General features: G+C 35.0%; 2 protein-coding genes and 1 pseudogene across 2 annotated transcripts; all 3 read right to left on the bottom strand.

The window, feature by feature from the left end:
* Window positions 1–39056: 39056 nt before the first annotated feature.
* Window positions 39057–40074, bottom strand: LOC120087124 (MFP1 attachment factor 1-like). Its single transcript, XM_039044014.2, has one exon. It carries the CDS (start codon window positions 39698–39700, stop codon window positions 39221–39223), a length of 480 nt encoding a protein of 159 aa, XP_038899942.1. The 5' UTR covers window positions 39701–40074; the 3' UTR covers window positions 39057–39220.
* Window positions 40075–47345: 7271 nt separating this feature from the next.
* On the bottom strand, window positions 47346–48116 carry LOC120084949 (uncharacterized; annotated as a pseudogene).
* A 3754-nt stretch (window positions 48117–51870) lies between these two features.
* On the bottom strand, window positions 51871–54996 carry LOC120084948 (cytochrome P450 81Q32-like). The gene is made up of 2 exons (XM_039040758.2): window positions 54070–54996; window positions 51871–52488 (listed from the first exon to the last, which is right to left on the bottom strand). The coding sequence occupies exons 1-2, from the start codon at window positions 54988–54990 to the stop codon at window positions 51871–51873; spliced, it is 1539 nt and encodes a 512-aa protein (XP_038896686.2). The 5' UTR covers window positions 54991–54996.
* Window positions 54997–72089: the final 17093 nt, after the last annotated feature.

Below are 72089 nucleotides of genomic sequence, written 5' to 3'. Positions count from 1 at the left end.
GCTTGGATGCAAACCCTCACGACTAAGGTTGCTGATCTGTTTACGAAGAGCTTCATGACTAAGGTATTTAAGGGTCACTTAGAAAGTCTGGGTCAATGAGAAAAACCACATCTAGTCGAGGGCAGGTGGGAGATTTTGTACTGGGCGCGTATTGTATACCATAGTTTCTTGTTTTTGTGTATTGTTGTAATAGTTGACTTTTATGATGTACATCCTATAAGCTTTAGGACAAGTGGGAGATTGTTGGGGTTGATGCCATAAATCTCGTGGGTCTTGTAGTTTGTAATTGTACTGTACAAACAATTTACTTATCTAATAGAATAAAAGGTATTTTATTTGACATTTAGTAGCATTAACCTATAAAACCAATAAACTAAGATCCAAGCTTATCTTCTATAACTTAAACATGTACGTGGAGACATACATATGGATCATGTTTAAGTGATAATATAAACGATCTGTAGTAAATGGATGAGACTAGATGTCTTATCCTGATGAAATTAGCACATTCTAGGAATAGCCATTTGTGTAGAGACATGTTATCGAGGGTGTACTATACAAAGAGTTTGTATAAGACCGGACCAAGAAATGAATATTCTCTCTATATAACACCATTGATAGAAGAGACTTACATTTCACCAGGATGACCATAGGTGACTTGACCTAAATTTTGAGTGAGTTGTGAACTCTTACCTATGGAGGTAATCCTTTGATCTGCATGGATGAGAGTGGCCAGTTTTTGCTGACTCAATATGCCTACCATTTTAGGAATTTGTCTGATTGGGGAGCTGGAAACGCAACTACACAAGAAGAAATTCACACATTCTCTATAGTTACAGTAAGTAAAATTTATCCCGTAAGGCCTAATTCCAGGGCTTGAACTGTTGGGTTGTATGTTCTAAAACTCGCAGTTTTTATTGTTAAACATATTCTATTATCAATAAAGATGTTATGAACGTTCATTCAATAAAACAGTCGTTGAATATGTAAATTTCATTTGCAAAGACTAAATCCAATAAACTAAAGATCCATGGCTATTATATGAATACTTGAAATTTATGTAGAGACATAAGAGTGGACCAAGTTCATTAAATAGCCAAAACGGTCTATATATACGAATAAGACTGGGTATATTATTTTGGTATCACTATCGAATGTGGCCACTCTATAGTTGTTACAATTTATTGTAAAGTGCTACAAACTAAGTGATCTTTATTCGTTCATGTATTGACATGAGGAGCGGGGGTGTCCTATGCAATGAGTTTGCATAAGATCGGACCAAGAAATAAGTCACTCTTACTTTATAACATTTTTTACTGTTTAAGACTGACTATTTTAAAGCGATGACCTAGTAACTTAACCTTAATCCTGAGCTAACTATGAAGTCCTGTTCATTCGGGATTATCCTTAGATTTACATGGATAAGGGTTGGCTCAACAATGCTGGATCAATAAGCCTCCCATTTTAGGGGTAAGACTAGGTAGATAGTTGGGAACATAGAGTGCAAGATAGAATTCGCTTCTACCCGCTTTTAGGGATAGTAGAGAGGTTGTTCCTTTAATTGCTGACTACGGGTCTTGAACAAGGGGTCCACCCTTCATTGGCCCGAGAGAGGCTCGATTTAGTGATTGGATCGCAAATCAATTGTTCGTTAAAGGATCAGTGGGATTTAAGGAGCAAGATGTAATCTCGGGGGTAAAACAGCTATTGATCCAACCGTTATTACGAACAATCTTTGAAGGGTTAGCTTACTAATCATGGTTATATCGAGTGGACAAAATATATCTACAATGAGGGGTGTTCAAATAGTGAGTTTTAGTAGAGTGCCGGTAGTTAATGAATGATGGTTAATTAGGTTAAAGAGTGTCGGTTAATCACGGATCGTTGGAGCCCATGATCTGTAGGTCTATAAGGTCCCTTTACTAGTTCGTAAATCTTGGGATAGTATATTGAGTGAATTTGAAGCATTCAAATTTAATTTGGGAATTCAATTTAAAGTATTCAAATTTTAAATTAGGATTTGAATTTGAATTGTTCATAGGGTCTGGATAATTATTTTTTATATAATTAACGGTTAATTTATCGAAATTAAACGTAATTGAAGAGTTTAAAATATTTAATTATTGATTTAGATATTAAATACATGAATAGGATTCATGTATGATATAAGTGTTTAATTAATTTAATATTTGATATTAAATTATTATTTAATTAATTAAAATCAAATTAATTTTCAATTTTCAAATTCAATTTTAGAAATTGAAATTTGTATTTGATTTATTTTTTGAATTAAATCAATTGAAATTGAAAAATAATATTTGAGATAGTGGAAAAATCCACATTTTGAGTAGCCTAGTGGATTTCTCCACATTTGGACACCTATCTCACTTAGTTAGTGGACTTCGATGTGTCAATCAGCATATAGCTTGGTGTTTGCATGTATTAGATACATAAATACTTCAATTATTAGAAATTGAAGTGAGAGTTACATGTTAAAGTTCAAAGAAGTTATGCAGAAATTTGTTTTTGCTTAATCCTCTCTAGATCCACTTCAATTCCCCTCAATTCTGAGTTCCACCACTCAAATCCAAGTTAGAGAATAGTAGAGAAGACACTCTTGGTGGTCCACAATTGATTTTCAGCTCAAAGTAGTGGAGAGTAGCTTGGATTTTGTGGAAGTCTTTAATGCTACAAGTTCTAAAACCCTTATCTTTTGAAATGTTTTTCTTGCATGCTTTTAAAACTCAAATTAAGTGTAATTAGAGTGAATAATGATTATGATTTCTTCCTCTGCGTGTATGTTCTTTCCATCATGAACAATGTGGTGTCGTACCTCTCTTACCCCGAGAGGGTTTGATCATAGTTGGACTATGACTTATTGTTCATTAGAGAAATCTGTGGTACTTAAGAAGTTAGATGTAACTAAAGAGGTAGAATGTTAATTTTGACCCAACTCTATTTACATGTAATTTGGGAAGGGTTAGTGAAACATTTATTGGTTATATCCAATGCCAACAGAAATATATCTGTAGTTTGAAGACTATAACTCTCGGTCTTTAGCGAAGTGACCGGTAGTTAATGAAAGTTGCTTAATTTAATTAAAGAGTTTAATTAATGAATCGAGTATCATTGTTGCTTCAATCTATAGGTCCATAAGGTCCCCTTAGTAGCTCAACTATGATTAATGCGAATCAAATTAATTTTGGATTAATTTGAATAGTTCAAATTAATTATATATGATATAATCAATATAATGTATATGATATATTATAATATAAAGTTTTATTTGAGAGGAAATAAATATTTGAATTTGATTCAAATATTTTTTATATGAATATGATTCATATAAAAACTATAGGTTAAATTTAATATGAATTTGACTCATATTAAATACTATAGGTTAAATGAGAGAATAATAAACTATAGCTTATATTGTATGTGATATAATATAAACTATAGGTTATGTGTTATATTTGATATAACATAATGTTTGTTACATATATATATATATATATATATAAACTAAAGTAGTTAATATATATATTTGTATTTATTAGATTCATTTTTTGAATTTAAAATTAATCTAAATTAAGGGAGGGAGTTATCGTAACTCCCTCTACCCACTCTCTTATTTAAACGTGAAAATTGGTTTCATGTGGAAGTTAGTTTTTACAGAGACAACTTCTCTTTCGCAAGAAGTTCAAGTGATACGTTATGAGATTACAAGTATTCTTGTCCTCTCAAATCGAGAAAGTTCTATCTCTTTCCAAACTTAAACAAAGCACCCCTCTTGTCGATTCTCACCCTACCGAGAATATTGTGGTTTCATTATGGTAGTGTCCATATTAGGTTTTGATGTTACTAGTTTGTTCATTGTGTTTGAGAAGTACCAGAGAGGAAACGTGAAAATTAATTGGTCTTCAGGGGTAAATGTTACTCTCCCCTTAGTTTCTCTATTTGTTCTTTGTAAAAGCACGTTATACGTTTGAATGTCCATTACCATATTTCAGTCTTCTTTGTATTTTATACTATTCTATAAAACTAAATTAAGAGACACGATGCCTTTCATGCTTCCACTTTGATTTTCCAAACCTACAGTAAGGTGGTTGCTTATGCCTTTTGCCAGTTGAAGAACCATAAGCAGAGTTATCCCACCCACGATTTGAAGTTGGCAGCAATGGTTTTTACTTTAAAGATATAAAACATTACTTGTACGAAGAAAAGATATAGATCTTCATAGATCATAAGAGTTTCAAATACTTATTCACTCAGAATGAGTTAAATATGAGACAAGACAGATGGCTTGAGTTAGTAAAAGACTATGACTGTGAAATCCTGTATCATTTGGGCAATGCGAATGTAGTAACATATGCTATGAGTAGAAAGATGGCTTATTCGACAACCCTAATTACCAATCAGATTTAGTTATACAAAGATTGTGAACAAGCTAAAATTGCATTAGCAGTGGAGGAAGTCCCTGTATAGTAAGCACAGTTGACAGTGCAACCGACCTTGAGACAGAAGATTATTGATGCACAACAGGGTGATCCTTACCTTGTTAATAAATTTCGCCAAGTGGAGTCAGGACATAATGGTGAGTTTTGAGTATCCTTAGATAATGGGCTCCTTTATCAGGGATGTTTATGCGTACCTGTAGACAGTAACCTTAAGAATGAATTATTGCCAGAAGCTCATAGTTCACCATTCTCAATACATCCTGGAAGTACCAAGATTTAGTAGGTCTTGAAACAATGTTTCTGGTGGTATGATATGAAAAGAGAGATAGCAAAGCTCGTCAGTAAATGTTTAGTGTGTCAGCAAGTGAAAGTCCTGAGATAGAAGCCAGCAGGCTTGTTGTAGCCCCTGAGTGTACCAGAATGGATGTGGAAGAATGTGTCTATTGATTTTATTGTGGGTTTGCCAAGAACAGAAAAGGCTATATAGTGATATGGGTCATAGTGGATAGATTCACTAAGTTAGTGTTGGAATCGAATCTCGAGGAGAAGTGTGTGAATGCTTTGATTTCGTTAACCGATTTTTGAAGAAATAAAAACAGTGTCTAAAACAGAATATAGAAGGATAAACAAAATATAGACATGCTTTGGATGAAGGGAAATAAGAAGGAAAAACCATTCTTACCTTTGAAGATTCCTAAGCTCCTAGAACGAACCTCTCGCTTTTTCGATGAACACGATCTCGAACATGAACGTCTCCTTGAACAATATTGAACATGACCACGAGAATAACCTTGTTATTCTCTAGGATTCCAATAGAAGGATAAATGGTATCCAACCTTTAAAAGAGGGTGAAGATGAGAAAATTCTTTAGAGAGAGTAGAGGGGATTTCTTTGATGGCTAGGGTAAAAATTTCAAAATCAAATTTTGGCCTAAAAGGGCAATAAGGAAGATTTTATATAGAGAAGGATTAGCCCATTCTCCAAGTTTTTCCCCAATTTATCCTTGTGTACAATTAATTAAATAACACTTATTTAATTAATCAACACATTAGTCAAATAACCATTTATACATTAAATCCAATTTAACGTATACACTCAATTAACATAAACATCGTATGCGCAACACCTCTCTATTGATTAATTAATTATTTATTTGTGAATCTAATTCACTTAAATTAAATATTTAAATCTCATTCAATTGTTTCTTTCTAACTTAATTAAAATTATGGTTCACATCCATAATCATTTACATATTAATCATACTAATATAAAATTTCCTCAAATTGATTTGAACAATTCAAATCATTCCTCTTTAATATTTTTTAGCGAGCTAACAAGGGGAGCTGGTGGACCTGTACATCAGAAGCTCCAACGATATGAGATTAATTAGCTAAACTCATTAACCAAATTAATCATTATTCGTTAACTATGGGTACACTCCACTAAAGACTCATAGTTGCACTCTTCTCATTGCAGACATATTTCTGTATCCACAGATATGACTGATAATAGCAAGTTAGTCATTCATAAGTATTCGTAACGGCAACAAGGTTAAATTACCATTTTATCCTTGGGTTACCTCTATGACTTCTTAAGTACCAGTGCTCATCTAATGAACAATCTGTTTATAGTCCAAGCAATAAACAGAAACCCCTCTCGAGCCAATGAGAAGGTAGGACCTTTTGTTCAAGTCCCAGAGACATTACCTAATGGAACACTCATCTACTTACTCTAAAGTTGGGAAGAAGTGAATTCCATTTTGTATTATTATGTTCTCAGCTCCCCACTTGGTTTTGTCTCCAAAATGGTAGGTATATTGAGTCGATGAACTGAACATTCTCACTCATATAAATAAAAGGACAATCCCTTGCGAACTAATACACTCAAGATTAAGACTAAGTTGCCTAGGTCATCTAATTGAAATAGGAACCTAACTAGTTAACGGCGTTACATCTAGTGGTTACTATTTTGTGGTCTGATCTTATGTAAACTCCTCGCATAGGATACCCCCACATACGTGTCACCTACACGAACACGTTGGATCATTGCGTTTGTATAAAATACAAAGTAGGTCATATCCATGTGTCACCAGGAAAAGGTACCTAGTGTTATCCTTATACTATAGACCCTTTAGACTGTATCTTGAACATTGATCCTGTATGTCTCCACATACAGTTCAACTCATAAGGAAGTCTTGGATGTTAGTTTATTGGATTTAAGGTTATTGAGACAAAATAGAAAACAATACAATCAATAAAATTTGTTGAATTAACAACAATAACTCTTTATTGATACGGTCAATTAATAACATTTACTATGTACGAGTTTTAGGACATAAAACCCAATAGTTAGCCCATTTTATTCCAAGGAAGTTTACATATTCAGTGAAAAGGTATTCGTAGTTGTATATGAAAGAGGTGGTGAGATTGCATGGGGTGTCAGTATTGTGTCTAACAGAGTTCCTCAGTTTATACCTAGTTTTTGGAAGAGTCTCTAGTCAACGACACTCAATTAAATTTCAATACGACTTTTCACCCGAGAGTGATGGTCAAATGAAACGTTTAAACCAAATATTGGAGGATGTGTTATGTGCTTGTGCATTGAAGTTTTTGGGGAGTTGAGACTCTCACTTACATCTGATAGAGTTTGCTTATAATAACAGTTACTAAGCTATTATTGGCATGTCCAATTTAAGGCCCTATATAGGAAGGGTTGCAAATCTCCTGTTTACTGGGATGAGGTTGGTGAACGGAAGTTGTTAGGATCCAGGCTAGTGTAGACTACAAATGAAGCAATATAGAAAATTAGAGCACAAATGCAAATAACTCAGAGTAGAAAAAAAAGTCACGCCAATGTTAGGCATAAAGATCTAGAATTTGAGGTAGGTGATCAAGTGTTCTTGAAAGTAGCACATATGAAAGGTGTTCTGAAGTTTGGAAGGAAATGGAAGTTAAGTCCATGTTTTATTGGACCTTTCAAGGTCTTTGAGCGAATGGCTCTGTGGCTTATGAATTAGCCTTGGTCACCGTCTGTTTTTATAGTTTATAATGATTCCATGTCTCTATGTTGAGGAAGTACATAGCATACCCGTCACATATGGTAGATTACGAGCCATGAGAAGCCTAAGCAAATTCTTGTTAAGGAGGTCAAAACCTTAAGCAATTGAGAGATAAAACTAGTGAAACTTCTCTGAAAGAATTTTCAATTTGAGGAGGCAACGTGGGAACGAGAAGATGAGATAAGATCGAAGTCTCCAGAGCTTTTTTAGAATTAGAACTTTCAAGGAAGAAAGTTTCATAAGGAAGGGAGAATGTAACATCCAAATTTTCAAGTAAAGCTAAAATAATTATCTTAATATTATCTTTAATATTTGGATTTATTTCGATTTTTTAGGCTAAAATTAAATAATTTTATTGAGATAATTCAATTTAAATTTATCATGATAAAGATTTAGATTTTGTGTTTCAAGCGAAAAGATTAGAGAGATTGGGAGGTTTGAGATTTAATTGAGTTGGTTTACATTATTTTGGACTTGAATTAGTTTAATTTGGAATTTAGAAAGGAAAAGGGAAGATGTATGGATATTTGATTTAAATTTAATTAAGGTTTGAAAAGGATTAAATATATGTATATATATTTTTATATATTTACTCATTTAGAATTTTTTTAAAAATGGAATTAAGTTCACTTTGGTTTACGTGCACCCATTCATTCCTTCTTTTTCTTTTTCACGCAAGACCGCCAATATCACACTCCCTCCCAAATCACTTCCTTAACCTGGGAAGAAGAGTGAATACAGCAGATGTTAACCTTCTTATAACACCTACTGCCCAATCTCACTCCTGAAACCTATCTCCATGGCATCTGTTGTACCTGATATATAGTTAATATACATACACCCATCTAGGATTTCCAACATACAACCGCAACTAAATGCATACACAATATATATACAAGCCATAACAATTTACATACATTTACACAATAGTAGTTTCATCTAGGGTTCTACCCTTGCCCTCTAATATGTATATGATGGTTTGATACTTAAAAAAAAATAGAATGGACCACCTAAACTTCTTCAACTTCTTGGAATCTCTGAGTATGTGGTAGACTGGCAGATTAGCTAGGCTCTGAGGAATGGCTACCTGGGAGAAAAAGAAAGCATTTGAAAAAGGTGAGCTAATTATGCCTAGTGAGTGTCTTCCTTTAAAACTTGCATATGCTAAAAACATAATATAAGAACGTAGTTACTGAATAAAAATGCATCTCTAAGTCTCAAGGTTAAGAAATAGTTATAAAACATGAAGAATATACATCTCTGTAAATACTTTCAAAACTCTGAAAAACTCAAATATTATCAGTTGTTAAAAAGAACCATCCTCCTCTTGCCTTAGTTGAGGGAGAGCTTTTTTGCTTGATTGCTCAACGTTGGTAACCTTGGTTGATGTAGAGCAATCTCTATACAATCAACATCGATAATACGGTTCCTACGCGCATGTGGATATGCCCCAAAGGCTAGTATAGTATGTCTACCCTGGATACTGTCATCCCTTAGGTATCAGGGGACTCAAATACCTTCATCTCCTTCAGTATTTGATTTCCTCGATATAAACTTTGGAAAACATGGTTTAGATTTAAAACTCATCAAACTAAGAATTAAGCATTCCATTATAAAAATACATCATAGTAATAGAGTTCATGAGAAATAACTTAAGTCAAGGAATGCTAACTAGTACATGGTTTAATCATGAAAACCTAAGTATGCTCATAAAACTCTTCTCATGGTTTTCCATGCTTTAGGCTTAAAACTTACTTTGAAAGTAAGGAAAATATCTAGGCATAAACCTTTTAAAGAAGAGGACCATGTGTCCATTCAATCATAAGCTTTTGTGAGATAAGCATGCATTGGAAACATCATTCTCAAACTCATATTTTGAACATGTGAGCACATCCTACTAAAATCAGTCATGCGTTGGAAACGTCATGGAAAACATATGCTATAATGCATGGAAATCAAGTAGAGGTAAACTTTTATGAAAACTAGTCACTCACTGTCTTGTGCTAGACCCCCAAGGGTTATAGGCTTCTCCTACTTATGTTTTCCCTATGACATGGAGAAGTACCCTAGGTTAACATTATTAGCTCCCTCTTGAGCTTAACTCTAGTATTCAAGCTTAATATCACACTTAGAAATTCCTTAAAACTCACCAACTCCTAGCCTACCCCAACACATCACCCTCACACTTAACCATTTACATTGCAACTCGGTTTGTTGGGCGTTAGCACTCGCACACATAGGCACTTAGATAGGAGCTGGGACACACTCACCACACTTAGGCATTGGGCTCTCGCTGATGCTACACTTAGCACACTCGGCTGATGGCACCTTTCATCGTACAACCTCATGCCTCACCTCACATGCATACCTTAGTCGACGCCTACCTACGCTCGTGCACACGCTTGAACGCTTGCACACACTCACCCTCGCCCGACCAGCTGCTTACTTATCCTTTGGTTGTAGCTGTCTGCTTATTCATCCATCAAACTTCCATATTCAACTTCCAGCATTAATAACTCAAATTTTAGACATTATCTCACAAAACTTCCTTTTAAGAACCTGTTCCTAAGTATCTTAACCTTAAAATTTGAGCCTCTAATTTCTCTTAGTGAGCTTGGAATCTTAAAATTTTTCTAGCTTGCCCGATTAATCCAGAACCTTGGAACACTTAATAGAATTTCGTGAGAATTTTCTCTGGGCAACCTAAGATCTTTTTCAACATGATTGATCCTTAAATTAGCAGCAACTTTTTCTCATTGGCACGAGAGAATTAAGCAAACTGAGCTCTTCTTTTCAACCTTCTATTTATACTAGGCTTTGCATGCTTAAAAGATTTAATTAAGTGAAACCTAAGCCACTAACCACTGTTTAATGCTCTTTATCACGCCACTTAGCCCACTAATCGAGTGATTAAGCTAAGTGCTTCAACTTCACTCTAACACATAGGGTTGGCATCCTCACCAACCCCTCTCTTGATAAAGCTTGCTTCTAGCCAATGCCTCTATTACCTTACCTTAAGCCCTCTCCTTAAGCCTTGTTCCTTCATCATTGCCTCAAATAACCTCCATGGAAACGCTCAACACCTCTCTTAGCGATTCATCTATGCCAACAGCTAAGCCTTCAGGCAACCACACACTTCTAACCACTAATCCCTTCGGCTAATGCATAACTCACAGCCGATCCTAGTTCCTTGTCTTAATTCCCCTTGAGCGCTCACCTTGGCACTTGGCTGCTCATATGACGCCCATCTTGGCCTTTACTAACCTCTGATAGAAGCTAATGCTTGCCTCTCTCCACAGTTAGCTAATTCCCCATTTGAGCCCTAACACATGGCATGGCAAGACTTCAATTCCCAAAGCTTTCCTATTTTTCTTCTAAGTGTTAGTCTTCTTATCCACCTGAGAGCCTTAAGTTTCATACTTAGATAATTTCCTTCATTCCTTAGCCTAACTATACGCCTAGCTTCCTTCTTGCCTACATTCCTCTAAATTTCACTAAGTGTGGGTTACCTTTTCAAACAACCCGAGAGTATCCTGATCTACACTTGGAAAAAAATTTCTCCTTTTTAACACTTTTATGCATTCACATTGCTCACAACATGATATGCAACTTGGTTAACAAACATAGACATCATATAACAAATAGGCTTAAGCATGATTACTTAGTAAAATAGGTTATAGGGTTTACAGCCAGTTCCTTCTCTCTCTCTCTTTCAACCTTCTGTCTTCACCCATCGCTAGCTGCCTTGTCGCATGCTCTCTTGTCGCCCCACAATTCATCGTATTCGTCCGACAAGTGGGTATTTGTCGCGGTCTCTCTCTTCCTTCTTCTATCGATTTTCTCTCACTCTGTTGGAGTCTGATGCTTATATTTTATGAAGTGGAAATGTGGATGATATGCGTTGATGGATTTGCGTTGTGCATTCAAGTTTTCCCAGCGGAATCCAAGTGTAAATTCCTCTGAGTTTCCTGGTAAATCCAGGGTCGAACACAGGGATTTGTGAAAATAGAATGCGTTGGTAATTTTTATAAAGACTTTGCGGTAACTGGATAAATAAATAAAGTGTTGGGTTTGTTGTTTTGTTAATGAAAAATAAATAAAAAATGCGGCGGAGTATGAAAAGAGTTGGTAAACAGAAGATGCAATGAATATGCGGTGAACGGGTTGAGAAGGGTTTCGGCTAACATTCCCTAGAATTCGTTCATGCTTTGCGATCATGCAACATGCATACAATAGCAAATCATCTCTTGATGTGAATGCTACGGCTTCTAATGCTACAATGCAGACGATGTACGTGCAAAGGTGTCTATAGAGCCTACACATAATCCTCTAATTTTTGTCTATGAGAGGATACACAAACAAGGTGACCATATATCATCATACCTTTTCCTAGGTTGCATGTGATGCAAGTTGACAAACAGAGCTTATCTCTAAGTCCATATCTCTAGTTTATGCAAGTTTAATCTTGCTCTTTCGATTCCAAATTCTAACCTAGTTCTCTCGAGTAACTCTAAAGGGTATTTTATACAGCATAAAATAAGACAATCGCAAGCAATGAACTTCCTAGGTCATGTTAGCTTAGTTCTTCTCAACCCATTCGACTAGTAAAAACTACTCATGCATAATAAGAGAGTGAAAAGATGTAGAAATAGAACTTCCATTGTATAAATATGAAGATGAAGTACAAAATAATAATGCAAGTATAGAATAAAGAGCCTGGTAGCAATCTCTTGTTGCCAGGCATTTACACTATTTCTACTTGTGCTCAAAATATAATCTCGCTCTCGCGAGAATCGGCCTATTCTCTGCTCTTACGCCCCAAGGTTCTCTCTCAAGTTGCCCTGAGCGATCTCCGGTGCCACCACTCTTCTCTTGCTTTGCCTTAAAATGGAAAGGGAAACTATGGTCAAAGGCGTGAACTTGTGGAACAAAAGATTATAAAAACGGTGAACCCCTTATCTGAAGAATGCCCTTGGTATTTATAGAGCATCTATGGTGAAAGGCGGCTTCTCTCTCCTGGTTGTATAGATGGGACAGTTTTAATTCCTAACTGATGCGTAGAATAATTGTCACTGATAAAGCTGAATGTACTTTACGACCGTTATCGGCTGCCAACTTAATTTGGATTTGACTGTCATCAGCTTTTTGTCCCATCGCGCTTAATTGGCCTTTCACCCAGATGCGCCCATCATGTTGCGCTGACCAAGTTGCGGCGATCCTTCTTGGGTGATTGTTTACGAGCACGATCAACGTAAAGCTTTGTGGTGAAGTTGTGCTTGACCAATGATTCCTATGATCGTAATTCTTGCATTGCGTTAATGCATATTCTGCACAAAAATACAAAAATCAACTGTTCTAATGCGTTGAACGCATACGACCGCAATATTACGAAATTGATACTTAATGGACGCAAAGTAACATATTTCATCAACACAATACAACATTGTTTAACAACTTAGCACTATGATAACGTACATTTTTGTCTGTTATTAGAGTCCCAGACCAGATGTCTTCGTTCATACATCCGCTACTGCCACCATTGCCTTTGGTTTTCACTGGAATCTTGGATTTGGGGTAAGGTTTAATTAATTTAATTGGATTTCTTAAAGATTATTTAACACCCTTAAGTTTTAGCTTTGATTTAGTAACAATCGTCGCATTTGGTGTTAGGCTGAAGAGTTGGGGCATGGTTGTTTGTTGTCCAGCAGGTTTAGGGTCGATTTCGATAAGATTTTGTAAGTGTGTGAGGTTTTTCTTGAATGTCCACCAATTATTGGTTCCTATTTGATGATGCCCATGAATTTTAGATTTTAGAAGTGTGATTCAACGAGCTTTTGGTGGCTGTTCATCAGAGTTAGAGATTTTCCAATAATTATTAGTTATTGGGTAAGTTAATTGGAGATATCTGAAATAAACTTGGTTAATTGGGATTAAGCCCTAAAAGTTTAGTTTGATTTTTGGCTTAGGATTCAATTCAAAGTTGTGAAGGTTGACTGGGAAGGTTGATTCCTTGCAAAATTGTTATTGAGCTTAATCTCGAGGTAAGTAACTTTATTACCAGAATGCCTTCGTGTTTGGAATTTTAGTTCCTTAATTTCAATTGGAAATAAGTTAATTCAAAAGCATGTATTAGGTCTTAGGATTATGATGTATGTTGAATGATTCATTTATGCACATGTTAGAATCATGAGAATATTCTATTCATTATGATGTGAGACCATAGATAAATGTTAATGATTCATGTTCAGTGGTGACAATTGTCCTTTTAAAACTAGCCAGTTTTCATGATCCTTCAGGTTCACTACTATGTTACCAGGAATCGACGAGTTCCCTACCACATATCGTGATCCTTTGGGTTCACTACCATGTTTAGCATCGTGATCCTTCAGGCTCATTACCATGTTCAGTTGCGGGACAACAGGTTCCCTACCACGTTTGTGTGCTTTTGAGCCACCAAATATGTGCTAGAATGGGTTTAATTGTTCATTAGATGGTCATCCATGTTTTCATGTTTCCAAGTGTTCATGGTCTCATGTTTCTTTGATGAATTTCAGTATGTTTGTCCTACCAGCATGCATGCATTGCAGATATATATATGCATAGTTTGAACCCAGTAGGGGGTTACTTACTGAGTATTATATACTAATTCTTTATTATGTTATTTTTTTTAGGTAAGGGTAAGGATACATAGGTGAATGACAAAAGGAATATGTGATCGTGCCACTTGACTAGTCAGATACTTCCACACATATTTGTAGGATCGGTATGAAACCTCTAGAAGGATGGTGAATAAGGTTTATTTAAAACTAATTAAAACTTTTTCTTGATGTGGGCTCAATTAAATAAATTAACAAACTTTTTGTTAACAAGTAATTTAAACAATAAATTTAATCCAAAATAATCAATAAATAAAAATAAACACTTTTAAGCTATTTAATTCTAATAATAAGATTGGTAAAAGATACACACATTACAGAGCTAACAATCAAAAAAACAAATATAAACAATAAATTTCAAGAACAAATATTGCAATTAATTTCATGTAATAAACTATAATAACACAATAATTACGAAATTAAAGTAGTATAAGGATAGAGAAATTAACATTGGAGATTTTTATAGTGGGTCGACATAACCAGCCTACATTCATTTCCCAAGCTCCTCTTGGGTATGAATAGAAATCTCACCGACTCTTTTCACAGATTATAGTCTAACTGCTATAGTGCTATATTTGCAAGTTCAAGAGCAAACTCAATCGTTTCCACGGATAACGGTCAAACCGTTAACACCACTCTTTTTTTGGGATCAAGAGCAACCCTTACAAAAGTTTGAAAATATTAAAGAATACTCGTACAACTTTTTTAATAGAGTGAATTTACAATATTAAGCTCACAACAATCCAATCCTCATCACATAAAATATCTCTCCCAAGAATAAGATGAAAAGAAGATAATTGAAACTTAGAGAGAGCAACAATGGAGACTTCGTATTTTTAGAGGATTGAAAATAAAGAAAATTGTTGTTAAGAGTTTAGAGAAGTTAAAATGTTTAAAAAGAGAGGGAAGTTGGTGAAAATCACATTTAATTTGGACCATTAGATGTTGGTAAAAGAAGATTGAATGATTGAGATTTAATCTCAACTAGCTGTTAGACAAAAAATAAAAAAAATAATATAATCATACATATCATTTTTAAATCATTTTTTTAAAAAATCAATAAAAGAAAAATTCTCACTATTTGTCCAAAACTAACCGTTAAACACAATATAAAATAATATAAATTCAATTTCTTTTTAACTTCATTTTCATTTTAAAACCAATCCAAAAATCAAAAGCCCACCATGTGACATTCCTTTCATGCTCCAGGTGGCACCTTTCAATTGGTCCACTTTGATGAAAAAATATGTCACGTTATCGGTTTGGAATTTTTCCATTAAGTTTGTTTCACTTATATCTTTTTCGTTTGAGCTATGATTTGGGCGATTCAAATTGTGATGGAATTGTTGTTTCGAGCTCTAAGCAACATACACTTCAAAACACCCAAATTGTTAATAAACTAATTCAGGTTTGTTATCATCAAAACATTAATTAGTTAATTAATTAAAATTAATTAATTTGAGGTTAAGGGTCAAAAAGCCAATGACATTTCCATGTTTTCATGTTTCAAATCTCAGTTTTATCGTCGAATTAAAAAACTTTTAGTTTTTGTACTCTTGGTTGTTTTAGATAAAATTTTCGAGTGTTGCTTTATATTTTTTTAAGAGTATCCTAATCAAAGATTTCCAGTTATTTATATTTAATAAAAGTTATTTATTTTATAAAATTTATTTGATTTTAACCAATTTATAAAAAAGTTTCGTTTTGAGATGTATGCATGCTTGTAGTAACGGCCTAGTACAAGTCTTAAGGGAGTCGGGTCATTACAAGCTATGTTTTTAATTTAATTTAATTTAATTTGTATTTGTATTTGAGATTTCGTTTTTTTTTTTAGTACAAAAAGATGACAGAGGATTGAATTTTCAATCTTCGGTGAGGAATCCCATGTCAATTTTTGTTGAGCTAAGTTCATTTTGGCTTGTCAAGATTTTATTATTATTATTGTCAATTATATAATATATTGACTGGTTGTGATATACTATAATTGACAAGCCATCATGCACTTTAGTGACTAACAAACACTTAGGGTGCTTGAGAACCAATTTAAAATGGATTGAGTGGACTATAATAGTCTACTCAACGTTTGGGACATGTGTTAAGATAATGGGGTAAGGGTTATTTTAACTCTCATTTTTCTATAGTAACATTATTTACAACTTAGTAGTTAAATAACCAACTATTCCTCCCTCAAATATTTCCAATATCTCTATCTATCGATAGTCACCAACTTCGACAACCACCTCTGACGGTTACTCCATCTAGCCAACTCTAACGAAGAGCATCTTCGATGCCCAATTCTGGCGAGGACCACCTCTAACGACTAACTCTGGGGACTAACTTTGGCAATCACCCCAGTAATTAATTCTTAGTGTTTAATAGTTTTCTTTTGAAAGAAGAGTTATTTAATGCACAATGTAACACATTACATATAGTATTACTGCAATCCGAAGGACATATAGTAAAGCACATATAAAAATACTGAAGGACGAAATATAATGTTTGGTAACCTAGTTTAGTGCAATACCATTTACGTTTAAGGGTCTCTGTGTAGAGGAAAGATAATTTCACTAATGAAAAGTCAAGCGATTACAATATTGTACTCATGATTTAAAATTTCCATCGAATCTTGAAATCTCAATCGAAACTTCAAGATTTCAATGGCCTCAGAATTTTGATTGTGGGAAATTTCGTTTTCCTCCCAATTTCGAGAATATTCCGATTTCCCCCATTTCGACGAAAATTTTGAGAAATTTTGATATTGAAATTTTTTTTTTGACTTTTTTAATTACCTACGTTAGCTCAGTTCAAGTTTTTCAATTTTATGGTCACGATTACATACAATTCTATAGTTTTACAAGTCAATGTCATTCTCGACAAAGGATTAAGCTTTTTTTATGTGTTACTTTTTCTAATTTCCAAATTTTCTCAATTTTTATCTTTATTTTCGATTGAAAACTTTCAATTAAAAAATGAATTTGTAAAAAAAAAAAAACATATATTTATTTTTAACCTCATTTAAATTTTTTTCATTAAATTTTCACGTCATTTCACCTCAAAATTAAATTAATATGAGTTTTTTTCTTTAACCATAAAAAAATTTCATAATTTTCAAATCATTTCACCTCAAAATATTCCTAAACTTTATACTATTTTGTAATTTTCTTTTCTAAATTTATGCTCTCGCATCAACATTTACACAAACATTTACTATAGACATCTAAATATTGTCTTACTTGATAAAAATTGTGATTAAAAATAGTCAATTATAATCTAATTAAGCTATAGTCAAAGTTCTATTAACTAATTATTACAATTTCCATCAATTTTCATAATTTTTTCAAAAATTCTATCGATATTGATATTTCCACAAAATTGAGACCTCGATATTTCCATTGACGTCGATATTTCAAATCTTAGTTGTACTTATAACTGACAAATGGTCACTTAGGCTCTCTCTAAGTAAGAGAATCCATTCTCAAGATGTAGTAGATGATTCACTAAGATCTAGAGAAGCACTCAAGGTCTATAACAGCAAAAGATTCATAATCACAAGGATTAACACAAATATATCTTTAAGGTTATAACCCTAAAACTCATCAAAATGTCCCATAAATATGCACGGTAGAAAAAAAAACCCAAAATCAGCCAACCAAGCTCCAAGAATGAAAGTGTTACTCCAATGTGATTGGCTGATATTATCATAAGACTACAGTGTGGTTGACAAATTTTATTACAGGAAAAACTTGAGCAACATGTTGTTCAACATGTGAAAGAAATTGTTATTAATATTGTTACATGTCTGGCAGCAGATTTGACAGAATATCTTTTCTTTCTTAGTCTACGTTGATTTGTAAATTTTCGTGGTTGCTTTCCTTATTCTCTAGCACAAAATATTTATTCATTCCTAAAATATATTCTCAATGCTAGTCTTATTTATATTGTACTCTTATTCAATTTTAGGGTTAGCCACCTTATTAGAAAAGTGTATATTGAGAGTTTTGAGCTTAGAGTTTGTCTAAGCCTCAACCTCTATGTATTATTATTGAAAATTCTTATTTTTATCGTTAAGTTTTTGGTTCGGCAGCCATTGTGGAACTTGGAGGAGTTTGATTTGATATTGTATTTAGAGAGATCCTAAGTACATTGAAGAATGAAAACTCCTATTTAAGGGAGCCTAAATTTGATGAATGTGAGGGGATATCACTCTTAGGGAAAGCCTAAGTATGTTGTATTAAGGGGATCTCATACAAAGCTTGGAGAAGCCTCTTTTTGGAAATGAAGGGAGCTCAAACTTAGGGAGAACTTAAGTTGAAACTGAAGAAATAGTTGTACGTGAGCACTGAAAAAGGGGTCTATCAAATAAGTAATTTCTTTATAATTACTAAATTCTTTATATAGTGAAGTTTCATTCTATCGGGCACACAACCCCTAGACGTAGGTGAATTTACACCGAACTGGGTTATAAATATTTGTGTTTTTATATTTTTGTTTCCTTTCCCCATTTTCCATACATATTATTTGTACTTGACATTGTATCATGTGTTAGATCCACTCTATTTGTTTTCCAATTAGTATCAGAGAAGGTTGACTGTTGTTTATAAAATATTCAATGGAGTCGATCAGGGAAGGTAGACCAAATACTCATCCCCCTATGCTTGATGGAACTAACTACTCTTATTGGAAAGCCAGAATGACAACGTTCCTTAAGTCCATTGAGAGTAAGACTTGGAAGGCCGTTGTCTCTGGATGGACATATCCCCAAGTTACTGACAAAGATGGCAAGATCTCTTTTAAGCCCGATAAGGACTGGATTGAAGTTGAGGATGAGGCATCCTTGGAAATTCTCGTGCTTTAAATGCTATTTTCAACGGAGTTGGCAAGAACATTTTTCAACTTATCAATACTTGTCGTGGCACATGAAGGCGCCTATAAAGTGAAGTTGTCTCGTCTGCAGATTCTACTTTAAAATTTGAATATCTTAAGATGTCAAAAGATGAAAGTATTGTCGAGTTCAAGGCTCCATTCTGGATATTATAAATAAATCCTTTACTCTTGGTGATAAAATGTTTGAAGAAAAATTTATTTGAAAGCTTTTACGTTTACTACAAAAAGATTTGATATGAAAGTTATAGCTATCGAAGAGGCCCATGATATTTCTACCATGAAGATGGATGAGTTGTTTAGATAATTGACCTTTGATAAAAAAAAAAAAAAAAAATGTGATAAGAATGGTAAAGGTACAGCTTTGTATTGTGTTTCTAATGAAAATCAAACTCGAAATAAAGGCAAAGATACGGAAGAAAATCTTGCTAATACTCTGTCCCTGTTAATTAAGAAATTCAGCAAAATTATAAAATGCTTGGATAGGGGGTCCAAGAACTTTCATACTTCACAAGTCAAAGACAAAGTAGTAACAACATTAAAAGATATTTAGTGACTTTGTCAGACGATGAGTCTAATTCAAGTAGTGAATCTGATGAGAAAATTTGTGCCTTGACTATTTGTGTTGCATCTAACATTACCGAAGAGCCTGAGATATCTAATAAAATTTTGAGTAAAGAGTCGAGGGTATCTGATCATGCTTCAATCCACATTGATAATTTATCACTAGAAGAAGTCTACGAAAAATGGGAGGAAGACTTACAAGTATTGGAGTTGCAAAAGGAATGGATAGAAAAATTAATTGAATATAATCATTGTCTGTTAAGCACCATTTCTGGGCTGAAGAAAGAGTTGAGGGCATTAAAAGTTGAACTTGAATCGATGTCAAAGTCTGTTCACATGCTTAATTCAAGCACAAATGATCTTAAAGAGATCTTATCCTTTGATAAACAATCATCTGATAAGCGTTACATGAGATTCAGTCAACATAGAAAACACATTTACGAAGGTGAATCATCATCTTTGAATCACTTTGTTCCAGTCCAGAATTCACCAATGTTGACCTCTATGTCCAAGATAAGAAGAATGTCTCCAGCTTAAGTAAGTCATAATGAGAGGAAGAAATGGATTTGTCATTATTGTGACAAAGAAAGACACATTCGACACTATTGTTTTTGCTTGTATGGAAGAATCAATCATTCATCATCTTGGAATTATTCAAGAAGAACATGGCCCATTACAAACTATAACAAATATGTACCTAGAAACAAAATGGAATGGAGAATTAATAAAGCGAGTCACAAGCTTGAGACAAGATGCCAAGTGGCTTTTACTTCCTTACTATCATCTATCAAATAAGAGTGGTATTTTGACAGTGGTTGCTCCATGCATACAATAGGAGAGAAGAATTTTCTAATCGATCTCAAGTCATGTGGTCCTGAACATGTTATTTATGGTGAGGGTGCTAAAGCAAGAATTATTGCCAAAGGAAAACTTCAATATTCTGGACTTACCTTTCTCAATGATGTTATCCCTGTGGCAGACTTAATAGTTAATCTCATCAGCATAAGTCAATTATGTGATCAGAGCTTCAATGTTAATTTCTAAAAAGACAGATGTCTAGTGACTGATAGTCATAATTCTCTTATCATGATAGATACACGATTTTCTAATAATTGTTACTTGTGGACTCTTAATGTTATTCATCAGGTTTGTAACATTTCTAGGCACAACGAAATTGTGCTCTCTCCCCAGAAAAGCATAATAGTTAAGTACAAGAATAGTATTATTTAGGAGATGATTCTCGATATGATGCAAGTTGAATTTGCAGAATGAGCCTAAAATGAGTATGGTCAGAGAACTTACTTACTCACTAGGATATAATAATAAATAGATGAAAGTTGTGGCAGCAGTTCAATTAAAATCCCTCAGGGAATTTTTAGATATATGAAAAATTGTCTTATAGCAACCAAAAATATTTGATCAAGGAAAACCAAAGGGGATAAGCTAACTATAAACAAGAAAATATTGATTGTGATTACTTAAGAAACTAAGGTTGTGAGTGGTGACCAAAATTTTGATGATGTTTATAGTACTATGATAGAGTCTATGAGTTATATTGATCTTGTTGTAACTATTAAGGTCATTGATGATGTTAACCATGTTGTTAATCATGTTGAGTTGTCTGATATTTTGATCATTGCTTCTACTAAAGCTTTGATTGATCATATTGTGGCTACTGAGATATTTGTTGAGACTTATCTGTTGTGTGATGATGTTATTGATACTATTCTTGTTTAAGCTTTGTTTAAAGTATTTGTCTCATGATGTTGGTATTGAATCTATTGTTTCAATATAAGCGTTGAAAATATAAGTCATATGCCTGTTATTTCATCTGAAAATATGGAGAATGTTAAGTCTCTGATTGTTGATCAAGTTGAATTCATTGCTTCTGTTGATACTGAGTTTGATTTAGAAGAAACTGTTGATCTAGTTGTTTCTGAGATTTTTATAATACTTCTACTGGCATCAGTTGTGTATCTGAGGTGAACAAAGTTATCATTCTTGCTTCTGCTAGTCAATTGGATGATTTTTATGTGAATGTCTTAAAGGATGATATTGCTTATATTGATGTATCTATTAGTGTTGTTACTGAAAATTGGTCTTCTGTATTTGGGATGCCCGATAACTTGATTGTTGATAGTGGTCTGGTTGATAAAGTAGTTATGAGTACTTATAGTTTAGATTGTTAGGTTTTATGTCCTAAAACTCGTAGATAATAAATGTTATTAATTGACGTCATCAATAAAGAGTTATGGATGTTAATTCAATTAATGTTATTACTTGTATTGTTTGTATTTTGTCTTAATGACCCTAAATCTAATAAACTAACATCCAAGGATGTCTTATGAGTCTTGAACTATATGTGGAGACATACAAGGATCAATGTTCAAGATACAGCCTAAAGGGTCTATAGTATAGGGATAAGGTTGGGTATCTCATCCTGGTAACAATATGGATACAACCCACTTTATATTTGATACACATGTAATGATCCAACGTGTTCATGTAGGTGACACGCTAGTGGGGGTATTTTATACAATGAGTTTACATAAGATTATACCACAAAATAGTAACCATTAGATGTAACACCGTTAACTAGTTAGGTTTCTATTTCAATAGGATGATTTAAGCGACTTAGTCTTAATCTTGAGTATATTATGAACTCCATTCACGAGGGATTTTCCTTTCATTTGTATGGGTGAGAGTGGCCAGATCACCGACCCAATATGCCTACCATTTTGGGGACAAGACCAAGTGAGGAGTTGGGAATATAATAATACAATATGGAATTCACTCCTTCCCGCCTTAAGGGTAAATAGACGAGTGTTCCCTTAAGTGGTATCTCTAGGACTTGAACAAAAGACTTATCCTCTCAAGCCCGAGAGGGGATTTTGTTTATTGGTTGAACCATAAACAAGTTATTCATTAGAGGATTACTAGTACTTAAGGAGTCAAAGGTAACCCAATGGTAAAACGATAATTTGACCCAGTTGAAGTTATGAATGCTCGTGAAGAACTAACTTGCTAAATTGGTCTATATTCGTGGATACATAAATATATCTGTAGTGAGAAGAGTGCAACACGTCTTTAGAGGAGTGTACCCACAGTTAACGAATATTGATTAACTTGGTTAATAAGTTTAACCAATTAATCTCATATCGTTGGAGCTTTTGATTTACAGGTTTACTACGTTCCCTAGTTAGCTTACTAGAGGATACTTAAGAGGGATAATTTGAGTTGTTCAAATTAATTTGAGGAAACTATATATTAATGTGATTATATATAATATGATCTGTAATTAAATTAGAGAGCAATATTTGAATAAGATTCAAATTAATTAATTCAAGTGAATTAGATTAATAAAGAATTAATTAAATAGAGAGGTTTTGCACATATACATGGGATGTATATGATAATTAAACGTATATATTAAGTTGGATTTAATGTATAAGTAGTTATGTTATTATACAAATTAAAATTAAATAAGTGTTATTTATTTGTGCAAATTAAATAAGTGTTATTTATTTGTGCAAATTATTATTTAATTTGGGCTAATTGTTTAAATAAGCATTATCTAATTAAATGAGCTAATTAATTAAATAATAATATTTAATTAATTATAGAAAGGAAAATACATTGGGAAAGGGGTTTGACCCTTCTCTATATAAAGACATTCTTATGACCTTTTGGGAGTGCACTAAATACACAATTCTCATTGCAGAGAATCTCTGACAATAAACAACTCCCTAGTGTTATTGTGTAGAATTTTCTCTGAGCCTCTCTACTCTCCAAAACCTTATTCTCCTCTCCTTCTCTCAATAGTTGGAGGCAACCTATCCCTCTATTGAAATCCCAGAGAACAACGAGGTAACTCTCGTGGTAGTATTTGAGATCGCTCAAGAAGTTGTTCGTGATCAAGACAATTTGGAGATTCGTTCGTTGGAACCTTGGAGAGGCTTGTTCATAACATTAGGGAATCTACAAGATAAGAATCGTTCTAATCTTTTATTTAATGCATGCTAATTTACATGTTTATACATTCTGTTTAGTATAATGATTTTGTTTATTGTAAAAATCGAATTGTGGAATGCAAGGCGTTTTAACATAATGCTTCCACTGCGGGTCTCGATCCCTTCACAGATGTTAGTGAAAATTTTGTTGAAAATGTTAACTGAATTGTCTCAAATATTGGTCTGCATGATGTTACAAATAAGTCTACTATTAATCAAGAAGAAACTAGGGTTCTTGAAAGTAGTGTTCCTATTGCTTTTGTGAATGTGGCTTGTGATTCTATTGAGATTAACCGTTCTTATATTGTTTCTTTCTATAAGATTCATGATGTTTCAAAAGATATTCTTGGAAATGTTGCTACATAAGTCTTAGTCTATGATGATATTGATAATGTGAATAGTCCTGCTAAGTTAGAGTTGTCTGAAAAGGATGGTGTTGGTTGTGACCTGGTTAGAGATTTGCCTCATTTGTCTAATGTGGTTCCTAAGAATCTGGTTACTGAAAATATTATTGCATCTGACCTTGGCTCAACTTGTGATGTTTTTGAAGCTAATTCTCCTAAATTTGACATTATTGAAAAAAAAAAATATTATACTTAGTTATATTTATTATATTTAGGTGTCCTAAATCTGACCTTGGCTCAACTTGTTATATTTATTAAAGAATTTTTTGGAAAAGAAAATGTTGTTGATGTTGAGTACATTTCTGAGGACATTAAAGAAATTTAGTCCTAGTATTGTGGAGAGCAATAGGGAGAATATTTATAATGTTGATATTCCTCTAATTGCCTTTAGTAAGAAGAATATGATGAAAATTGAAGACGTTGATAGCTCAAGTCCTAAGGATAGCTTTCATCCTTCTGAGAAGAATAGTTATGTACCTAAAGATTTTATCTCTAAGGAAGATATTATTTGCTATACTAATCTTATTATTCCCAATCCATTGCTCTCTAATATGAATACGTGTGAAGATATTTCAGAGTTGAATGCTTTTACCAATAAAGGGTTTAGGGTTTAGGGTTTGAATCAACTATGAAAAAGATTGGTATTAATTTTGTTACCAATAAAATTGTTTAGGATTTGATCATTGAAAATTTAGGCTCTAAGGGGCTTAAGAAAGTTTGTATATCTAATATTCCTACTGTTGATCATGTTGATGTTGAAGATGTTGTTGATTATGTTGTTCTAAGTGTTGGGCCTATCATTAGGGATACGTCTTCTGATGATATGTTGTCATCTCGGCCCCCTTCTACTGACTGATTTTCTTCATGGAAAAAAGGGGGAGAATGGATAGGTTACGATCGTGAGATTGAAGATTGTGATATGTTTTTGTTTTGGTTTGTTTGGAATGAGTTGTTGTAGTTTTGGTTGGCAGATAATATTTTCCTTATTTACTCGTCAATTTTTTTTTGTCTTTGGTTTCATGGGCGGATTTTTTGCTCTGGTTTTCTTTCCTTATTTGGTTACAGATTTACTGCGGCGATTCTTTTCAATTTTGTTCTTTTCGTGTTCGTGGTCTTCCTTCCTTTTGTGTACTGAATTTAGAGGTGGTGTTGTTTTTTGTTTTAGGATAAGTCGCATATTGTTGTGCAAATTGTTCTACAAAAGTTTATGTGAAAGAAACAAGCTCTCTATAGGTGTTCGTAAGTGTTATGGATCTCAGTGTTACTTATGTTGATATTAATCTGTTTCACAACATCTTATGCCTGTCATCGTCCAAAGCATTCCTCTACTAGTTGATGGGGATATTTTTCCTACTGATGATATTATTATCTTGGATGGAGCTCTCTCTATTTCTTCTTATGTTGGCTATTGTGTTAAGCAGGCTAATTGTTGAAGACTCTGAACATGTGTTAGATGATATGCACTCTGATGGCTATATTGATAGCTCTGTGATGGGTCAGCGGTTTTGTGCTTTCAGATTACTCGTACTTGTTGTTGGTTGGTTGCTTGTCTCTATGGTCATGGTTGTTACTTGTGGCTATTTTTGTAAGTCGAACAAAATGGGAAGGAAAAGTTTGGTTCAGCACCATTCTGATGGTTTGTGGTTGTGATTGTTGATTTGGTCTGTTTGATAGTTTGTGGTTATGTGTGTGTTGCTCTAGTCTGGTTGGTTTGCTTCCGTTGTCATGCTTTGATTATTTATTTATTTTTTTGCCTTAAAAAATAGCCAAAGGGGGAAATTGTTACTACACCGTGATTGGTTGATATTATCATAAGATTGTAGTGTGGTTGGCTGATTTTATTATAGGCAAAACTTGAGTAACATGTTATGCAACAGGTCGAAGACATTGTTATTAACACTGTTACATATCTGGCAGCAGATTCGATAGAATATCTTTTCCTTATTTATCTGCATTGATTTGCAGATTTTCGTGGTTGCTTTCCTTATTCTCCAGCGTAGAATATTTATTCACTCCTAAAAGATATTCTCAAAGTTAGTCTTATTTATATTGTAGTCTTATTCAATTTTAGGGTTAGTCGCTTTAAAAAGTGTGTACTGAGAGTTTTGAGCTTAGAGTTTGTCTAAACCTTAACCTCCATGTATTATTATTGAAAATCCTTGTATTTTTCGTTGAGTTTTTGTTCAACAGCTATTGTAGAACCTGGGAGGAGTTTGATTTGATATTATCTTTAGGGGGAGCCTAAGTTGAAGATAATGAAAACTCATATTTAGGATAGCCTAAACTTGATGGATGTGAGGGGATCTCACTCTTAGGGGAGCTTAAGTATGTTGTATTAAAGGGATCTCATACAAAGCTTGGAGAAGCTTCTTTGTGGAAGTGAGGGGAACTCAAACTTAGGGGGGAGCCTAAGTTGAAACCGAAGAGATAATTGTATGTGAATCACTGAAGAGGGAGTGTATCAGATAAATACTTTTATTGTAATAGCTAAAATCTTTGTATAGTGCATTTTTTGTTCCATCGAGCATGCAATCTCCTAGACGTAGGTGAATTTGCACAGAACTAGGTTATCAATCTATATGTCTTTATATTTATGTTTGCTTTTGTGTTGCCCACTTGTCATACATATTGTTTGTGACATTGTGCTTGACATTATATCCTGTGTTAGATTCACCCCTTTTTTCTTCAAAAAGAATCCTTTAGGAAAAATCACTTTGAATTTTCTAGAAAAGAAAAAAAAAATCAGATAGAAACTGCATTAGTAGAGATATTCTGAAGGACAAAACATGAGACGAGATGGCAAACATCTCAAAGGACAACAACCACGACATACTTAAAATATATAGTCAATACCAAATCTCTAACATCTTTTATGGTAATTTGATATTTTAATAGAAACACTTGTATGGTGAACTAAATAAACTTGTTTGTAAAAATACTTTATACAAAAGTAACCAAACACATGAGTGTTTTTATTTTAAACAATTTTATAAAAAGTGTTTAAATGAAAATGTTATTGAAAAGAATTTTTTTTCCTAGTCAATCCATACACATTCTAATATATAATTTGTTTTATCAAAGTTTAAAGCAAGAAAACCGTGTATATATAGGAAAAAATTAGTATAGCGAGCTCCTCCTCAAAAAACACGTTTGATCAACCATTCTTCTTAAATTGCTTTTGAATGATCACCTACCATTGTTATTTTATTTTTGAATCATGTATCTTAGTTGACAATATTTTTTGTGTGTCATCATGGTGGTGATCTATACTTGACTTTCACTCTAATATATATACTAAAATTTGGTAGCAACTATAAATTTTTTATGTTCAGGAAGAATCGAACAATCACTCTACACATAGAAGAAAAATTTGCTCCAGTGCTTGGCCACGATTACTTCGACAATCAAGTAAGTAGTAACTTAGAAAGCTGAGAGAAAAGAGAATTTTGAATGTTGCTTTTAATGTCTTTAAATGTCTCGAGCCCTTTTGATTTTGTGAATTAAATTAATATTTAAATATGAACGAAGAAATATTAAGATTACTTATAAAATTACATAGATAATATTCTCTCTTTTAAACTTCTAGATTTAACACTTAAATTAAAGACTGAAAATAAAAATGAAACTGATAAAAAGTCAAAACAACTGCATGAGTTTAATAACCTTATTTTGAGGTTAGCTCATGTGGATTTGACTTTGCTAGAAAACTACAGCTGCGTTTGGTTGGTTGGTCATTGGGAGAAAAGGAAAACAGAAACTCATATTTTTTAAAAGGCCACATAAATAAAATATTTAAAAAAATTAAATTATAAATTTAGCTCCATCAATATTTTCTACGATGGAGACTATGGAAATATATTGACTCAATGTGAAGTAAATTCTTTTAAATATAGAAAAGTGAGTCAATTCATTTATAAATATAATAAAATATCATATTTATTACTGTCACTTTATCTTTAAAAACATTTTTAATAATTTTATCATTTAAAATAATTACCCTAAATTTTAACTTTCTTCTAATTAAATTTATATTTTTAAGGGAAAAAAAAAAAGAAAAAAAAGAAGAGAAAGGCAAAGGTGAAGTGGTTGGGAGTTGGGAGTAAAGTAACTTTATCATTGCTTTATATTACAGCTACCCATTCATAATCCTATTGTGCGGTTTTTTGTTTTTTGTCCCAAAGATTCCAAGCAATATTTTCGAGAATCGTTCCCGAAAACGATGTTTTTGGCATTACATTATCATACAATACTTTCTCTATTTCACTTCTTTTTCTCCCCCCATTTTCACACAAAATAAAATCAATTAATATCTTTTTTTTTTATTTTATCTTTTATGGAATGATTACTTTGTTTAACGGAATATTTCGCTAATCATATTATTTAAGTAAACTATTAATTGAGCTTACGTGGATCGGCCTTCGGTTAACCTTATTGTAGGGTTTCATTTCATTATTGGGCTGCGTGAACGAATGGCCCACTACATATTCTCCCCCCGCCCAAGCTTTTGACGTCATCGTGATTCAATAATTACAAAGATATATCAATATGCCATTTCAATAATTTTACAGTAAGAATAAATAGAAAATTTTCAGTTCTATTCCTAGCTCTTCGTAACAACAAAAGGCAGCTCTTATAACTTTTAATGAATATTGAATGTAGTTTTCGATAACTTGTTTGAGATAATATCTAAATAGTTTTGACCAATTATTGAATTGTAAAATTGATGTTTATCCTTCTATAATACGACAATTTTGAATACGAGATAACACCTTTTTTCTTTTTGTTGCAAAATACTAATTGCCCATAAATGTTTGAACTATACAAAATTGAATACCAAACTTAAAAGGGCTTAAAATTATAGTGAAAATTATTTTTTTTAAATATTATTTTGTTTACAAAGTCCTGGAAAAAAGAGTTATTCCATTCACTTGTCTGAATATATTTTGAAATAAGTTTGGAATTGTATAATTTGTATAACATAGACACTTTTTTTTTCCAGTTCTTACGTATACATAATAAAAATAAAAATAAAAAAAACTAAAGAAAATAAATGACAATATATGGAAACAAAAAAACAAAAAAAACTGATGTTTCTGTTTTCTAATAATACCGCATGCCTGCAATGCAATTTTTTCTTTAGTTTCTAGTTTCGAAACTTAGTTTCTAAGTTATTTTTTCTTTACTTGTCTTTTTAATAAAGAATCTTTGAAAAATAATATGAAAACATACACGCTACATGGTGGGTTTAAATTTAATTTGAATGAAAAGCATGTAAAATGTAAATTTTAACTAATTTGAAGAACACATTTTTATAATGAACTTTAAATTACACAAATATTCTTTACACTTATATATTTGTTCTAGAAAAACACTTTTTATATATATATTTATTATGTTTGCCCCATTCTCCAAGCCCACCTAACAAAAGTTATTGAAACTAAGTAATAGTGGCATTTGAATTCCTTTAAAATATTATTCAATTTTGGCAACCTTCTTAATAACGGTTGGATGTAAAGATGTTAACCATAGAGGGAGACAAAAATCAAATCGGAGATAAAATTTACAAAGATTTAATTTAATTAAATCGAATAAATTATATGAAACATTAATAATTAAATAATTGAAATTTTTATTAATAAATCCATCTATATATTATATTAAAATGGGTTTCCCTTTTTGCTCTTCAATCTTTCTATGTATAATGCCCATTTCGCCCTCAAAATCACACACCTTTTGTACCCTTTCTCCTTTTTTTGTTTTTTTTAATTCTATTTAATTTTACATTACTCTTTTCATTAAATATTCAAACAACATATCCTTTCATATTTTTTTCCTTAATTTTTTTTTCCAACGATAAAGATTAGTATAATCAATTTTAAAATCGTAAGCATCTTTGACAAATTTCTTCGCATCATAACTATATATATATATATATATATATTCTTCCATCTTTTTTACATTTTATCTTTATGAAAACGTATCTAATGTGTTATTTCATTTTATTCAAAGACATTTTTTAAATTATAAATAAAAATATCTTGCTTCATTTTTTCTCTCTCTTTTATTACTTGGTAATTTTACGCCCAATATTTACGATTTAAAATCCATCAAAATTATATTAGTTTAATCATTTATATTTTATTTTAGAAATTATGTTTCAAGTATTTTTTTCAACTACATCAAACATATTTTATATTCATAATAAATTAATCAAATAAAAGACACATATATAGTTTTTTTTTCATTCTCTTTTTTCACTTTAAATTCATATTAGATGTTTACTATTTAAATTTAATATTAAAAACTTATGTTTTAAATTTTTTAACCACACGCATCACATGTATCCTCAAACTAGTAAAATTATACACATTAATTCTTTTATTACTTTTGATTTTATGTCAGGTACTTACTGTTTAGATTTAATTAAAAATATATTCATTTTAAAATTTATGTTTCAAATTTTTTTAACATAATTACACATGTATGCTCGAATTAGTTAATTTGATATTGGAGAAACCTTATTTAAGGAGAGAATTTTTAAACTTCCTAGTATGTATATATATTACATGACAAAATATGATAAAATAATTTGATGAGATCATAAGTAGAACGTGAAATACTATCGGTGCATACACGCATCCCTACACAAATTCTTCTTACAAATTTATTTAAATATTTAACTTTTTTAAATTCAAAGTAATTGCCGTTACTCTTTCACATGTAGTATAAAATAGTCGGCCAGACATCCTCTTTCACTCTGAATAATTACAACACTAAATTAGGTCCCAACTTTGAAAAGATTTATATGCTTTTCTAACACCAAACAAACAAATAGAATCTACCTGGCGTCCCTTTTAATCAACAAAATAACTTTCAATATTACACTTCAGTCCTTACGCTCCATTTCAATCCCACATTCAAAATAATAAGTTCTGAACCAAATATATAGACATGGTTGTCAAACATTCGAATTTCTTTTAAAAATAATATATTTTTTAAATTACCCATAATTTCTTAGCTAGAGAAAAACGTCTTGCAATTTATAATCTAATAACAAATAAAAATTTCATGCCAATATGAGCTAGCCAGGAACAAATAAGCTTTGGGGGAAAAAAAAAATAGAAATTACAAAACTGGGCGAAATTGAGTCAATTCCGATGACCGATGCCTCGATGACTTGGGCCAGAGTAAGCTTCAGACATTATCTTCAAGGCATTGGAATTGGATGAAGCAGTCGAAAAATGGGGAAATAACGGGCGAGACCCACTGGTTTGATTAATTAACAACACAATTGCGATTACCAGAATGATAACTACGGACTTCATTTTAGGCTGGACCAGAAGTAGCTTGATTAATTCGACGTGTCGTCCCGTGCCTTGAAATGTCGTTTGAAAAGAACAATCAACAATATGTATGATTCAGAGTAATCAGGACACAAAAGTTTATATATATATAGGGAAAGAGAAAGGGAAGTGGCCCTTCTGAATTTTGTGAAAGATACTGCATATCTCCATCTCCCTATTCTTACGTTCGATGTGATTTAACAGCAATCCAACAACCCCCTTACAAAGAAGAAAACCCATTCCACTGTTAAAAATACTTAGCTACGTACCAACAACATCTATCATCTCACTAAATTGTCTAATAATAATTTTTAATGTTTTTTTAAAATATTTTTTACTCTTTTTTGGTGAGAGGTTGTATTTTTTTTAAAAAAACAAAATGATCATACGACATTTTTTATTAGTAGGTGTAGCTTAGGTTGAATATTGCACCCAAAGTTTTTTTTTTTTTTTTTTTTTTTTTCCTTTCTTTGGTCGGAAACATTTGAAAAATGACAAGTGGGTGAAATTTGGCTGTGGTTGAATAATGTCGTTGAAAGTCAACGACATGGAATTTTGGAGGGTGGACGGTTCAATCTGAACCCGTGAGTGACAGGACAAATCTAAGAATGGTGGCCACCGTACAACCGCCGGCCGTTCCGATTTCGTTTCCCATCCTCAATAAGGAAAATCCGATCACGAGCCTTGCCAAATCGTCTTTTAATTTCGTCATTATTAATTTGTGGCTCTCATTTAAATTTCTAATTAATGATATCTTGAAACCGATTCTAGAGGATTTTAATCCAAATAATCTGAATTACCAAGTATACAATCATGGGTCAAAGGCTTTCTGCATGATGATTATGATTTATGTATGTTGAAAAGTTATAGGTTTTAATTCTTTCTTAAAAAAACCACGTAAATTATGGCCTAAGTTTTGAAATTAATTATTGATTGATATGGATGATGGAATTTTGAGGGATTGATTTATGGGAGATTGTCTGTTGTGAAGTGACAAAGGAAGCGTGCAGATTTTCTACACTGCATCTTCAAAGTTAAATGTTGAAACTTTGACGGTTGAAAAAGATGTATTTTGCTTTTTCCATTGAACCAAGTTATTGTATTTACATCTAAAGTCTGTATTTCCACTTTCTATGTGTTTAATTATTTAGGTAGTTTTCAAAAGTTTATACACTAACTGTGTTAGATTAAGAAAAAAGTTTCACGCTGATCAGAAAAATGTGAGATACTGAGCTTATTAGACCAATCAAACTACATCTTTCTATAAATAAATTGAAAATAAAGCACAAAAACCCAACTTATTCTAGTGGTCCCCAATATACTTAGCTTAAGATTTAAAAAAGAGCTTTGCCAGTCTAAAAAACTTATCATATAGGCAAAATGGCTATTAACAATTAAGATATATTTATATTATAATTTACGTTAAAATACTCATTTTTATCTTTATAATTTGAGTTTTTTTTTTTTTTTTTTTTTTGTTCATATACCTTGAATGGTCCAATTATATTTGGTATAAATCTGAAAATCAGTTCACATCGATAGTTTTTTACTGATTTTTTTCTTTAAGAAAATAGACTATATGAGCATACCCTTTGCATGAAAATTAATATAATAATTTAATTAATTTTGAAGGACGAAAATTGAGACTCATTAAAAATGGATAGAGTAGACTAATTGTATTTTAACCTATAATTTAAGAATGCAAACTAAAAAATTTAGATGTGAGTGATTTGAATTTGTAGCCTGAAAGTATGCTTTTTTTGTGTCTGCAAAAGACAGAACGTGGTAGGGACAATGGTGAAGGTAGTTGTCAAATCGAGCAAGCCCATTTCGAAGACATTACCTTCTCAATTTTAGGTGGAAAGTTACATTTGAATTTGGTGATTTCAATAATATTAAATTAAAAAAACAAAACATTTCACTATCTTCATACCAATAATCAAACCGTCGGAATTTTCTCCTTCATAACTTCACCAATCGCTGGAATTTTGGTCCCCCGCATGGATGATCTAAATTTTGCGGAGGAAAAAAATGAGATGTGCTCCACTTTTTTGTAATCTTTTATTGATATTAAATTTGGGTGAAATTACTCTATATAACTTTAGGGATACGTAATGATCTTTTTCAATTTCCTATTCTCGTTCTTGCACTCTCGCTCTCTTATTGTTATTCTTGCATTCTCGCAATTTTGTAATTTTGCTTGATGATGAGGTAAGTGTCAAAATTCTTATGTTGTAAAACGTGGGACAAAAATCATTTTGGACCTTAAAAAAATAATCTTTTAATCAATTTTCTTAATTTTTTTTTATCTCAATCCATCAAAAGGTAAAGTACATATGCAACTCTCTTAATAAATATTTATTACATATAATTTTAGAGTGCCATCGTAGTTTTTATCCATAATTATATTGTGACGACTTCTTAGAATAATTTATTTACTCTTAGTTAATTCTAATTTTTAAGAATAAAGAAGAGAATTTCTTAAATCACCATTTGATTGAAAAACTTAAGCTAATAGGTAAAGATAAATTTGATATTCCATCTTCTAAACTCCTCCACTTATAGGCTTGAAATATAAAAAAGGATTTAATGAGTGAAAATCAATATTAATTTGAAAAAAAATAACACTGTATGAATTTGAACACAAAATCTCTTAGACTACCTCAGAAAAAAAAATTTTAAGCTATTAAGTGGAGTTAAATTTAATATCATATCATTAGACCTCTTAAAATAACCTCCCACAGGGGTTGGGAGTCCCGAGATTATTTGTTCTTTAAGTGTGTGTTTGAGAGAGGTATGCTCGGGTGTATTGCGTCTGTTGGGGTCGTCTCATCGGATGGTTAGGTGGGATGTCGAGTTGAGTTGGGTTTGTTGAGTGGGGACGGGTAAGGGTACGAAGTAAATTGTTTCGAGTCTTCTGGTGTGCTTCTATTTATTATATATGGCAGGAGAGGAATCGTCGGTTGCATGGAGGTCGTCCAAGAACGACGTATGCTTTATTCTATTTTATTGTCAATATGGTTTATGCTCGTGCTATTTCCTGGTGGGTTAATCTTCTTGGTCTTCTCTAGTTTTTATTAATGTTATTTCTTCCTTGTTGTGTCCAATCTTTTGTTTCCTTTGGGTGTTGCCCTCAGTTTGTGAGGTTTGTTTTGTTTCGTGACTGTTTCTTTGGATGGTTATTTTGTTTTCTTTTGCTATGACTTTTGATCTCTGGTTCAATTAAGAGCTCGATCTTTATTGTGGTGCCTTGATCTCGATTGATTGCGGTATCCTCCAATTGTTGTATAATAATATTACCTATTAAAAAAATTAAAAAAAAAAAACCCTCCCACAATCACATTCAACCACATAGCCTCGGTATCCAAAACTTGCCGGACACGTGAAATTTGTCCATGCCAAATAAAGAAAAAATGAAATAAAATAAAAACGCATGAATTTTGTTCCTCAATTTAACGCAAGGCGTATCGATTAATTTAACAAAAGTCAACTTCCAACAGCAGAAAAGGAAAAAGAAAAAAGAAAAATGAAATCGCCGTAAAACCCCATTCTCCCCAATCTGTACACAATACCAATCCCTTTCAAGTTTCACGAGTGTTTGAAAACCTTAAAATATTGGAAAGCAGCTGAGTCAAATAATCACACGTTATCGGTATTCAACCACCGTCCTGATTCTTCAGAATCCAAAATCAACTCAACCCTTTACCTTATATATACACCAAATTCTCCATTCGAGAATCACAAACTTAGCAGCTCAACGTAAGAAGAAGAACAGAAGAAGCAAAAGAGAGATCAGTAGCAATGGAGTTGAACGCCAAAGTATCAGCCAAACGTCTCTGTTTTGTTGTGGCTGTTGTGTTAATGGTGGCTTCCACCCATTTTCTAATTGTTGAAGGCAGAGTTTTAAAATCAGATTTAGAGAAGTTAGCTGATGGGAAGGAGAAAATGGAAGATGTGAAGCCAATAATTGCAATGGACAAAGTTAATTCATTCAGTTACAGTAATCGCAGTGCATTCAGGAGCTTGAGTTTCGTGTTGGCGTCTGGGCCTAGTAAAAAGGGTCCTGGGCATTAACCATTTTTGCCTCTTTCTTCTTCATTGTTTTTGTATAATTCTGCACAAAAATAGAGCTTTTGTATTATTTTCAGAAGAGGAGATTTTGTTTCTTCATTGATTTGAATAACAGATCATTTTGAGGTTGGGCTGATGAAGAATATAAGTTTTCATTTATTTTTATTCGACTATAGCGTTTCACAAACTTTAATAAAAATTGGTATAACCGTAATGAAATTTATCAATTATAATAAATTTGAATCGCAAACGTAATTAAGTTGATTTTAATCGTATTTACTTAAAATAATTGAATGGTAGAGTCAAGCAAACGATAATAGTAAATATGTCAAAATTGACAATTAACAATAACAGTAATCGTAACACTAACTATAACGATAACAGTGATGATAAAATGTAATTCTCAAGTGCAATCGGATTAAGATTGCGGTATTTCATTACAGATTTTCAATGATCTAGTAAGTTTTTTTTTTACAATTCGGAATTCGACAGTAAGGAGTAGAAGAAAAGCGAGGAATTGCGGGAATATGTTTCTCTTTTTGGCATTAGGGCTAAAAAACAGATGGTTGCTTTGCTTCGATATGAAAACAAAGTGAAACGGAGTTGGGAAATCGAGAATTCGTTTGACCATCTTTGTTTATATATGTAATTTGGGTTTAATTAATATTGGGAATCCCGTGTTCCGTGGTCTTCGTGTTTGATGACTTCAGATTTAGTTTCTTATTTCTTTTATTATCCCAAATTTTTTAAAGCAAATTTATTGTCCTGGTTATAGTAATCAACGTATTCAAACTTAATGAAATGTAAAGATATTTTTTTTTTCTCTAAAAAAGATCTAAAATAGAAGTTAATAAACTAAGGTCCCGATCAAATTGAAGTACCAAAAGACTAATACAAATGAAAAATAAGTCCAAACAAAAAGCTTACAAATTTGAAATGATCGAGTACATTCAAACTAACAAATATGAACAGTACTTAATAGTTAAAGTGGTGGTAAAGATTGAAGGTTCAAAATTTTGATTCCCACAGGTGCATTGTTACTTACCATGAATAGTTTTGTTATGCTTTTTGTCTGAAGTTTAGAAACAGAGACGCCCAACAAATTCAAAGATAGCAATGTTTGTTTCCATGTAAATTATGTAGGAATGCCTAAAAATATTAGAATAGCCACATTGCTTCCCAAGATTTTTGTAGGAAATACTAGAGCCATTCAAACGAGGGAAGGACGCCTATCCCGACCTCCACCCTCTCAAAAACAAACCCGCGTGGGGTTTATAGGAAACTTGTAAAATAAACAATAACATATGGCAGTTCACCCTCATAATTAGATCGGCCCTAGCCGACCTTAAAAAATGTAAGCCCAAGTTCAGTCCAAGTCGAATGAATTTAGCTAAGTCAGCCCAACCTTTAGTTAAGTCCATAGTCCAATTTTTGGGATGGGTCGACCATAAAAGTAGCTAGTTTTTTATGATTGCATTTCAAAAATACATAAAACAAAGATTCATTGCAAAAGTGCATAAACCTACATGTGTTAGTTTTCATAAGATATAACTACCCTTCGTAAAGATCTTGGTTTTTAAATAACCTCTAAATAAATTATAACCGAATATAAAATATTTCACAATGTATCTACAAACATGGTGAACAAACCTTTACTTACCAATGTCATAAATGTTGGTGTTTCGGTGTGTACATATACATATATATAAACACCTTAATGAGCTAGAGAAAGGAAGTAAATGAATGGAAAGTGAATATGTATGTGCTAATATACTAGGTCGATATTTACATATTGCCATCAATAATTCTTAAACCTGCAGCATCACACTGACATCAGAGCAATCCGGTGGGAAAATGTCGTACGAGCTGAAATTCCATGCAACCTTTCACATGATTTTTCAATTACCATAAGGTAATAGCATCACGAACTTGACTGTGGACTCAGAACTCATTGAAGCTTTATAAGAAATTGCAACATGATAAAATGTACCAAATTTCTCACTATTCTTCAACTGTGGGGTACTATGGTACAAACCTGTCGAATGTATAGAACTTGGAACAAGAGATTATACATCCTGCAAAAGATCACCGTTCAGCACAACACAAATCTACGAAACCTCAAACATTATATGTAAGCCAACAAGGCATAGTACCACCACATCAAGGCATAGACAAACTCGACAAGATAACAAGAGATCACACATCTTGCAGTAGATCACCGTACAGCACAATACAAATCTACGAAACCTCAGAAACATAAAATGTAAGCCAACAAGTCATGAAACCACCACATCAAGCATAGATAAACTTGACAGTGTAATTCTAGTACTTCCCAAGAATATGGATACTCATCTATACTAAATTGAAGTCAACTAGTCTAGTGAAGTGAAGCATGATCGAACACAAGTTATGCAGCACAGGAAACAATTGGTGGACAATGGACAACAAATTCTTCGATAGAGAAAAGGAGCAGAAAGAAAATTCATGAGCAACACTGATTTCCAAATAGAGAATGGGATAATGGCCGTATTAAATCAGGAAAAAGATGCAATAAGATGAAAATCTGAAACAGAATGAAAAGTCAAGGAAAAACAGAAAGAGTAAATAAGAACAACTTAACAAACAGATGATACTACTTTGTAAAACTAGAAAACCTTATACGTGCAATTTTCTTCCAAACATGTTACCACAATTTGTTTATAGCCACAATAGTTCTGCAGACCTGACGATACTACTCTGTCAAACTGATGAGAAGCAAAATACAAAAGGACAGCCTTGATAACACTACACTATACATAATACAAATAGTTGAACAAAACCTCACCCAATATTAAAAATCAACTAGTGGTTATGTTCGAAATGATTGAGAAAATCTTGCCACAATCTGATAACTAATTACAGCCACAAGAATCTTCCAAAGCAAACACGTTTCTCTCTAAGTTAGAAGTACGCATCATATCAACTTGGTCATACAACACAAACACAGGTATAAACAGAGCGAGATCATTGTAAAACATGATAGGAATTCCCAGGGTATCGAGATGACAACATGACAAGGCCTGTCGACTTGGGATTATGACACAAACAAAAAGCAATAGTACTTGCACAAACAACTCAAAGAGTGCATTCCCAAAGATCCATTTCCCAGCAGGAGTTCAACATAGGGTTACAAGGTGCTTCAATCAATTCCTAGGTTCAAAACAAAAACCTCCCATAAACATCAGACAACTTTCAATCTTCCACTATGATTTACAAGGTTCAAACATCAATGTAATGAATATTAATATAACACAAAAGGAACTCTTGGTTGCAGACACTTTCCATCGGAACCTAAAACTAAAAGTCATTTTCATCTCTCTAATTTCTTAAAGATGGCAATGTACAACAATTAAATCCCCAATTCTAGTCGCCCACCATACAACCAGAGCCGGAGGAAGAAAACAATAATCCTATGTAAGAAAATTAGACAGTAAACGAGAGACAGGGATAATGAGTTGGCCACATTCTAATCAAAACATGTTTAGGAACAGATGATCAGGAATAAGTTATTCAAGGAAAACACGATTTTAGATTGTAAGAAAACATAAATCAAATAGAAAAGCACAAAACGAGTCGGATAAGGGGGCGGAGGATCTAGATATTCAAATTAAAAGGTAATGATTCTCATGTAAGCATCAGAAATTCATAAGCAATACAAACATACATCCGTAAAAGAAACCCTCAGAAGCATTCTGAAAACCTAATTCACATTCTACGAGAACAAAGTCCTAGACGAATTAGGATTCTTCAACAGATGGGGTTTCCGCGTTAGTGGTGGTCGATACAACAGGAGGAGACGAACCGTTTTCAGTAGTAGAATCGGAGGCAGCTCTGGCCTTGACAGTCTCGAGCGTGCGCTTGCTGATCTCCCTAGAATATAGTTGAAGGATCTCGATCCCGTCGTCGTCAGCAGTGGCTTTACCTGCGGCAAAAGAATAGGCTTCTTCCTCTATAAGACGAGCTGCTTCGGAGGCCTCGTCTTGGGGTACAGTGCCGTAGCGCTTGGAGAGAACAGAGGGGTTCGAGAGCGTCTCGATCAGGCGTTTGATGACGGCGTCACGGGTGCGTTGTGAAGGCGGCCAAATACTGAACGAGGTGTTAAAAGACTTGGGTGATTTGGTTGACTCCTTAGGCAGATCTCCAGCTTGGGAATCCGTCGTGGGGGAGGTAGAATCCTGTTCGGTGGACGGCAAGGCGGCGATCTGAGGCTCAGACATTTTGGCGAAGGGGAGAGTGGAATAGGAAGAAGGGTTGGGTTAGGAAATTTTGGGGATTGGAATTGGAATTGGAATTGGAATTGTAATTATGAAGGAAGGCGATGGAATTGAATGGGGGTGGGTATTAAACAGCGGAGCACCGTGAAGAAATTATCGGAAGTGATGAATCCCCGAGAATCCGACGGTGGAAATAATTCGCTGTTTTTGGTATTGGAATTGATTGGGAAAGGGAAAGTTCTAGAGCCGTCATCAATGGTTTCGTTGGAAGTTTGAATTTGGAATTTGAAACTCCACGGTCCATCCCAGCGCGTCGTTTGCCTCTTTGAGTTCTCATTTTATTTCATTTTCCATTTTTAATCTTCATATTACCCAACTCGGTGTCCCTCCTTTGCTTCGGATTTTATTTTATGTTTTCTAATACAAATGAGTTAAATAAATATGTATTTAACAGACAACTAAATTTTTCTTTCAAAAAACTACTTTTAGATTTTGTGATTTGAATAATATAAATTATAACATTAGTGTGTTTTCATTATATCCTGATTTATAGTTTAAAATTTTTAAATGTAGATGTAACATCTCAAGTTTTAGTTAACAGAATATATATATGGGAAATTATTTCAAATGGTACTGTTGAAAATATTTACAAAATATAGTAAAATTTTAGAACTATCAATAATAGACGTTGATAGATACTGATAGATTTCTATCCGTGTCTGTCAATTGAAACTAACTTGTAAAGCTCAAACACCAACTTAAACTAACTTGTAGTTAAAGTGAAAGTAAAAGGTTGATCCACAGGGAAATGTTTTTTAATCCTTTCCTTAACCAAGCTTAACTATGAAAGCTATAAAACGGGGGTTTTTATTAGGAATGTCCTAGAACTCGCAGTTCGTGTTAAACATTCTATTTATCAATAATAATAACTTGTTGATTTTGCATCTTATTATGAAAATCCAGTAAACATATCCTATGCTATAGTCTGAATACTGTAACTTTATCTAGTGACATAAATAGGATCAAGTTGACAGTATATAGCCTAAATGGTCTAATAAGTATATGGATGAAATTGGGTATCTCATCCTGATAACATTATTGGATGCGGCCCACTTAGTAGTTGTTACAATAAGTTGTAAAGTTCTACCAACGATGTGGTCCACAAATCGTTCATGTTCAGACATGTGAGTGGGGCATCCTATGCAATGAGTTTGTATGGACTGGACCATGAAAATAGTCACTTTTCTTTATAACGATCGTTTACCGTTAAAATTGACTATTTCATTTATCAAATAACCTAGGTTAACTCGATCTTAATTATGAGCTAGTTATAAACTCCTGTTTGTTCGGAATTATCCTTCGATCTGCAAACGGTGAGAGTAGTCCAATAACATTACTCAATAAACTTATCATTTTGAGATAAGACCAGATGAACAGTTGGGGACATAACTCTGCAAGATGAAATTCACTCTTACTCAATTTAGGGTTAGTAGATAGGTTGTTCTCTTAAGTACTGATTCCAGGTCTTGAATAATCGGGGCTCCGCCTTCTCATGATAGAGAAAGGATTTGATTCATAGGTGTTATGAATTAGAATTGTTCATTAGAGGGTCAATGGGAACTTAAGGAACAAGATGTATTCACAGGGGTAAAACGGTTATCTTGACCCAACTGTGATTACGAACAACCTATGAAGGCTCGACTTACTGATTATGGTTATATAAAGTGGACATAATATATCTACAGTGAGGGGAGTTCAAAACTATGGGCTATAGTGGAGTATCCCATTAGTTAACGAATGGGGGTTGGATCAAACTAATGAGTTTAGTCGATTAATCTCGAATCGTTGGAGCTCATGATCTGTAGGTCTGCGAGGTCTCCCTACTAGCTCGTAAATGATTAAGCTTTAGAGTAGCTTGAGAAAATAATTTGAAACGTTCAAATTAAACAGAATAGGAGAATATATATGTAATAATCCCACTTTCTAGGACTATTAAAAAGGGAATCGCTACTGCATGCATGCATAAATATTCTCATAAAGTAAATTAAAGAAAATAATTATAATCTTAAACTATATTAAGTATATAAAAAAATGTTATAACATATCTCAAAGTCTTAAATTGTTCAACCTGGGCATCTTTTTTAATAAGAAACAATTTATAAAAAAAATGAATAAATAAATAGATAAATTAATTAATTAAATTATGATAAATCCATGAATGGATAAAAACAAAACATGCGAAAATATAAACAGTCAAATGCGAAAGCGAATTCTAGTTCCTTTGGCACTGTCACGAATTCCTCTTGTCAGTCGCCCGAGTGTCCTTGCCCTTACCTGAAAAAAGAGAGGATAAACGTTGAGTATAAAATACTCAGTAAGTGATCCCATTACCGGGATCAGACTATGCATCCACGAGCAAAGAAAAAAATAAATAGCTCGTGGCTCATACAGTTACATCAGTTTTTTATGATGAAAGGAAAACCAAAAGATACACTATCTTGCCTTGAAACGCATGTCTAGCGGCCCGTAGGCACATCGTCAAACATGATAATAACATGAATGTTAACCTGTCGGTTCACGCATGTCTAACGGCCCATAGGCACACCGTCAAAACATGAAACATGGAAATAAAAGTAACATGAATGTAAACCTGTCGGTTCAAGCATGTCTAGTGACCCGTAGACACACCGTCAAACATGATAATAACATGAATATTAACTTGTCAGTTCATGCATGTCTAGTGGCCCGTAGGCACACCGTCAAACATAATAATAACACGCGTCAAGACAAGACAATAAACCACTCTACTGGTCTATTCATGCATCACATACGTAATATCAGTACTGATTAGAAGTTTTAACATGCTCATAATACTTGTAACTACCATGCAACTAACAAAACATATTGTCAAACAAATATCATGCTCCAGAGTCAACCAAGTAACTTGATAGGTCTAATCTAGATCGCCTGGCACGAAGGCACCAGTAATAGTATCACTTACTTCAACTTGGTCACAAAAGTCCATACAAATAATTCCTTAAAACCTTTGGAAAACTCGAATCAATCCAAAGTTTTGGCTTGATCCAAGACAAATTCGAAAACTTGATTCAAGTAGCCAATCTGATCAAGAATTAATTCCAAAATCAATAACTTATTTTTTTTCCACTATTACTCTCAATCCCAAAGAATTACCAACCAACTTACACAAAACTTATCAAAACTGAAACTCTTCGATGAAGAGAATGGTCCTTTCTTTGTTAGCAAAGCCTCGAAATCCAAATCCTGAAAGTCGACATAATAGGTAACACTAAAATCATTTCCAACACTAAGAGGCACTTTAAAAAGACTCAACACCAAATCTTGCCCAAAATAATCCAATTCTTACCCAATCTGAAAAAGGCAGAGGCGGCGAACGGAATGGCAAGGAGGCGGCATTGCTCGCGGTGGCAACGACGGAACAGCGAGACACTACATGCGGTGGCGTTGGCGAGAAGATCTAGCGAGGTGAGGCTGCTTGCAGCGGCGCTGGCGAGGAGATCCAACGACATTGCTTGCGGCGGCGTCGGAACGGCAAGGCTGGCGGCTGGAAGGTGTTGGTGGCTAGGGCTAGAAGGAAAAGAAGAAGAAGAAGGGAAGGAAAAAGGGTTGCGTGTGTGTGAGTTGAGGAGAGAGAGAGAAAAGTAAATTAATTTTTTTTTCATTCCTTTAACCCTTTCCATAAATATATATAACCAATTAAACTCTTCCTTTTCCCTTAAAAAAACAAATTCCTTAATTATCTCCCAAAATATAGATATACTTATATATATATATTTTCCTTTTCCTTTAAAAAAAAAAAAAAAATCTAATATACACATTTACTTGTGTCCATAGATAACCAAATCTCCCAAAATATAAGCCAAAATAAAACTCAATTAATTCCAAATAATTAAATCATATTTTAGCTTAGCCCAAAAACATAAATCTCATATAATTTATCCAAGTAGCCAACAAAAAAAAAACTTCATTACAAAATAAAAATCAGGATGTTACATTCTACCCCCTTAAGAAACTTTCGTCCACGAAAGTTCTAATCCTAAAAAAGCTTGGGATAATGCATCCTTATGTCGTCCTCGCATTCCCATGTTGCTTCCTCGAATTGGTGATTCCGCCAAAGAACCTTCACCAAAGTTATCTTCTTGTTGCACAAAACTTTCACTTCGCTGGCCAGGATTCGAATGGGCTCTTCTTCGTAGCTCAGGTTCTTATTTAAATGCAAAGGCTCATAATCCACAACATGAGATGAGTCTGCTACGTACTTTTTCAACATGAAAACATGAAAAACATTGTGAACTGCAGAAAGAGATGGGGGCAAGGCCAGTCGGTATGCTACAGAGCCAACCCGCTCCAAGATTTCAAATGGCCCGATGAAATGAGGGTTCAACTTACCCCTCTTGCCAAACCTCAACACTCCCTTTATAGGTGCCACTTTTAGAAACACCTTTCCACCTACCTCAAACTCCAGGTCCTTACGCCTAACGTCAGTGTAACTCTTCTGCCTGCTTTGAGCCGTCAACATTCGGGCCCTAATCTTCTGTATTGCCTTGTTCGTGGTTTGTACTAACTCAGGTCTTAGTAATTTTCGCTCACCAACCTCATCCCAGCATACGAGTAACCTACAACTCTTCCCATAAAGGACCTCAAACGGTGACATACTAAGGGTTACCTGATAACTCTTATTATCGGCAAACTCTATCAAATGCAGGTGAGAGTCCTAACTCCCTGCAAACTCTAGTGCACAAGCACGTAACATATCCTTCAGAGTCTGGTTCAAATGCTCATTTTGACCGTCAGTTTGTGGGTGAAAATCCGTACTAAAATCCAAACGTCTACCCAATGCTGCCTGAAGGCACTTCCAAAAGCTGGCGGTAAATCGAGGGTCCCTATCAGACACGATGGACACTGGTACCCCGTGCAATCTTACCACTTATTTCATATACAACTGGGCCCACCTACTCACTGATGATGTAGACTTCCCTGGAATAAAATGTACCAGCTTGGTAAGTGTATCCACTATAACCCAAATTACTGTAAAACCCTTCACCATTCGCGGCAAACATACAATGAAGTCCATCGAGACATGCTCCCACTTCCATTCCGGTACGCTCAAAGGTTGCAACAAACCTGCTGGCTTTTGTCTTGGGGCCTTTACCTGCTGACACACCAAGCACTTACTGACAAACTTTACTATCTCCACTTTCATGTTATTCCACCAGTAGCATGTTTTAGGTCCTGATACATTTTGGTACTGCTAAGATGTATTGAAAATGGGGAGTTATGAGCTTCCCATAACAGATCATTCTTGAGGTCACTATTTGCTGGTACACATGAACGTCTTCGAAAAGTAAGACCATTATCTGCTGACAAGGAGAACTCACCATCTATCTTGTCTTCACCTGCTACGCTACTTCAACTAATTAAGGATCACTGCGTTGAGCAACAATGATCCTCTGTCTTAAACTTGGTTGTACTGACAATTGTGCTAACTTCGCAGATACTTCGCCTACCACCACTGCTATCTCAGCCCGCTTAAAGTCCTTACATAAACGACTCTGTCTGGTGATAAGGGCTGTTGAATGGGCTACCTTCTTACTTAGAGCATCTGCCACTACATTTGCCTTTCCTTGGTGGTATAGAATCTCGCAATCATAATCCTTCACTAGCTCCAACCATCTACGCTGCCTCATGTTTAACTCCTTCTGAGTGAAGAAGTATTTTAAACTCTTATGGTCGGTGAAAATCTGTATCTTCTTACCATACAAGTAGTGCCTCTAGATTTTTAAAGCAAAAACAACAGCTGCCAACTCTAAATCATGTGTGGGATAATTCAGTTCATGGTTCTTTAACTGGCGGGAGGCATAAGCAACTACCTTACCTTGCTGCATCAACACGTACCCCAATCCTCTCTTGGAGGTGTCACTGTAAATAACAAAATCACCCGTTCCATCTAGTACGGTGAGAACTGGGGCCGTAACCAACCTTTCCTTGAGATCTTGGAAACTATCCTCACAAGCCTTACTCCAAATAAAGGAAGCTCTTTTTCTGGTCAACTGGGTCAGAGGGGTGGCTATACGGGAAAAGTCCTTCACAAAATGACGATAATATCCTGCCAACCCTAAGAGACTATGTACCTCTCCAACTGTGGTAGGACGAGACCAACTCGTGACTGCGTCGATCTTTGCAGGATTAACAAATACACCTTCCTTGGACATACATGCCCTAGAAAGAACACCTGCTTTAACTAGAACTCGCACTTGGAAAACTTAGCATATAACTGTTACGCCCTCAAGGTCTCTAGAACCTTTCGCAAATGTTCCTCGTGCTCCACCTCTGTCTTGGAGTAAATCAAAATGTCATCTATGAAGACTATCACGAAAGTGTCAAGAAATTCCTTAAATACCCTATTCATAAGGTCCATGAATACTGCAAGAGCGTTCGTCAACCCAAATGACATCACGACGAACTCATAATGCCCATACCTCGAATGAAAAGCTGTCTTGGGAATATCACTGTCCTTTATCCTCAATTGATGATACCCCCGACCGAAGATCAATCTTAGAAAACACTGTAGCTCCCTGCAACTGGTCAAACAAGTCATCAATCCTGGGAAGCGGATACTTGTTTTTGATAGTCACCTTGTTTAGTTCCCTGTAGTCAATGCAGAGCCGTAATGACCCATCTTTCTTTTTCACAAACAGAATCGGCGCACCCTAAGGGGACACACTAGGGCATATGAAACCCTTATCCAACAACTCTTGCAACTGAAATTTGAGTTCCTTTAGTTCTGTTGGGGCCATTATGTACGGAGCTTTCGAGATAGGAGTTGTGCCTGGCTCCAACTTGATAGCAAAGTCTATGACCCGATGCGGCAGCAAACCTAGAAGTTCTTCTGGAAAGACATCCGGGTAGTCACGTACTACTGGCTCTGAAGTCAAGGAGACCTCAGGCTCTCTAGTGTCGATGACACTAGCTAAGATACTCTAGGTACCCTGGTTAAGCAACCTCTGGGCTTTCATGGCAGAAATCACTTTGGGCAGGACCATGGTCCCCGCCCCTTTAAATTTAAAGCTGGCTCTTATGGGAGGGTTAAAGATCACTTCCTTGCGAGAGCAGTCTATACTGCATGGTTAGCAGCTAGCCAATCCATTCCTAAAATCACATCAAAATCCCGCATGTCCAAGACTACTAAAGTCACATCCAGGGTATGACTCGCTACTTCAATCTAACATGCTTTTATCTTCTCCTTTGCTAACATAATTTCTCTAGACGGAGTGGAAACCGACAACACAATGTGTAAAGGCTCTAGTTCTAACATGGCATGTTTAACAAACAATGATGATATAAACGAATGGGACGAACCCGAATCAAACAATACTAGCACAAGATGCCCCAAGATTGGGAGCGTACCTGTCACAACAGTGCCTGTTTTCTTGGCCTCCTACCGGGTGGTAAAGTAAACACAACCTTGCTGATGTTGGGGCCTACCCGAACTCTTCTGATCACGGCCTACAAACTGACTCCCAAAATCGAACGTGCCTCTAGCAGGACATCTATCTATCCAGTGCCCCTCCTACTTGCAATAAAAACAAGCTCCGGTGCCTGCCAAACATCAACCCCAGTGATGTTTTCCACATGAGCTACACACTGGTCGCATCCTCTCCACCGTACCCGTCTTGGCAGCTTGATGCCTAAAATGACGAAGCGATCTGTCTGAACCTTGAACCTTCTGATGGGGGTGAGGCTTGAAAGCCTTCTGATCTGCCTTCCTCTTTTGACCTGAGGAAGGTCCCGCCCCGAATACTCGTGAAAACTCATCTCTTGACTGTGGGTCCACCTCGGCTGCCAAACGAAGTGCCTCAGCATGAATGGTTGGTTTGAATGCTCGCACGATACCTCGTATACTGTCTTTTAGGCCTTGAACGAACCTTTCTTCCCTCATGGCTTCTGTGACGACCAACTCGGGGGCAAAACGGGATAAGGTGTCAAACTTCTAGTCATACTTCTCCACTGACCTGTGTCCCTGCCTCAGCTCTAAGAACTCCCTCTGCTTATTGTACTTCAGGTTGGCAGAGAAGTACTTCGCGTAAAAGCGCTCCTTAAATTGCTCCCAAGTCACTGGATCCCCTCCTACACCCAACATCCTTTCTGCCGACTGCCACCAAATCTGAGCCTTGTCGGTAAGCATAAAAATGGCACACTGCACCTTCTGGTCTTCTGGGCATTTCATATAACGAAAAATCGTTTCAATCGAGGATATCCATAATTCTGCGTTGGTAAGGTCCTTTAGTGACCCATTGAAGGTGCTGGGGTTATACTTCCTAAAATCTCGCAAATGCTTGGCCTCCACCGAAAGGCCTGACATGCTTTGGTTCTGGATCATGTTCTGAGTCTGGACTTGCGGCACCTGATCCCCAATAGTACCATTCTGGCTAACGGCTGGAAGGCGAACGACGACGGCTGGAAGGTGCTGGCGGCTAGGGCTAGAAGGAAAAGAAGAAGAAGAAGGGAAGGAAAAAGGGTTGCGTGCGTGTGGGTTGAGGAGAAAGAGAGAGAAAAGTAAATTAATTTTCTTTTCTTTTCTTTTTTCCTTTTTTTTTTCATTCCTTTAACCCTTTCCATAAATATATATAACCAAATTAAACTCTTCCTTTTCCCTTAAAAAAACAAATTCCTTAATTATCTCTCAAAAAATATATATACTTATATATACATTTTCCTTTTCTTTTAAAAAAAAATCTAATATACACATTTAATTATCTCCATAGATAACCAAATCTCTCAATATATAAGCCAGAATAAAACTCAATTAATTCCAAATAATTAAATCATATTTTAGCTTAACCCAAAAACATAAATCTCATATAATTTATCCAAGTAGCCAATAGAAAAAAAACTTAATTTAAAAATAAAAATCAAGATGTTACAATATATTTAAATATGATTTAAATATATGAAGATGATTATTGTGTAAAAAATTAATTTATGAAATTAATTTTAGAAAAATTATTTTTCAATTATTTAAAATAAAAATTGAATTTTGAAATCAAGATTTTGGTTTTAAAAGAAAAATGGGAAAAATCGGTTTGCATGGACAAAATGAAAAATCTTGATTTTCCAATATCATCTTCTTCATGCTCACACAAAGTCCACTTCTTCTTCTTTATTAATACTCTAAGCATGAGTTGCAAGCCATGCATATCTCTTCTTTGCATGTTCATCTACAATAAATAAAGAAGATTGGGGTGAATTGAAGACATACATAATACATAAATTTTGAGAGAAAATTTCAGTGGGAATAAAGGGTTCTTCGAAGTGAGCTGCTGTGAGTATTTCTCTGTTTTTCATTACTTTAAGCTGTTCTTGAGTCCCACAACTCGGTCTAAGGCTGCAAGAAGATGGGGGAAGATCTTGAGGTGGTTCAAGGTGATCTTTGGTGAAGACTACTGCTGATTGATCAAGTTCTTGAAGAGTTCTTCAAAGGTATGTCATAAAATCCTCTTATTTAGATGAGCATGCTTTAGTTTATGCCAAAATTAGTGAATTTGAATGCTTATGGATCCTTGATACTTCCGCTGCAAGTTTTCTAATTCTAACAGTTTTTTTATTAAGACAAGAAACATGCTAAAAGTCAAAGACAAATGATAGTTTAACCAAATTTAGAACAATCTTGCTTCTAATCCAAGTTAGATGTTCATTACAATTTTTATCATTGAATTCTACAAATTTAATTCATAATCGAATTAAGCTTGCAACTACTTACTTAATAGATTAAACTAGTCTCTACAAAGGCAGACAACTAGCAATAACCTAGTCAAAAAAGCGTCATAATCAACGATTAAGGTAGGATCCACCTGTATGTCTCCACATACATGCTTAAGTTACAACGACAACCAGGGATCTTAGTTTATTGGTTTGTAGTAAAGCAAATAAAACATCTCATGTTTCATAGACAATAGTGAAGAAAATATCATATATTATTACATCACAAACGTTTGTTCAATACAATGTTTATAAACTACAGGACCCAACGAAAGTTTAGGGCATCAACCCCAACAGCCCTAACCCTAATCAATCTACATGCTTATCCATCAATGTATACTTCTTCATAGAGTTTTGTCTCCACAATCCCAACATTCTCCCACTTGTAGTCAAAATAACAATCTTAGCTCCCACTGCAACAAAACTCATCATTGTCAAACTCCAAGACTAAGCTCTCACTACAACTGTTATCTCTAATCTTCTTGGCAAAGTCCAAGATTCAACATAAAACCTATAAAATCAACAAAGTAACAAAACAAGAGACAATCAAACAAATAATTGTAGCACATCTGTTCTTGGGTTGAGGTATGGGCAAGCTACATGAATGGTTTGACTCCCGATGCACTTATTTGCTTCTATGACTTCATCAATTCATTCAATTCTCAAGCTTCTCAATTGCTTATGAATTGATGGACCAACCCTCCAACTATCTTCACAATGGTATGATATTGTCCATTTTGGGTATAAATCCTCATGGTTTTGCTTTTGAAACCACCCCAAAGATCTCATTCCAATGGAGATTATTGTCCTCACTTATATACCCATGATGGAAAAAGTTATCATTTTCACGTATAATAAATTTATAAATATGCTAACCAATTTTGTCCTATATTACAATTATTTAAATTATTTTACAGATTTGTATTCCAAATAATTTTGAAAAAAATAAATCCAACAGTTGTTGGTTGTAATTTCATTAAAAAAAATTCTAACGATCAAAGTAATTAGAATGGATAAACAATGTCAAGTTAGCATAAGTAATTGAATAGTTTATCTATCTGATTTGTTATTGTATTCTAAATATAACTTTAAGTGGGTGGAGGACTATTACAGTCTACTCCATTTTTGGACCCCAATTATAATAGTTGGCATTTTCAACTAGGGCAGTTATAAATATAGTAATCAAATTTAAGGTATTTGTAAATATAGTACAATGTAAAAGAATTTACAGATATAACAAAATTTAAATTTTGTTTTTGAAGTCTATCAATGATAGACCATATTGCTAGTAGGGAACTATCAGTAGTAGACCACATCATTGATAAGAATCTATCATCGATAGAGTCTATCACTAATAGATTTTACTATATTTGCAATTTTAAAAAATGTTGTTATACACTTGATTATTATTCCTGAAAATACTATCCAATATAATTTTCCTTCCAAACTATTAAATCTACAATTAACTATAACACTACTATTTTAAATTATTTTTTATTATTGTATTTACTATTTTCTATCTACCCTCACTCTCTTTGTTTTAATGTTTACTACTTCCTACTCAGACTAAACTAGTTGACACCCCAATCACAAAATATCATAACCTGCAATTATAGAAATTACTCATTATAATAACCAATTCAACACTCCAAACACTCCCGAATTTCTAAAACCGCGATAATGTTAAAAGAATTCTATACATTATCGTGTAGTGGAATTGAGAAGAAAATATAGAAAGACAACCTTCAATATCTATTACATTTGATGATTATCTTAATTATTTGAAAATTTTCAAATCTCATTTTTCTTAAAGTAAAAGACAACATTAATTAATCTAGAAATTTCTTGAAATAACAACCTAAATAACTTAAGTGTGTAAAATATTAGATTTCTCTAAATTTATATGGAAGAATGTAAATAAATATCTCAAATGAAATACTCTAAAACGTAAGCTTCAAGAACTTCTAGATAATCCTTACGAACATATATACTCATTAAAATATCTAAGATCTCCAAAAAGAAACTAGAATAATCTATTTACTGGGATTCCAAAAATCATCTCATACACACACAAGAGTTGTATCCTATTTGTGAAAATAAAATAGTTAGAGAAAGTCAGATAAAGTAAGAAAAAATCGTAGATGATAAAAACTCTACTCTTAAGAGTGTCCATATTTGTCTTTCCTTACTAAAAGTCTCTTTCTTGAGCTATCTGTATTTCTTTTGCGTCAGCTTGGCAGACCATGGACAAACAAACTTGGAGTACAAATTTTGAAACAAGTTTCTTAAACTTTGTCCCACATAGCTAGCATGCGGTCCAAACACACACTAGAATTCAAACGTCTTTCAAGTATTTTAATAGTAAACTAACCAAATCAAAGACAAGAGAGTAAATGAAGCATAGAGTTACGAGGTTTACACATTGCCACCAAAGCTTTGGCTTTAGGCATAGTGATTCCACTTCCTTCAGACAAGTCTATTTGTTGTTCATCAACCTTCTCCCACTCAAAGCACTGAATCAAAGTGGCCAATGTCAATCCCACGACTCGTTGGGCGAGTGCAGCCCCTGGACAAGCTCTCCTTCCCATTCCAAAAGGTATCCATTTGTAGGATTCAACACCTTCCCAATTTAGAAACCTCTCTGGTCGGAAGCTGTTGGGATCTTCCCACACTTTTGGGTCCCTATGAATGGCCCATGCATTCACCAACAACATTGTTCCTTTGGGAACCTCAAATCCTTCAATTCTACAATCTTCAGAGGATTCATGTGGAACCAACAATGGAGCCGCTGGAAACAGTCGAAGAGTCTCGTAGATTATTGCTTCCATATATCTGAGGTTACTCACATCGGCTTCCTCCACCATCCGATTCTCCCCAACGCAATCTCTTATCTCAATCCAAGCCTTCTTCATCACCGTTGGATGATTCAAAAGTAGCGACATCGTCCATTCTATTGTTCCTGATGTTGTATCTGTACCTGCAGCCAACATCGTCTGTGCACATATCATTAACTTAATGTTGAAAATATTTTTTAATCACATCTAACAATTTAGCATCCAAACTTTAGTCCATAATAATTTAATATACCAATGAATCATTAGAGAATTTTTATTATTATATATGACAACTTAGTTATTGTTGTCCTTAAATCACATTTGTACGACAAAATTATTATATTATTTTGAAACTAAATCTTTTACAAGGCTGAATTAATATTACCTTTAATTTTAACCATGTAAACTTCTTTGAAAAGGATTCAGCATTGTTTTTAGTTCACAAACTTATCACTTTAAAATATGAAATAAAAGATGGGATTTTGTCCATGTGGTGGTTTACGAGATAGTAACTTACCACGTATAAAATTTGTAAATATTCTTGGAAAAGACAAGTGGATAGAAACCCTGTTTGCAGTTTCTGCCGCATCGCAAGGTGTTGAATATCAATCACTTTCTAAGAGTGACATCACAATTTATATCTTACAAGACAATATCAATAAATCCATGTGTTTTAGACACCCGATGTTGATGATATCAACAATAGGCCATATGTACGAGTACTATTTGAATTACCTGTTTTTTAGGCATATTTGAATTATCTTGATGCATATCACTTTAGTTACAAATATATATTAAAACAAAGTAAGAGGAGTGATCCACATAATAAATTATAATGGAATAGTTAAATAATAAATATAAAGTTGGAGTTTTACTACCACAATATCTACTCTAATTAAGCTGAGAATTATACCCACTTTTTACATATTTCTTAAAAAAAAAAAAAAAAAAAAATACATCCATCAAACTATCCAATCATAATTTACCATATAAAAAATTCTTCCTACATTTTAAATCCTTTTAAATTATAGTAAGATGCATAAAGATGAATATATCTTGAGATGTACCCAATATAAGAATGAAAAGCGATAAATTGAGATGGTACAAAAGAAAAATACTTAACTACAACTCCTATAACATCTATTTTTGTACATGGCATCAAAGCGATAAATTGAGATGGTATAAAAGAAAAATATTCAAGTGTAACTCAAATAACATCTATATTTATACATGGTATCAAATTATCTAATCAAAATTTGTTATGTAAAAAATTTATTTTTCAATATATATGATGTTAGTAATGAATGCATTCCAATATTACCTTTGAAAATTTATAATACCAAAAAGTGTAATTTTAAAATGTAACATAATATTCCATCAACCGAAAAACTAGATTATGGTATTATTCTCCTCTCTTCTGCGCATAATTTTTTTTTTTAAATTATTCTTTTATGAAAAAATTTACGTTAACTGCATGGATTGCACCTGCATCATTTTTATTACTTTTTTAAAAAATTTAATATATATTTTTGGGTGTGGGATGAAAGTGAGAGACAAAAAAAAGAAAAGAAAAAAGAGAGAACATTTAAGGATGCATACTGGTAAAGGAAAGAAAATGACATTATTATAGAAATTTAAACGCACAATCTTTTACTTAGACACTTGTTAAATCAAAGATTAACCCAAAATCGCTCAAGTGAAGAGTTAAAAGGTAATTAAGCATTTTATAGAGGAAGTTACCAGAACATGACCCTTGATAATATCATCGGAGTAATAATCAGGTTGGGATTCTTGCAAGGAGAGCAGAGTTTGAATCATAGATTTTCCATGTTTATCCTCCGGCCAACGTGAAGGTCTCCTTTCCCTCTGTTCATCAATGAGTTTTTGTAGGAAAACATCAGCTCTCCCACTCGCTTTCAACATCCTTTTATTTAGTCCTTGAAAATCAAACACTCTCAAAATGGTCAAAAAATCCGCTGGATTCGTCGCGCCACTCAATTCAAGAAGCTCCTTCGTAAGCTCCCTAAATTCTAACGCTTCCTCCACATCCACCACTTCTACACCAAAATACCGTTTCCCACTAACCATCCTCATCACAATATTGAAAGACAATTCCTTCAATTTCGATTTCATTTCCACCCCAACAAAATTATCCTCCCTACAAATTAATTTGTACAAATTCTTTATCCATAACTTCAGTTCTTGCACCCGGATGTTGAGATACGTGTTGAGGCGATGGTTGGAGAGTAGCTCCGTCGTGGCTATGCGGCGCATGTTGCGCCAGTGTTGGCCGTAGGGGGCAAATCCAACTGCGGTGTAGTTGTAGTTTATGTACTTCCCTGAAAGCAAGCGAGGGCGGTTGGCGAATACGATGTCGTTTTTGGTAAAGCACTCACGGACGGCAATGGGGGAGGAGACAACCACCACCGGACGGGAGCCGATTGAGAGGGATAGAATTGGATCGTATTTGTTGGAGAGATTGTGTAGCACTCGGTGCAAAGGATCTCTGAGGAGATGAAGGTGACCGATGACCGGAAGGGAAGGTGGGCTTGGTGGAAGTTTTTTGTGGTTTATTTTTCTAAGCTTGGAAAGAAGGATGAAGGTGAAGAGAAAGAGAGAGATGAGGAAAGGAAAGAACCAAGTAATTGTGTGAGGTTCCATGGATGGATATGTTTATGTGAAACAAATCCAAATCGCCTTCGTTTCATGCTTTTATACAACAAAACGGTGGGGAGACACGGATGAATTTGTTTGTGTTGGACACGGCAGGCATCTGACGGTGAAACGGGACAGTAGCGAATGGTTAGGAAATGGTGGTCAGACAAAGAATGGAACCTACAAAACGTCGCGAATCTCGTTCTCTTTAAGACGTTTCGCGGCTCTGCTCAAGTGTACAAGCAGGTCAACGAATTTTCCACCCAGTATAAAACAACCCAAAAAAGTCTTGATTGAAAATGCACCATTACCGATCGAAAACTTACACCTTCAAACTGATTTGTTAAAAAAAAAAAAACGAAAAAAATAACAAAATGGAAGGGATTGAGGGAGATTTCATTGTGAAGAGTGGAGGTCGATGGTGGAAGATCAACTTTACTTAATTAAGAAATTTTTTTTATAATTAAACTAATAATAATAATAATAATAATAATAATAATAATAATAATAATAATAATAATAAAACGATAATTTTTATTAAAAGACACACACTCGCCTTGCCACCTTCGGACAACAGCGTGTGGGATTTTCACCGTACCCACATTGGTCTATCTTCTCATTATCTCTAAAACATGGGTACCCCTTGGGGCCAAACCCAAGGTTCAATATGGGAGTATAAAAAGGAGAATGCATTTCCCAACTTAACTAATGTGGGATTCTCAAATGCCAATTTTCTTAACTCAATTTTCACCAACAATCCCCCACTTGAAAATTTAAAAACATAAGAAAAATATTTTCCATCGAACAATTTCAGTCTATACAACACTGTGCATAAGCAAATGTGTCTTATGACTTGAACCTTTACGTAGTGTAGATGATTCAAAATATATTAAAGTAACCTTTGGTTTTGAACTCTATCTCTAACAACATCTCACAAACAGTGTCATTAGGGTGTAGTTCGAAAGCCCATGCTTTAAGGCCTAACACGTGTATCTCGATTTAGTGAATGCTCTAGAGAGTTTTCCTAAAGAAACTCCATAGGAAGTGACCCCTACTTCCACATTCACGTAGATGAGTCTATCAAGAATACTCCTGTAGCTAGGTACCTCACTTGACATCAAGTATAGATCTCATTAAGAACTAAATTCAACTTCTCTTACACTTCAGGATATCATGCTCAGACTTTAAATCATAAGAATGAAACTCTATGTTTGTTTTAGCATTATTCAATATATATCACTTGTGATCAGTTATTACCCGTTGAGCCTATTTCTTGGGATCTCCAATCTACAGGTTGGGTTTTCCTAACAGTGATTCATTTTTCTATAGGCATGAGTCTCATCCTTTTTGAGGTTCTAAAAACCTTCTCTCTGACCAATCCTTTCATTAAAGGATTTGCCAAAATTTCATCTGTCTGTATATGATCCACTCTAACTGCACCAATAGTGAGAAAATCTCTAATGGTACTGTGCTTACAACATACTTGTCGTCTATTTCCATTATAATAACGGTTCTGAACTTTTGCGATTGCTGCAGTACTATCACAATGGATCAATATGGCTAGTATCGACTTTTCCCATAGAGAAATCTTTAATAGTAGACTTCTAAGCTACCCTGCTTCTTCACTAGCTATCGCTAATGTTATCATTTCTGACTCCATCATAGATTGAGCTAAAATAGTCCGTTTCTTGGACTTTCAAGAGATAGCTCCGGCTGCTATATTACCGCTTGTAGTCTTTGAATCATCCGAGAGGGAGTTCCAGTCAGCATCATTAAACCCTTCCAGGACAGTGGGAAACTTCTGATAATGTAATCCTAGGTTTTGGGTTTTCTTCAATTACCTCATAACCCTTTCTATAATATTCCAATGCTCTTTACTAGGTTTGCTTATAAACCTACAAAGTAATCCTACAACATAAGCTATTTCAGACCTAGTGCAGTGTAATGCATTAATTGTACTATGATGCAAGTCCATGCCATAAACTTGATGACATAGATTTTATGCAATGATATGTGATACTACTTCTAGATATGCGTTATTAATGAATATTCTTGTAGTATGCTGTTCGTTGTCACAAGTTTCCTTGCGTTGAAACCAAGTATAATTTTACCGCAAGTCTCTCAGTATGATCCGAGGTCGAACACATGGACTATTTGAAGTTATTACGTTATGTTTGTGATATATGCGACCAGGGTTTTTTAAATTAATAAAGGGTTTTGTGTACAAGTAATTAAACATGTGATAAAGTAAAGTAAGAGGTAAAGATGCGATAATAAGGTAAATTGTGATAAAATAAACCTAATCTATGATGATACAAAATACAGGTTTCATGATAAAAGATACCAAGGTCAAGGCTAGCTGTGAAGATTATACAAAGATCGTGTAATGCGGTGGCAAGTCTTATGTGCGAAGCAGAAAAAGAAAAGATAACTAACATAAACAGCACAAGTTCCTTAATTGCGTTAAAGACATAAGTACTGTTCCGCTTTTCCCTTGGCATACACCTCTTGGTGATCGACCGCGTTCCCACATTTCTGTGGTGAAATAGGGACGAGTGTAATGAACGCAAGGTTGCTTCCACCTCTAGAAGTACTACTCGCTTTAGTTAACGCATTCTTCTAACCTTCTCTCGACAGATCAGACTAACATCTTCAGTTCTGCTTAAAGATGCTTTTCTAGTTTTTTAAAAATAGAATGTTTATCTCTTCTTTGTCCAAACAACTTGATATGTCAATATGCGGTGGTCAAACTTTGCATCATTTATTAGAGACTGTTGGTCATGGTTACACTCTTCGTTTTGGCTTGTTCCCACGGGTGTCATGTGAATATCCAACTACGGTTGTGTGCCAATTTCAACTTTAACTCATGATATTCAGAGGAATTGTTTCTTGCATTCTTTTATTATTATTATTATTATTATTTTGCATTTTTTTCCACTTATCATATTCATACTGCGTTGTTCTTGGAAACCCACCTTCGTTTTGGCTTGCTCCTACGGGTGTCATACGAACATCCAACTATGAGCAGGTTCTTTTCACAACTAAACTCTTATCGGGTTGGGATTATTTTTGAGATTTTCCCTTGCGTTGACATTGGAGTTTTGTAAAAAAAAAAAAAAAAAAATATCAATATTTTTTTTAAAACGCATTTATTGAAAATCATATTCTTGATCTTATCCGCTCAGACCTTCCCCACCCCCAAATTTAAAAATGAGCAAGATCCCCATTGTGTTGTTTGGATAGACTAAACAAACACTTAGAATAAAAATTTCAAAAAGAAGGTTTGAGTAGCACTTTGAAAGATAAAAGGTAAAGTACTGCTAAACTAAGAATTAACTAAGTGTTAGTCAGAATTTACAAAGTATGGGAAATGTTTCTAAGTATAAACATATTATACATCATGGTAGCGCAATGAATAACGCAAAAGTAAAAGATCAGAACATCGCAAATATTGTCAAAGGATGATAAAGAAAAAGGCACAGGCAAAAAGGAGTGAATATGTACTCATTTATATTGAATATTAAAAAAGTATACAAATAACTAAAAGTTAGCGCAATACAAAATTGTTGCCTGTACAAAGAATCAAAGAATTCAATTAAATAATGAATTGAATAAAAGTATAAAATGTCCACATAAAAAAAAAGAATGTAAGGATTATTGCTGAGGAGCCGGAGGGTCTGAAGGAGGGTTTCGCGGTGATACAAAAGAAGTCTCTTCAAAAAGCAAGTGTTGCCTGAGATGCGGGGGCACCAATGGACCATGAAGGTATGCTGTGAGAAAATTAAAGTATTCATGGTTGCGCTTCGCAAGTTATCTTTGGTGGCGGTTGATTCTATGAGTGTTGCGATGTATGTTGATCAGCACCTCCCTTGATATGGCAACACTACGCTGAATACTATCAACTTGCTCCATGACTGCATCAAACCGCTGGTCGAAGTAGGCTTGTTGTTGATTGAAGAGTTGTTGTGGTTGGAAGAGAAGTTGTTGTTGTTGGGTCAGAAGTGACCGCATTTCTGCTAACTCAGCAGCCAGGGAGGTTATGGAGGGTTTTACCTGCGATGTCTCGCCAGCATCGTTTTGGGGTTGGGCAGAGGTGCCTTCGCCCAAATCGTATGGGTCATCAACTTGCGGCGGTGGAATGGAAGATTGCAATGATGAGGCTAAGGGTGAAGTTAGGACCGCTGGGTGAACAGTTGGAGAATTGGGAACGAGGAGAAGATTGGTAAAGTGTTCATGGAGTGGAGAAGAAGGTTGTGCGGGTGGGCTTGGAGGGCTTGGAGGGCGAATTACCAAGGGCAAAAGGGTCAAAAGGTTCTGGATCATGCATTGTTGACTCTTGGACCTTTTCTTTTCCCTTGTCTTCTCTGCGTGGTCTCTTAAGCTTTGGTTCCTGCGGTGCATTGAGGTCGATTACGGGCCTCTTTAAGGGTAGCTCAGGGCAATGTGGGGATTCTTTGAGGAGTAACCTCAAGATCTTTATGTTGATGAGGTCGTGGACTTCAGGCATAGGCTCTTCATCAACGCCTACGCCCATTGACAAACAAAGACTTGAAACAGTCCACAGAAAGAAGTACTGTCCTCAAATATGCCCCACTAGTGCTCTGAGCTGTCTTGCTTTCAGTCGCCCTACGTCAATCGGTATGCCGTGCGCGATGCAATATGTGGCCATGAATCGATCTGTTGATACATCCTTGTCATGTGTGGTTGGGATCAGTCGCTTCATGACCAAGTAGACCAAAAGCCTTCCCTCCGGAAGCAAAGATTTGGATGCTAGTGTGCGGATGCCCTTGAATGAAACCAACCACTTTGTGCCCGGTTGCATTAATACTTGCAACGTGTCCTCCATCTGCTACTCAGTGCGATCATCAATAATTTTGTTCCCTAGTACATCTGGATTATCCTTCATTTGGTATATCTCATTGATGTCCCTTGCGCTGAAGGACACCGTTTCTCCTTTTAAAGTCACCGCATCCCTGGTTCCGTGTAGACGCCCTCTGTAGAAATCTCTCACTACCTACGACACAATAATGGCTGGGCATTAGCAAAATGTGTCCCAACCATGTTCCACAATCACACTTGTGATGAGGTTAAGTAGTGGCGTTGGCACAGGATAGAAGCCCATCTCTATCAGCATGTCATCATTCTCTTTTCTCTTCGATGGACGCTTCCTTGCCAACGCGGGCTCACTACTTTCTGCGATTGCTTTGCCCTTTTCTTTTTCCAATGCAAAGCGGGCTGCTTGCCTTTGCTTCTTCTCCCGCTCTTTCAGTTGTTTCTTCTTCTCGCATTTCGCGAGTTCTTTACCCTTCTTCTTTTGTAAGCATCACCTATTAGCTTCGCGCTTCTTCTCCTTATCTTCTTCCAATCTTCTCTCCTCTTCTTCCTTCTTCTTTTTCTCTTCATCTTCTTCTTCTCTTTCTTCTCTCTCGAACTCTTCTACAAACTGCTCGGAGGCCAGCAAAGACATTGTTCCTCCTCGCGCTACCTTATCGCTTCAAGCCTTGCGATCTTATTATTACTGTGCATTTCCTCATCTTGCAGTCTTCTTCTACGATTTCCTTCTGCCATGATGAGTTTTGCGCACTCCATTTTTATCTATTTCTCCTCCTCTTCTTTTCTTCTTCTTTCCTATTCTTCTAATCCGATGGTTAATCTTTGAGGGTCAACAGTAGACCCTTGCAGTGCATTCTCCCTGCGACACCGCATCAGGAGGGTATCTTCTCCTTCTTTGCTTTCCTCCGTTGCAACCATTTGCGTTGTTTCAGGTTGCGTTGGCTCCATCAATTGCGCTGTTTCCCTCCTATCCTCCCTTACAGAGGTTGATTCTCCATCCTTTTCTGGGCTCGCAGCCCTCTGCTCCTTTTCTTCCTTCTTTCTTAGGAGCCTTTCTTCACGCCGGTGCATTCTTCTTTCTTCCTTCTATTTCTTCTTCCTCTCCTTCTTCTCTTCCTCATCTTCGTCATCATCCTTCTTTTCTTTATTCTTTTTCTCTTTGCGATGATGAGAAGACTCATCCTCTCCAGCCTTTCTCCCTTTGCTTTTCTTCTTCTTCTTTTCCTCTTCAACTACTTCTGGTTACGTCTCCATTGCAACGTCATCCATTGCAACTTCAGCCATCGCAATTTCCTCCATCGCAACCTTCTCCACCGCAACTTTGGAGGTTCCGTCATAGGTTTCTACGTTGGCTGTTAACTCAGGAGTCTCTAAGGCCAAAGTGCCTCTTTCGATCTCTTCTTCATTCACCACTGCCTCCGGCACCACCACCTCTTCATTCACCACCACCGCCACCCCCTCCGTAGACAGTGGTTGGTTTACAACCCCTGCCTCAGGCAATCTCCCTCCTTGCTTCATATTGCTCAAAATATTACCAAACACCTCCGTATCATCGCGTCTCTTCTTCTCACTATCAGTTGAGACGGCAGGAGTTGGAACTGGTGTGCTCTCAGTGCTTCGCCCCCTCTTGAACTGAGGAGGTCTGACGGTTAAGGGGTTTCTTCGGTTTCTACCGGCGATTCTCGGGACGGTGTGGGGTTGGCCAGCAAGTCTGCGACTGGTAGCAAGGAATGCTGCCTTTCGTATGGCGATTTGGTCAGAGGAAAGGGTTGATGGTGAAACAGAGTGTTGGAAAGCTTGGCCGTGGATGATAAGCTTGGGAGGACTGGAAAATCGTTGGGTTTCTAGGAAGAAGAAAGCTTCGTATGCTGGGCGCTAGGGTTTTCAGTTTGCAAAATAAGGTAAAAGATTCACAGACGGGGAGAGGTTCCTATTTATAAGTTGGGCCGTAGTAGCCCAACGCGGTTTTTATGGTGACAGGTCTCGAGACACTCAAAAGGCCCATCGTTCGATCTTCCCTCATTTATGAAATTTCAGAAAAACGTCCTTTAATCTGTAGAATCATCATTGCTTTGGGATACGAAACGATTGGACTCCTCAAATGACAAAAAGAATTTTCTTTAATGTTTTATTCGAATGGACGCAAGGTAAAGATTAACGCAATGTGTTCACCAACGGAACTGCATCTTCGCAGAGGACGGGCAACAGCGCATGCATCCCCACAACACACCCCTTAACTAAACACGTTTCTTGAGGATCGGGCACACGATATTGCTACCAGCACAACACTACCTCAACATAGTACATTTAACCAAGGACGGGCAAAGGACATATATGCGTGCAACATATCCCTCGGTTTCAACGCATTTGAGTTAGATGAACGCAATGCGTATCTTACTTGGTTCAAGATGCGTCCATCATCGCCTTGCATACTAGATGTTGATTTTTTCATTTCATTTTATTTATTTTATTTTTCATCAACATAAATTGCTTTGACTTGCGGCAATAAATTTCCCTTTATTTCTCAATCATTCACCAATTAAGGACTAACACATTAATTACAAAAAAGGTTAAAAGAATTAAATAAGGTACAAAAATAAATGCAAGGGAAATAAATGAAGAATTAAATTCATAAAGTTCAAGAAACGAATTAAATGAAGAAGTAAAGACAAAATTCAGGAATTCAATAAGACATGAATTTAAAGAAAGCATTAACATAGATGTAGATATGGACCCGAAGATGCGTTTCTTTGAGTGAGCGCAATCCACATCCCTGCAGGTGGTCCAGGGTGCCTGCTCAATGTCCTAGGGACATTGCTCTTTTCCATTGGATCCCGGGGCTTCTGAGTTGCTGGGCAACGTTCCTGGTGCTCTATTTCTCAGCTCAGATGCCAGCTGGCCGACTTGGATCTCTAAGTTTCGAATTGAAGACATCTGCGCCTGCATTATTACGTCATTTTTGTCCATTTATTGTTTTAGCAGGGCCTCCAATGAGCTTCCAGAGGTGTTTGAAGATGAGGGTTGCTGGATATGCGATTGCCTTGCTTGCTCCTGGTTCGAGTTCTGGTGAAAAGGAGGATTTCTTTGACTGCCACTCTGATGGTTGATTGGCCCCCCTTGGTTAGGATTACCTCCCCACCCAAAGTTAGGATGGCTCCTTCAACCAGAATTATAGGTGTTGCTGAAGGGGTTGTTTTGGATGGTGCATACTTGTTGGAGATTCGATGGGCACATTTATGCTACATGAGCCCTTCCACAATTAACTCAACTTATTGTGGCCACTTGAGCCGGTGCAGCGGGTTGCGTTAATTTTTGGGAGATGGCTCCTTGATTGATTGCCATCGATTGAATGATGGAGGTCACCGCGGCCATCTGAGTGGGCAATGTGGTCATTGTCTCCGCAGGGACAATGGCAGTTTCATTCTTTCTTCGTTTGGTGCCTCATCCTCCATAGCCATCATCAATCCAGTAATCCATATTCCACGATATGCGACCAACGATGACTTTAGCCTTAGTATATGTTTTGTCCATAAAACCTCCTGTCGCGGAGGCGTCAGCAACAACTTGCGTCGATCTATTCAAGCCGTTATAAAAGGTCTTCATCAAAACGCAATCGAGTATCCCAATATGCGGGCAGTTTTTCACCAATCTTTTAAATCGCACCCAGGCGGTGCTCAGGGTCTCATTCTCCATTTGCTCAAAGTTCAAAACATCCTTTCGTCGCCTTGCGTTGATGGCCAGTGGGAAGAACTTCTTCATGAATCGCTCCACCAGTTGATCTCATGATGTGATCTCATTCGGCTCCAGTAAGTGAGCCCACCTCTTGGCTTCATCCCTCAAGGTGTAAGGGAAAAAAATACAATCTAATACTCTCTGGGGTTACGCCAGGTAGTGAGAAGTTGCCGCACATTTCGACAAAGCTGGTCAAGTGGGCATGCGGGTCTTCACCTTGCAGACCCCCAAATTGCCTTGCATTTTGGATCATTTATAGCATGATCGGCTTTATTTCGAACCTTGCGTTCTCCTCAACAATAGGCCTCGAAATCCCAGGCAAAAAATCGTACAGGTTGGGTGCCGCATAATTCCTCATGGGTACGTTGTGATCAGCAGCCAGGAACACAGGATCCTGCGCTGGCCTAACAGCCCCTTGATTTCCTACTAGAACCGCATTGTCATTATTATCTGCCATACTCGCTGCTTTATTTTGCCTTATCTGATTCTGGCATGCCCGTGCGCGAAAGATACACTCGATCTTAGGGTCAACTTTGAATTCTGATTCAGCACCAGTACTCATAAACTGTCAAGCTGCTCTCCGCGTTGAATAGCCAGTACAACGAGATCTGTCCTGCAAAACACCACAAACACACTCAAACAATAAACCGTTAATCAATCCCCGATGGTGCCATAAACTTATAACGCATTAATTGTACTATGATGCAAGTCCATGCCATAAACTTGATGACATAGATTTTATGCGATGATATGCGATACTACTTCTAGATATGCGTTATTAATGAATGTTCTTGTAGTATGTTGTGCGTTGTCATAAGTTTCCTTGCGTTGAAACCAAGTATAATTCCACCGCAAGTTTCTCGGTATGATCCGAGGTCGAACATAGGGAATGTTTGAGGTTATTGCGTTATGTTTGTGATATATGTGACCAGGGGTTTTTCAAATAAAGGGTTTTGTGTACAAGTAATTAAACATGCGATAAAGTAAAGTAAGCGGTATAGATGCGATAAGAAGGTAAATTACGATAAAATAAACCTAAACTATGATGATACAAAATACAGGTTTCATGATACAAAATACCGAGGTCAAGGCTGGCTGTGAAGATTATACAAAGATTGTGTAATGCAGTGGCAAGTCTTATGTGCAAAGTAGAAAGAGAAAAGATAACTAATATAAACAAAAGTTCCTTAATTGTGTTAAAGACATAAATACTGTTCCGCTTTTCCCTTGGCGTACACTTCTCGGTGATCGGCCGCGTTCCCACATTTCTGTGGTGAAACAGGGACGAACGTAATGAACACAAGATTGCTTCCATCTCTGGAAGTACTACTTGCTTTAGTTAATGCATTCTTCTAACCTTCTCTCGACAGATCAGAATAACATCTTAGTTTTGCTCTCACAGGTGAAGATGCCACCTAGCATGCCTTATCTAAACGCATTTATCTCTTTAGCACGGATTAATTTACTCGTTTAATTCATATTAATTACCAAGGGATGAAGAAAACTTCATGGAGAAAACGATTAATGGAAGAACGGAGATAGACAGAGAAGTGGAAATGGAAAGGATCGAGACATTCAATAAAACTATTTAGCGTCTGATACATGATTTTTGAATGAAGAGATTGAGAGAATGAAATATAGTTGATGAATAGAGTTAGAAATAAATACAAATAAGCACCAACGTCTTGGCGCTGATCTGGATGGAGATTTGCTTGCTGGCGTGAATGGATCGTGCGGAAGGATGAACTTACCTCTCAGGCTTGCTCAACCGGTAGCAGGGATCTAAGCACAGAGCTTCATGGCGGGGATTTGGCAGAATCGCAATGAGACTCACCTCTCAACCTTGTCTCTTCTCTTCCCAGATTTTTTCCGATCAGTACTCAGCTCAGCCTCTCTCTTAGTAATCTAGCATCAATTAGCCCTCGTATCAAGTATATCCATATAAAGTATTCTATGGGGGTATTTATAGGTGAAAAGCGTTGACTCTTGCTTGTGGGCCCCACTTATTGTTATGGAAATTTCGAAGATGGAGGAATAAATATTCCTTCTGTTATGCAATCAGACTGTCAAATATGCACAACGGTTAGTTGTACACGTATCACAATCCTCCACATTTTCGTCGCTCAGCTACATCTTTCGATCGGTTGCTCGCATGTGGTGTTGTTTTTATTACCACATGCGGTTGAAATTCAGCTCTAGATCGACTGTCGCATTGCGCCGTCATTGCGTTGATCGTCTCTTCATTGTGGGTTGGCGGTGCAATATGACAGAGATGCGTTGTTCAGTTTCTCGTTGAGCCTTGATCGCAAATGGTGACTTGGTTTCCTGCAAAACAGAATAGAAATATCCTCTTCTACCATCTTGATGATGTTAGTGGGTGTAATTGCGATAATTTATATTTATTGTATTTCTGAGCTAATTTTCATACAATCGGTGCATATTCCTTCACTTTTGGCCGCAATATCTAAATAAGACAGCATAAATAACTTGTATTTCTACAAGTTATCATGCAGTCAGCAGCGTATCTAAGACTGCCTATGATGCTCGCATACTCATATTGATTAACACTATCACCAGTGTTCTTAAACAACTTAACACTAAAGTCATAAGGAGTACATGTTGGTTTACATTCAAAGTAATTATATTTCTTTAGAACTTTTTCTACATAATGAGATTGATCCAAAAAAATTCCCTTTTCAGACCTAATCACTTTTATGCCTAAGATTACACTCGCTTCTTCTAAGTCTTTCATGTCGAAGTTTGTACTCAATGTAGATTTCACATCGTTTATGACATGCAAGTTCGACCTAAAGATTAACAAATCATCTACATACAAACACAAGATAGTGCAAAGATTATTTTCAACCTTATGTAGACGCATTTATCACTTTCATTAACCTTGAAACCTTTAGATAGGATTAGGTTATCAAACTTTTCATGCCATTACTTAGGAGCTTGTTTCATACCATAGAGAGATTTATCTAGTTTACAAACCTCATTTTCTTGACCATGGACTACAAAGCCCTTAGGTTGTTTTATGTAAATCTCTTCTTCAAGTTCACTATTTAGGAAGATGGTCTTTACATCCATCTATTGTACTACGAGGTTATAAATGGCAGCGATAGAGAACAAGACACGGATCGAGGTAATTCTAGTGACAGGGGAGAAGGTGTCAAAGAAGTCTATGTTTTCTCTTTGTTTAAAGCCCTTTACTACTAACCTGGCTTTAAACTTGTCAATTGTTCCATTAGGTCTAAGTTTCTTCCTTAAGATCCATTTGCACCCTATTTTCTTGCAACCTGGGGGTAGATCTACTAAGTATCAAGTCCCATTTGACTCAAAGAGTCTATCTCATCATTTGCGGCTTCTTGCCTTAAGTTGGCATCTACTGGGGACAAGGCAGCTTTTAGATCTTTAGGATCTTCTTCTACATTATAAGTCTGGAAGTCATCCCCGAAATCCTTGGCAGTTCTAGCTCTTTTGCTTCTTCTAGGTGTTTGGTCAATTTCCTCTATAGAGGTAGCATTTCTAACTAGGGTTAGACTACTCGATCTCGAGCCCCCACTATTTCTCGATTTAAAAGGAAATCTATCCTCAAAGAAGTTGGTATCATTTGACTCAATGACAACTTGGTTTACTAGATCATAGAACCTATAGGCTTTATTATTTATGGCATGACTTATAAAAACACACTTATAGGCTCTACTAGCTAGCTTTCTTCTTTTAGGGTCTAGACTCCTTACGTAGGCTAGACAACCCCATATTCTAAAATATGATAGGTTTGGTTTTTTATTCTTGAGGATTTCGTAAGATGAAGTTGTATTTTTAGGTTTTTAGATTCTATTTAGGAAATAACACACGGTAAGGATGAATTCTATTGGGAATGTACTAGAACTCGCAGTTCATAAATTTTGTGTTAAACATTCTATTTATCAATAAAATATTATTGAGTATCTTATTCAATAAAGTTGTTAATTTTTATTCTATTATGAAAATCCAATAAACATATCCATGGCTATAGTATGAATACTTTAACTTTATGTGGTGACATAAACAGGATTAAGTTAATAGTATATAGCCTAAATGGTCTATAAGTATATGGATGGACTTGGGTATCTCATCCTGGTAACACTATTGGATGTGGTCCATTTTCTATAGGTAATACAAATGATGTGATCTACAGATCATTCATGTAGAGGCATGTGAGTGAGGGCATCATATGCAATGAGTTTGCATATAGACTGGACCACAAAATAGTCACTTTTCTTTATAACGATCGTTTAAGGTTAAAACTGACTATTTCATACTAAAATAATCTTGGATAACTCGATCTTAATCCTGAGCTAGCTATGAACTCCTATTTATTCGGGATTATCCTTTTATCTGCATAGGTGAGAGTAGTCCAACAACACTACTCAATAAGCCTTCCATTCTTGGGGATAAGACCGGATGGATAGTTGGGAACATAACCCTGCAAGATGGAATTCACTCCTACCCGTTTTAGGGTTAGCAGATAGGTTGTTCTCTTAAGTGTTGATTTCAGATCTTGAACAATCGAGGCCCCACCTTCTCATAATAGAGAGGGACAAGATTCATAAGTAGTATTATGAATTAAATTGTTCATTAGAGGGTCAGTGGGAACTTAAGGAACAAGATGTATTTATAGAGGTAAAACGGTAATTTTGACCCAGCTATAATTATGAACGACCTGTGAAGGATCGACATACTGATTATGGTTTACATGGACATAAATACAGTGAGGAAAGTGCAACTATCAAGTTATAGTGGTGGGCCTTGATAGTTAACGAATAGTAATTAATTCGATTAAAGAGTTTAACGAATTAATTACAGATCGTTGGAGCTGATGATCTGTAGGTCCATTAGGTCCCTCTACTAACTCTTAAATTGGAATAACAAATTGAGTATTGATGTATGAAATTAGGGTTATGAATTTGAAATGTTCAAATTCAATTTTAGGGTTTCCAATTGATTGTATATGATACAATTAAAAACGTTTAATTTAATTGAAATTAAATGAAATTGGAAAATCAATTAATATTTAAATTATGATTTAAATATGAAATTGAATTATATTGGTGAAATTGGTATTTTATTGATTCAATATTAAGATATTAAATTAATATTTTTTTAATTAAAAATAGTTTTATTTAAATTAATTTTATAAAACTAATTTTTAAAAAATAAAATAAAAATGATTTTTGAAATCATCTTTAAGTTAGTGGATTTTTCCAATTTTTGGGATAAATCCACTAACTACATTTTGATGGATTATCACCGAAATCCAACTGTAATATGTGATAATCACCAAGTAGGTGGTGCCCTCCATGCAACCTATTGATTTTGCATGATTTCTCTATATATATATATATAGAAGCTCCATGCAGAAAGATTATGAATGAATCTAAGTTTACTTGTTGAAGTGAAAATTCTGAAAACCCTACTCAACCCTCACTTGTCCATCGTCAATTCAGCTCGATTTAAGTGTTTCCACCACACATTCCTTCTTGAGCATAGTGGAGAAGATCTTGGTGGTGGTCTTCTTGAAGATTCAAACTCTATCTTGGTGGAATTCTGCTGAATTCGTACAAAAGATCTTCAAAGGTAATATATGTTTCAAACCCTCTTATGAATATCATATGAACAACATGTTTAAAACTCAAATTAAATGTAGTTTAAGTGCTTATTGATTCTGAATTCTTCCATTGCATGTTATAATACTCCTTTCAATTTCACCCAACCAATAAGACGTGGCTCCTAAAATAGCAATAGCAACTACTAGCTCAGATAAAGTTCTATTTTTCCTTTTGGCTTTTCCGTTCATTTCAGGAGAGTAAGGTATAGTTTTTTCATGTATTATTCCATGTGAGTTAAAGAACTCACTAAAGCTGTTTGAGTCGTCCTCAATTCCCCTATCACTTCGAAGTCTTTTAACCTTTATATTAAACTGATTCTCTACTTCAGATATAAACAATTTGAAGGCATCAAACACATCACTTTTGTTTTTTAGGAAATATCCAAAAGCAAAATCAGAGTAGTCATCAATAAAAGTAATAAAATATCTTTTATTGTTCCTAGTCAAGATGTCATCAAATTGAAATGAATTAAATCTAGAGACTCAGAAATCCTAAGTACAGATTTATGTGGAGTTTTAGTAATTTTAGCTTGACTACAATACTCGCATTTATCAAATTCCTTCATGGATAACTTAGGTATCATTTCCAGCCTAATCATGTCACTAATTAATTTCTTATTAACATGACACAATCTAGCCTGCCAAACATTCATAGAACACAACATATACATAGAAGATTTCATTTTATTAAGGTCTAAGTTTAATCTGAACATTCCCTTAGTTGCATACCCTTTCCCTACGACTATATTATTTTTTGTAAGGGTATATAATTCTGCCCTTATAGTTTGAGTAAATCTGGCCTTGTTAAGGAAATAGCTCGAGACCAAGTTCTTTCTTATATGAGTGTGCATGACGTCCTTCAACGTGAGGGTCTTCTCGGAGATAAACTTCAACTCCACCTCATTGGTTCCAACAACTTTCGTAGAGTGGTGATCCCCCAACAGAATATTCTTATCCATAGTTTCAGTATAAGTTTTAAAGAGACTAAGGTCGTGACAGACATGGCGCATAGCGCCAATATCTATCCCCCACCCTTCAGAACCACCGATCACATCTTTCTTTAAATATTTTTATTCTTTTTTGTGTGGGATAAAAATGAGATGCATAGAGATAAATAAGTCCAAAAAAATTAAAGTATTTGAGAACCACTCAAAATAGTTGTTGAAATACTTTTAAAGTGTATTTTAAACAATTTTTATCAAAATAGTTTATTTGAAAATGATTTTTTTTAGAAAATATTTTTTAAATAGTTAATCCAAACATGCCCTCAATATATAAATTGTAATATTGTGAAAAGAAAAATATGTGGGTGCATTATGGGATGTAGAAAAATTCTAGCCCTACGATGGTATAGGAAATTTTCCATATTACCATCATTCATTAGTTGCCACAAAAGTAAAATTTAAGAATTTTATGGTATCTACAAAAAAAAAAAAAAAATAATAATATTGATAACTGGTAGAAATACAAGTTATTAAAGCTCAAATTATAAAAACAATGGGAGAATGCGACGTTGAAATAGGCAATATTATGATTGAATGCGCCAAACTAAAAGAAATTGCAATCGCTAATGCTCATCGCATAAAAACAGTTAAATTGCGTCATTCTGTGCAGGTACAATGCGATGTCGTGTTTGAAATGCGATCCAAGGATACAATGCGATAGCACATTTGAGTTTGCAATCCAAGAAATACCTCAACAACGATCGCGTAAAGACCTTACATAAAGGCGACAACATAATAAAACATGATGAGATGTAAAGTTGATAACAGTCAATTCTGAAATACAATTGACGATCGTTAAAGACCATACCGTTGCAAATACATTGAACTTTCGGCAACTTTCAGACTGCGCAACAGAGTATGAAAATTAATGCTGCCCATCCATGCAATCATTAGTGAGAAGAACTGCTTCACCTTGAAATCTATAAATATCCAATGTTACCAAACCAGAAGAGAGGGCAAGGGGCGAGGCGTAGCCGAGGGAAAGGAATTCTTGAAAAGAAATTAATTTTCGGAGTGGTCGAGAGATTGCCGGAAACAACATGAAGGAGAGACACCCAACCCTTGTGAGAGCAAGATTTTATAAATCAGAAAAGAGTTGAAGTGATAAAAGCAGTGTAAAAAGCCACAGGAAGCAAGTCATCGCTTACCAGACTTGATACTTCTCACTCCATTTATTGTTTTGTACTCAACACTTTATTTGCAAAAATGGAAACTTCATTTCAATTTATGTTCAGTCTCTCCACACCATGCATGAGTAACTAAATTTGTGAATGGGTTGAGAAGTACTTAGCTGGCATGACTTAAGCTATGCACTTTATGCGATCATCTTGTCTTATGTATGCTTCATTCATCATTTGGAGTACTTGAGAGAGTAGTCTAAAGACAGAATCTAGGCTTGAGAGAGTCAGATTAGATCGCATAAGTAAGAGTAGAGACTTAGAAATAAGTTCTATCTGCTACATTCCATACACATCGCATGCATTTCAGAAATAGAAAATGTGGCATTATGCATTGAGAAATGTAGTGCTTAATATTTGTGTATAGCATGATCGCATGACTTGTATAAAATCTTAAGAAATGTTAGCTAAATTTCTTCTCAACCCCTTCATCGCATACTTGCTACAACACCACCTTTTCATCGCTCCACGTTTAATTCCATTGCATTAGAAAATCTAAATTAAATCACCATATACTTCTTTATCACCATGGCAATAGAATCAAAGAGTCCGTCACATATCTATTTAATAATCTCTGCGTTCGACCCTAGACTTACCAGGACCCTCAGAAGGCTTATACTTGGGCTTTGTTAGGAAAACTTGTATGATCATCGCATCCATACATCCCTACACCACATGATAAATCAACGCATCAAATATATTAAT

Source organism: Benincasa hispida, chromosome 9 (genome assembly GCF_027475165.1).
Source record: "Benincasa hispida cultivar pf3 chromosome 9, pf3_genome.v1.1, whole genome shotgun sequence".
Lineage (NCBI taxonomy): Eukaryota > Viridiplantae > Streptophyta > Magnoliopsida > Cucurbitales > Cucurbitaceae > Benincasa > Benincasa hispida.
Note: the sequence above shows the minus strand (reverse complement) of the source record. Positions and strands in the feature narration are given on the sequence as shown.

Excerpts from the sequence above, each read along its gene's own strand:
- LOC120084948 (XM_039040758.2), bottom strand. The coding sequence starts at position 54,990 with ATGGAACCTCACACAATTACTTGGTTCTTTCCTTTCCTCATCTCTCTC. Across the intron at positions 52,489-54,069 it reads TTATCAAGGGTCATGTTCTG|ACGATGTTGGCTGCAGGTAC; the intron begins GTAACTTCCTCT and ends ATATGTGCACAG.
- LOC120087124 (XM_039044014.2), bottom strand. The coding sequence starts at position 39,700 with ATGTCTGAGCCTCAGATCGCCGCCTTGCCGTCCACCGAACAGGATTCT.